Genomic DNA, 72,089 nt, shown 5'->3' on the forward strand with positions numbered 1-72,089 from the left:
ATGAATCATCAACAAAGTGCCCATTGATTAACTGATAAAAGGAATCTGGTAAGGAGATGTCACAAACCAAACTAGAAGAAATGGAGTGGGCTAGAAAATAACCAAACCCTTCAACTCAACAAGAACATATAAAGTCGGAGCTAGAGGGAAACCTTGTTAGATGGAGTGAAAAATCTCAAAGGCTTCAAATTGAGAACTATTGATAGTAATACAAGCATTAGCATCTCCAAAAAAAATCTCCACTAACTGAAGAAAAGTGGGACTAAAACCAAGAGCTTGAAGCATAGCCAAGATGAAAGGCCATTCAATCCAGTCATAGGCTTTAGCAAAATCAATTTTCAAAAACACAGATGGCTAATTAGATTTGTGAGCCCACTTCATGCCTTCCCAGACAACTATGATGTTTTCAAGAATATACCTAGACTTAATAAAGCCAATTTGCTTTGGCTACAAAATTAAAGGCAAGAGATGGAAAATTCTAAGAGAAATTACCTCAGAAATAATCTTATAAGACACATTAAGCAAGGTAATAGTCCTCCAGTTACAAATATCCTCAAGATCGCTAGCTTTAGGTGTGAATTTGATATTTTCTTTGTTGATAATAGCTCTTAGACTCTTAGAATGATAGGATTCAAGATAAATTTGGTGCAATTTGGGGCCAATAGACTCCCAAAGGTTTTTGTAAAATTCATAAGGAAACCCATCATGCCTAGGAGAATTGTCATCAGCCATGGAAAAGAGTGCCTCCTTGAGGTCTCAGATGGTGAGAAGTTGCTCATAGAAAGCACATTTCTCGACCGCTAGGTAGTTTGGAGTAACAAAAATATACTTTCTGAGGGCTTCCTCTTGAGCAACCAAATTTCCCTATGAAGCAAAAATATTTTCATAGTGGTGAACAAAAGCTTATAGGATGTCAGGGAGACTGGGGAGAATAGAATTTCCCTATTTTATTTTTTAATCCCAAAATTGTGTTAGAAACAATAGTCCACAAAGATAACTGAGAGGGGAGGGGGCGGGGGGGTGTTTATGAATCACTTATCCAATAATTAAAACACTTATCTCCTTCAAACAAACTTAACCATTCAACCAAAGTAAACAACAACCATACAAAGATGCACATAGACAATTATACTAGATACATGTTGACTAGGGAAACTCTTGATCAGAAGGAAAACCTCGATGGGAGTGATGCCCACAAGATGATGTACTAATATAAATATTCTTTGTTAGCGGATAGACCCTATTAGGAATATGTTACAACATTTAGTACAATGAGTCCTTGTTAGGAGACTTTGAATCACTATTAGGAGATTCTAATCCTATTAGGAGTTGTGCCAACCCTATTAGGATTTGTGCCAACCCTGTTAGGAGTTGTGCTACAATGTATGCAAGAAGAGGCCACTACCCAAACATGCAATTTCAATACAAGAAGAGCTCACTGCTCAAACAAGTAATTTACTAGTATCTTCTTCTTTCCTCTATACTTTCCTCTATCCTGTTAACCAGACCAATCATTGTTAGACCTTGTAGACTAGGTCACAAACCTTAGATCCAAATACCAAACCTCAGATCACTGAGCAAAACCTTGGCAATGAAGTTTCCTTCACTTCTTTACTGCTCTACTCAACTTCAAATTTTGCACTCTCTGCTACTTTTAGAACATTCACAATTCACATTCATCCATACCATGATAAAGGAAAATGTCCTTCCTTTATACTGAGTCCATAAAATAATTCCTAAGTCAGTTGTTAGTTCTTCTCAATTAATTATTATAGGACCTCACTAAGAACACGTTACACTTAGTGATAACTTTAATCTTCCACTTTGCAACTTGAATAACTTTTCATACATATAATATTATGATGAATGAGCTTAGCCATGTCATCCTCAACATGTCTTCTTTATGTCATCAACCTTGATCCTCAAGCTATCAACTCTGCTAAGAGATATAACAAGTTTACCAGAACATGCCTCTGAAAACTCTATCTTAGAACAGACATCACCAAAACTTACATAACTTTTTCTAGACTTCTCCTTTATGTTTCTAATGTTAACTACATATACTAGATGCTCTAAGATATCTCCCATAACCTTAGTTGATTATCATGCTCAACTAGCCATCCATAGTAACTTAATATTTTTGTTGTTCTTCTATCAGATACCATAGAAGATATCAAACATGCTATATTGACATCAATGATAAACTTAGTCATGAATGTAACATATCATCAAACCAATCTTCCAACAATCGTCCCCTTTGGCATTGATGGCAACATAGATGAAAAACATCTAGTTTCAAGAATACTAAAAAAGGCAGATGGTCTTCAAATCCTCTTCATCAATCATACTTCCTCATTGATATACCTCAATGTACTTTACACCAAACTATCATTAAAAATTCATGCCAAATTGTTCCCCATACTCATGTTGAAAATCTTCTCAGCATGATGTTTTTCATCCCAATCTCTTCCACATTGACATCAATGTCAAAGGTTTCTACAACCAACATCTCTACATCAAAATCTACAACAACTAATACTTACTAGCTCGAGTGTCAAAAGACACTTATCAAAAAAATATCAACAAGAGTCCCAGATAACTCTGTCCATCATAGATACTCCCCCATATAGGAAGCATCAGCATCTAGTACAGACAAACAATGGTGCTTTGTTACCCTAGATTGATGCACTCTTGCATCTTCTTACTCTGATTAGGAAAGGACATAACCCCAAGCATACCTCACAAATGCTCAAAAGTCTTTTTGGGAAGAGGCTTAGTGAATATATCTGTAATTTTCTCTTTTGTGCTCACATATTCCAATTTGATTTCCTTTTTTGTAAATTTTTCTCTCAACATATGATACTTAATGAAAATGTGCTTCATCCTTGAATGCTATACTGGATTCTTAGACATATTTATCATTCTTGTGTTGTCACAATGTATAACAATAGGTTCACTTATTTCTATCCTTATATCCTTCAGCATCTACTTCATCCAAGTTACTTGATTGTAATTATTTTTTGTGCAACATATTCTACTTTAGTTGTACTTTGAGATGTATAATCCTTCTTCTTGCTTAACCAAAAAACCAATCTTCCTCCAAGAAAGAAAGCTCCTCCACTGGTGCTCTTTCTTTCATCCATATTGCCTGCCCAATCTGCATCAGTATAAGCACTTAGAGTAAAATCATTAGATCTATCATGCATTATTCCAAATTTAGATGTTCCCTTCAAATATCTAAATATCATTTTCACTATTGAATACTTTGCTTCTTTTGGATCAGCCTGGGATCTTGCAACAATTCCAACTGCATTTGTTATATCTAGCCTTGTGTGAGTCACATATTACAATCCTCCAATCATAGATCTATACTTCTTCTATTAAACAATAGGTGTCTCATCCTTAGTAGATAACTTGTGTCCAGTTACCATAGGTATTCCAATAGGTTTACATGTTTCCAAACCAAACCTTTTTAGCAAATCCTTCAAGTACTTAGTCTGAGAAATAAAGATTCCTTCTTTATTTTGTACTATCTGCAATCATAAGAAATATTTCATCTCTCCTATCATACTCATTTCAAATTATTTCTTCATTTCTTATGAAAACTACTCACTTTCTTCATCATTACCTCCAAATATAATGTTAGATCAACAAATATTACCAAAATCTTAAACCATCATCAATTTATTTCCAATACAGATTACTATCTACCATGCCTTTTCTATATATGAGCTTTGTCAAATTCTTGTCCAACCTTTCATACCAAGTTTTGGGTGCTTGCTTCAATCCATACAATGCTTTATTCAGTCTGCATACTATGTCCTTGTCATCTATCAAAGGACATCCTTTAGGCTACTCAATGTATACCTATTCTTCAAGTTCTCCATTTAGAAATATTGAGTTGACATCCATCTGATATACTTTGAATTTCTTCTATGCTACATAGGCTAAGAATAATCTTACAACTTCTATTCTAGCCACTAGAGCATAAGTCTCCTCATAATCCATTCCTTCTTGTTGTGAGTAACCTTTACATACCAGTCTTGCTTTCTTTCTTACAACTTCTCCTTGCTCATTCATCGTGTTCCTGAATACCCATTTAGTTCCTATCACATTCTTATTTGCTGGTCTGAGGACCAATTCTCATATCTAATTCTTTACAATTTGATGTAATTCCTCTTTCATAACTTATTTCCAGTAATCATATTTACATGCTTCATCTACAATCTTTAGCTCAACTTGAGATATCAAGCATAATTCTTCATTCACTCTACTTCTTGTCATCACACCTTTTCTTTGCTTCTAATGATCTATTAGGATGGGTGATTCTTTATCATGCTCTTTCCTAAAGTAGGAGTTGTTATCTCAACTCTTGGCTCTACAAAAGGTTCTAAGCTTTGTTCCTACCTTTTCTCTCCTTCATTCTACAAATCATTTTTAGTCTCAAGAAATACCTCATCATTCCTTGGCTTAGTAACAATATCATCATCTGAATTGTAATCAACTATTTTCTCTTGTACTCTAAATTTCTCATCAATTCTCACATTTACACTTTTCATAATAGTTATCAAAGCTATTTCTTCTGATACATGCACTTCATTAACCAATCTAGACTCATTGACACATTATTTTAAGGATCTTTCCATACTTTCTCTAAACTCTTCAACTCTATCAGAAAGTAAATTTTTCCTAGTTTTTCTCATTCTCTTAGGACATTTACTTGAAAAATAACCAAACTCTTTACAAGTCCAACAAACAAAAAATTTCATACCTTCAAGTTCTCTTTTTGTAAGTAGATCAATACCTTCTTTTATCTTTATGTCACCTTCTATTATGGATCTATCTTTGCTTGTACTACTATTCCCTTATATACAATAGAAGGATTATGAATTAGTAAACTCAATACTCTGCTCTTTACAGAAATCTAATAACTCACCAAGAATTTCCATAATTTGTGTGTCAAAATTTATGTTGTTAGATGTAGGATTATCTTCTCTGAATATGTTCACCATGGATCTCCCAAAGCTGTTAAAATTTATCTACAAGGACCGAATTCTCTAATACCAATTGTTAGAAACAATAGTCCACCAAGATAACTTGAGGAGGGGTGGGGTGGGGTTGTGAATTAGTGATCCAATAATTAAAACACTTATCTTCTTTAAAAAAACTTAACCATTCAACCAAAGTAAATAGAAACCATTCAAAGATGCATATAGACAATTACACCAGATATGTTGACTAGCAAAACCCCTGGTTAGAGGGAAACCCTAGTGGGTGTGATGCCCATAAGATGATGCACTAATATAAATATTCTTTGTTAGAGGATAGACCTTGTTAGGAATCTATTACAAAATTTAGTACAATGAGTCCCTATTAGGAGACTTTGAATCCCTATTAAGAGATTCCAACCTTGGTAGGATTTGTGCCAACCTTATTAAGAGTTGTGGTACAATGTATACAAGAAGAGCCCACTACCTAAACATGCAATTTCAACTACAAGAAGAGTTCACTGCTCAAACAAGTAATTTACTGGTATCTTCTTCTTTCCTCTATACTTTCCTTTGTCTTGTCAATCAAACCAATCATTGTTAGACCTTATAGACTAGGTCATGAACCTTGGATCCAAATACCAAACCTTAGATCACTCAGTAAAACCTTGACGATGAAGTTTCCTTCACTTCTACACTGCTCTGCTCAACTTTGCATTCTATACTATCTATTGCTTTTTGAACATTCACAATTCACATTCATCCATACCATGATAAAGGAAAATGTCCTTCCTTTATACTAAGTCCATAAAACAATTCCTGAGTCACCTGTTAGTCCTTCTCAATTAATTATTATAGGACCTGACTAAGAAGATGTTACACTTAGCGATAACCTTAATCTTCAACTTTGCAACTTGAATAACTTTGTGTACACACAATATTATCATGAGTGAGCTTAGCCATGTCATCCTGAACATGTCCTTTTCATGTATTCAATCTCATTCGTCAAGATATTAGCTCTACTAAGAGATATAACAAGTTTACCAGAACATGCCTCTATAAACTCTATCTCAAAATAGACATCACCAAAACTTACATAACTTCTTCTAGACATCTCTTTTCTACTTTCAATGTTAACTACATATACTAGATGCTCCAAGGTATCTCCCATAACCTTTGGTGGTTATCATGCTCAACTAACCATCTATACCAACCTAATATTTTCATTGTTCTTCTATCAAATACTACAAAAGACATCAAACATGCTATGTTGACATTAATTAAAAACTTAGTCTAATGTAACATATCATCAAACCAATCTTCCAACAACCTTTCCAATCTTCTAAAAAATTGGTATGATGGGCTCTAAGAGCCTAGAAGAATTCTTTAGAAGCCTTATCACCAACCTCCAACCAATGAAGGCAAGCTTTGATTTGGGCCCCTCAAGCAATATAGTTATCCACAATCTATTTTTCATGACAAAGCTTAGCAAGATGAATTTTCAAATCAACATCAAAAGGGTTTTGTTTTCACAAAAGTTTACACCCTTGTCCAAAGTCTTACCTAAGGACAGCCTCATGAAAGATGGAAACAACCTCAAAGCTATGGGACTTGAACTATGAGGTTGAGTCTCTAGAGAAGGCCAACTTCCTCTACTATTAGGATGCACTTAAACTATTCTTGATGAGAAAAGGGAGAAGGAAAACATGAAAGGAACTACCTAGTCTATTATAAAGAGGCGATGCATCAAAATAGGGAATCTATAGAAGTCTCTACCTATGAATGCATAGTGCTATTATTATGACTGTCTAATGATATGCAAATTCAAACTCTTCTTTAGTCTATAAACTACACATAGATTAGACAACCATATGAGTGACACAAGGAAGATACTTCACTTCTTATAAGTCACGGGCCAAATAGATACAAAGAGTGTAGATTATAGATATTAGCAATATGTAGAAGAAAGGCAAACAAGTTTGCATAGTACAATGATGGTTGAAAGAGATAAGGCAAAAATTCATATAACTCAGAGCCAATAGGGAATTTATAGTTGCATGCCAAGGTAGTACTAAAGAAATAGAGAAGATTTGACCCTAAGAAAGAGTACAAAACTTGCCTTTATAGTGTAGGCATAACTTAGATAACTTCTATTACAAGATAAAATTCAACCACTACAATCAAATCTCTAAAGAACAATTACTAAAAAGCTAAAAAGATCTGGCCATTGATTAAATCCACACCTAAGGGGATAACTTCCACACCAAACAAATCTTTAAGAGGTTATGAGTGATGATTATTTAATCTCTGACTGAATGAGTGGATTAACAAATGGTTTTGGAGTATTTCTTTGCACTTATCAGGCCTAGGGATCAATGAAAGTGGTTGTAGAAAATTGAAAAGATCAGATTCGTCATTCAAGGAACTACTTTCACTATCACTAATCTACCAAATCAACCATGATTTTAGTCAACTGGGATTAATCATCAAGCTCTACCATGTGGACCAAGCATTTCTCACCATTATGCCACCCTATCAATGGTCCAAGCCTTGTGTTCTACATTAATGTCACTCACAATAATATCCTCATCACCACATTCCCTTAATAACTATTGTTGCTCATGAAACCACAATTTTCTAGTCATCACCACCTTGCCACCTTGAACTGGTATTACTACCTAACCTTTGCAACTAAGAAAAACAAAGGGAATTGTTTGATCACAACTTGAGGTATAGCCACCTATCTATGGTGATCATGCACTAGCCATACATCTAAATGATCTAATAGTGTAGGATATGCCTTGGACACCAAAGATCTACTTTTTTTCACTATCACAACTCAAACCGTAGCATGTCAACATAACCATGCAATCGGGAAAAATCAAAGCAAAGTACACCTTCACTACCTTAACCTTAGTCAACGCTCAACCACCTACAACCATGCGAATTGCACAATCATGACTTAAAAATATTAAGCGCATAACTTTAAACAAAGAATATGACTAACATTAAATCATTTCATGAGCATCCTGGGTGACTGTTAAAATATATCATTATTTGAATTTGATTTTTTGGCGAGAGACAAATTTGGGCTAACATTTTTGGTGACTCAGGAGGGATACAAGCCTACTTAGCATATGACCAGTGACCATCAAAGAGATCCATTGAGCTATAGAGTCTCTAAAACCATAAAACTCATCAATTTACCACCTCTACTACACTTTGTGCCATAACAAATCCTCTTCCTCTGTAACTTGCAAAACTTGTAGAACTAGACTCCTCTTCTACAAAAAATAACATATGCTCGTGCACTTCTTTTAAAGTAGGAAAGAACAGGAAAGAAAAACTACTCTAACTATGTAAATGAGATAATGATATTCATGAGAAACAAGGCTTAAGATATATCCCATTAATAGGGATGGGAAAGACTTTTCCATTAGGCCTGCTCAATTGAAAGTCATTAGATTACTTACAACTGACAATCACATAGGGGTCACTCCATAAGGCATCAAACTTTGAGTGTCTCCCAACCTTTGCCCTATCTACAACCCATTTCAACACAAAATCACTTTCCTAAAATTTATGGCCTTAGCTCTTTTATCAAAACTCTTCTTCATCTGTTGCTGGTGAATTTCTAAGGTTTAGATTTCTTGACTTCTCTTCTCCTCTAACTCCATTAGATCTACCATTTTTATAGACATAGCATCATTTTCAATCAATTCCAACTGATGAGCCAACTCAAGAGTAGGAAACTCAAGTGAGATAGGAAGCCTAGCTTCCCTACTATAGACTAACATGAAAGGAGAATTTCCTATGGCTCTCTTGGGTGTTACTCTATTAGCCCAAAGGGAAATCCTTAACTTTTGATGCCAACATCTATGGTTATCCTCCATAGTCCTCTTGATGATCCTAATTAAATTTGTATTAGATGGCTTGGCCAAGCCATTACCTTGAGGGTAATAATTAGAGGATGTTCTCAAGTAGATACCATGATCAAGTTCCCATGTACAAATCTAGCCTCCTATGAATAATTTAGCATTATCTAAAATAATAGTTGAGGGGGCACCAAACTTGGTTATGATCCCATCAAGGAATTCAATGACTAAAGGATCTGTGGCATTTCTTAGTGCTACTACCTCTATCCACCTTGTAAAGTAGTCTATAGCAGCTAAAATCCATTTATGACTAGAGCTAGAAGGAGGATTGATAGGATCAGTAAAATCTTATCCCCACTAAGAAAAAGGTTGATCTTCCTAGATGGGGTGAAGTGGAAGAGCTGCAAGCCTCTACTTACCTAAGAAGAAAGTACACCACTGACACCTCCTCACATTTTTGTGGCAATCATGAAATAGGGATAGCTAATAGTAACCAGCTCTCATAATTTTCATTGCAGTAGTCCTTGCTGAAAAATGGCCACCATTAGGACCATCATGAACTTCTTTGATTATCCTTTCTACTTGATATGTATCAACACATCTTAGCAGGGCTCCATTGAAATCTTTTCTGAAAAGAACACCATCAATTATAGCATAAGGAATAGATTGTAGTTTGAATTTTCTTCTCTTAGCTTTATCCAACCCTTGAGGATACCCATTCCCATCTAAGAAGGCCTTAATATCATCCATCCAACCCTTAGGATAGCCATTTCTTGTCTCTTGTTGTTCAATCAACACCAAGACAACCTCCTTTTTAATCTCATGAGATGAGATCATCTATTCACGTAATCCTCTTTCCCTTATTAGCTTGGTGATCTGAATATCCACATCATATTTCATTACCTTGGTGATCCAGTCAACTCTCTTCTCAATAATGTCTTTTCTCAACAAGAAATCCTTTACACTAGCATGAGGAACCAATAGGTAGATTTTGTTATGAGATAACTGGTGTTTGAATTTCTTCAAGGATATTATAACTACAAGGGCTTGTTTATCCACATAGCTATATTTATTTCCATACTCTTTGAGTCCTTCACTAAAAACAGCAATAGGCTGCTCTTCATTTTTTTTCATTTTTCTATGTCAAGATAGTAAAAATACTCGATTCACCTTCCAAGGGGTAAAGGATGAAATCCTTATCAAAATTTGGATTAATGAGAGTGAGAGGTAAAGCTATGGCTACCGTGATCTCCTCAAAAATTTATTTCCCTTCCTTATACCATGAGAAGGTCATATTCCCTTTTAGCATGGCTATAAGAGGTTTCACCATGGTAGCTAGGTTAGGAAAAAAACTTCTTACAAAGTTTATTCTACCAAGAAAGCTTTGCAGACCTTTCTTGTGACTAGGAAGAGAGAGGGCAAGTATTTCCTTTGTTCTTTTTGCATCAATGGTTAGGTCCTCTTTAGATACAATATGTCCCAAAAACTTCCCTTGATTAGTGGCGAAGACACACTTGCTTGAATTTAGGGACACCTCGTACTCTCTACATCTCACAAATAATTGCCTAAGGTGACTAAAATGCTCTACTACATTCTTTGAGTATACTATGATATCATCAAGGTAGACCAACACAAACCTTCAATCATATTTTTGAAGGCCATCTCCATCATTTTTTGAAATGTGGCACCTACATTTGTTAGTCCAAATGGAATTTTACCATAGGCATAGGTACCCCATGTGGTAGTGAAAGTAGTTTTATATCTATCAGTCTCTTTGACCAACACCTGATTATAACCTAAGAACCCATCCAAGAAGGAGAATCTCTCTAAACCACTGACCTTAGAAAATATGTGTTCCATAGAGGGGAGAGGATGGTGATATTTTAGGGGGGCTTGGTTAAGACCCCTAAAATCTATGCATAGTCTAATCTCTTCATTATTTTTCTTAATAGAGACAAGGCTTTCCACCTAAGAGGAGTGTTTGATAAGGAAAATGATAAATTGGCCTCAATTAATTTGGACAACTCATTTCTCATTAAGGGCTCAATCTTGGGGTTTACTGGCCTTTATTTTTGCCTAACAAGCTTGACATTATCCACTAGATCTATAGTATGTTGAAATTGGCTAGGATCAAATCCTTTCAAATCATCGTATGTCCAAGTAAATATATCATTGAATTCTTGACATAGATGAAAAAAAAATTCTTGTTTAGTTTTAGAACATACCTTTCCCAATTTTAGTGTCTTTCCATCAGCAATTGTGATTGGTACACAGTCTCCTTTATTTACAACAAGATTCATGCCTCTTTCCCTCGCTTAGTCATCAGGGTTGAAGATACTCTCTAAGGTAATGAGACCCTTAGGTAATTTTTTGGAGTTGAGGTTGATGATTTGATCTCCATATTGGTCATGCAACCTCACCTAATTTCTTTTTGAGAAGTATGCCTCATTCTACAAGAAACTCACAATTTGTGTATCAGATTCAAAGACCTTCCAATTGATATCATTATTAGGGAAATGGGCCTAACCACCATCTTAATTCTCTATCTTTTCTCATCTTCAAGGCTTCTTGGGACATCATGAGATGCACCCACTATCGCAAGTCTGTCAGCATGTCTATTTTCTTTTCTAGGAATGCTTTGAATACTGAATGCACTAACATCTTCAAGCAAGTCATATACTCACTATCTCCATACACACTTAATGCTTGGATTCCTCTTTTCTGAGCAATTAAGAGACCCTAAATCGAAGCCTCATATTTAACCACATTATTAGTACAACTAAATTGCAACCTAAATGAGAAATAGTTCTTTTCCAATGTAAGAGAAATCAACATTACACCAGCCCCTAACCCATTCTTATTTCTTTATCCATCAAAATACATGCTCTATATCCCACTTGTATCTTCTTTGGCTTTCATTAAGTTAGGGATGAGAGCATCCTTTTCTGATATACAATATGTGCCCAAGATGGTCTCTAAGGTCTTTGATATGGAATCAAACTAATAAGCATTAGCCCATTCATCCAAGAGGAAATTAGGTGTATCAGGTAAGGAAGTGGCAGGTTCATTCATTGTATCATTCTCATCTACTTTTAGGATGCTACAATTCATATTGATGAGCTTAGGAGTATAGGGCTCAATATGATGGAGGGCTAATCGCTCTACTTTAATTGAAGCCTTGGTTCCATATCTAGTTCTAAAAAACATATATGACCAATTGGAATATATGTAACCGCCTATTTGAGTAGTGAAATCCCTTCACAGACAAATGGAAAAATGTGGCTTGACTTCAGCAATTGATATATCCTGAACTATAGTGCAACCTAGATAGGCATGTAAGGCCATCTCAATGTTCCTAATTATTCCCATGGTCTTGATAGTGCTACCATCAAGTTGCAATACATCCTTAACAATGGGTACATATTTCATTTCTAAGGCATCGGCAACACACTTGGGCATTACTGAACTATTGGCCCCTGAATCAACTATTCAATTATGAACTAGCTTATCTCCTATGAGTAGAGAAAATTAGAATGCGGGACGTCCAACCATTTTTTTTACTTCTACCTCCCTTGATCGTTGCACCAAAATTATAGCATTCTCCATGCTAGGTGGTTGATCTCTAAGTTCATTGCTTTCCAACTCCTACTGTAGTAACCTCCTTTGTGATGGTATAGTAGTTACAGCATCCCACATAGAAATGTTTTCTTTGATCCTCCTTATTTTATCTACCACACTAAAAGAAGCATTAGATGTTCTGGTAGGAGCCCTAGAAGTAGAAGTCTGAGATGGGATAGTTTGTGGGTTGTTCACATCATTTTTTCTTTCATCACATCTCTATTGTAAAGAAACGTTAGTAGGCTGATTTGCATTGTTTTGCTGGGTGACTACTTGTACATGTGGCACTGCACTTGACATGGAAGGTTGATTAGGAGGTTGAGGTTCCATCTCCTCCATAGCTCTTTTCTTACTTCTGGTATTGTAAGCACAAGAATCTCATTTTACATTACCATGCTCTTCTACTAGGTAGTTCATAAAAGAACAATCATTGTATTGAAAGGTATCAATAGGTTGATTAGCATTATATTGTTGGGAAACCACTCACTCTAGTATAGTTAAGGCCATTTTAGATTCTACCTTCTAGCACATGCAGTATACATAGGAGTAGTTACAAGAGAGGAAAAAATCTTGATCTTGGGCAAGGTTGTTCTAATAGACTAAGGCCCTGTTTAGGTTGGTGTTTGAAGATTGGGGGTGGTCGATAGGTCTATTCTGATTATGAGAATGGTCAATAGATCTATTCTAATTGTAGGGATTATGACTCTAGTTTGGAGGTCTACCATGAATGGGACCTTAACTCTGGAGTTGGAGAGGCTTATTATTTTGAGCTTGTTGCCTCTTCATAGTCACCAACTCATTTCCCAATTTTTGCACTATTGCACTATTCTCTTCCATCTTCCTCTCCTAATCCAACATCCTTCTATCTACATTAATGTCTACATCCTACATTAATGTCTACATCATAACCTCAATCCTATCAACTCTACTAGAGGATGTAGAGGTTATTGGGACTACAGCAAGAGGCTAACTTACAAAGGGGACATGAATAGGGGCTACAGTGGAATGATGGTTAGGCATGTTAGGGAATAAAGGCTTTAGAGGCCTTGGAGCTAACTTCCCTCCCTGTACAATCAAAATATTTTTAGCTCTTATGGCAACCACATAAGCATTCGATAAAGTGTCTCCCCCCATAGATTTCAAGGTGGTGGAAATATCACGGTTGAAGGCTCTGAGGTAGTACAAGAATGCATTACTGGGAGAGGGCTTCACTACAGTAGGCATTATATCCCATGTTTTCTAAAATCTATAATTGAAATCAATCATACATTCATGGGGAGCATTCTTGATAGTTGTCAATTGCTCTAAAAGTGATAGGTGGTTGCTTTTGTCCTCAAAATGCTTACATAGGGATGCCCCTAACCCATCCTAATTAGTAATAGAGTTGTAAGGAAAACCTCTATACCATTGTAATGTCTTTCCTCTCAAGGATGAAGCTGGAAGTCTAACCACTATATCATCCTTAGAGACATGGATATTACAAACATTAGACACTTCTTCAATATGTTCAATAAGGGATGTGGAGGTTTCATGAGTAAATGCAATTACACTTTTGAGAGTTGATACAGGTATGTCATGCTTTTGGGCTAGTAGGAGGAGGATCCCACCATTAAAGGTGGAAAAAGTGTGAGCTCTAGCTATATAAGCAAGTGTTCTATTGATATGAGCAAATGGTATCCTAGGTTGACATCTAACAATAATAGGAGTGGAGATGGATCATGTAGCGGTGTGCATTATTGTCCCACTCCTAACTAGTGTTAAGGATACTCTAAATTTTCTTCTTGTGTTAGAATGAGAAAGCTCTTGATATTGGAACTTACCTTTGGAAGATGCCCTTATGTGCCTCTTGGGCATGAATCACAGCAACTTTGGTCTAGAAACTGGATGCACTTTGAAGCTTAGAGTCACCAAGTACTTTTGAACAATGAGCCTCCTTAAGGCTTTATGTTGAAGGCAATACTATTTATTTAGCATGAACAAGGAATCTTTTCCCAATGCCAATGAGCTTTGGAATATTAAAATATATTATCGTCCCACCAGGTGTGCCAAAAAATATTGTCACAAAAGCTTGCACCCTTGTCCAAAGTCTTACCTAAGGATAGCCTCGTGAAACATGGAAACAACATCCAAGTTGTAGGACTTGAACTATGAGGTTGAGTCTTTGGAAAAGGTTGACTTCCTTTACTAATAGGATATACTTAAACTATTCTTGAAGAGAAAAGGGAGAAGGAAAACATGAAAGAAACTACCTAGTCTATTCTAAAGAGGCAATGCACCAAAATAGGGTATCTAGACCAGTCTCTGCCTATGCATGCATAGTGCTATCATTATGATAGTCTAAGGATATACAGATTCAAACTCTTCTTTAATATATAAACTACACATAGATCAAACAACCATATTTGTGACATAAGGAAGATAAGTTTCACTTATTATCATTCGTAGGCCAAATAGATATAGAGAATGTAGATTACAGATATTAGTAGTATGTCAAAGAAAGCCAAACAAGTTTTCACAGTATAGCGATGGTTGAAAGAGATAAGGAAAAAGGTCATATAACTCAGAGGCAATAGGGAATTTATAGTAGCATGCCAAGGTAGTACTAAAGAAACAAAGAAGATTTGACCCAAAGAAAGAGTACAACACTTGCCTTTATAGTGCAGGCATAACTTAGATAACTTATATTACAAGATAAAATTCAACCACTATAATAAAATCTCTAGAGAACAATTACTACAAAGCTAAAAAGATTTGGCCATTGAATAAATCCACACTTGAGGGGATCACTTCTACACCAAACAAATCTCTAAGAGGTTAGAAGTGATGGTTATTTAATCTCTAACTGAATGAGTGGACTAAAAAATGGTGGTGGAGTATTTCTTTGCACTTATCAAGCCTAGGGATCAATGAAAGTGGCCGTAGGAGATTGGAAAGATTAGATTCTTCATTCAAGGAACTACTTCTGTTGTCACCAATCCACTAAATCAACTGTGATTTTAGTCAACTAGGATTAATCATCAAGCTCTACCACATGGACCAAGCATTGTTCAACATTGTGCCACCCTATTGATGGTCCAAGCCTTATCTTCTACATTAATGTCACTCATGATTGCATCCTCGCCACCACATTCCCTTAATAACTATTGTTGCTCATGAAATCACAATTTTTTGGTCATCGGTGCCTCACCACCTTGAACTAGTATTACTGCCTAACTTTTGCAACCAATAGAAACAATAGAATCACTCGATCACAACTCAAGGAATAACCACCTCTCAATCTGTGGTGATCATCTGCTAGCGATAGATTTGAATGATCTAGTGATGTAGGATATGCCTTGGATATCAGAGATCTATTTTTCCATGTTGTCATAACTCAAAGCATAGCATGTCAAAATAACCATGCAATTGGGAAAAATCAAAGCAAAGCACACCTTCACCACCTTAACCTTAATCAGTGCTCAACCACCAGCGACCATGCGAATTGCATGGTCGTGATTTAAAAATATTAAGGGCATAACTTTAAATAGAGAATATTATTAACATTAAATCATTTCATGAGCATCTTATGTGATTATTAAAATATATTGTTATTTGAATTTTATTTTTTTGCAAGAGACAATTTTGGGCTAACAATTTTCTTGAGAACCATGGTACTAGATTCATAAGATCATCATCTGAAAACTATCAACTATCACCCATAGATGCATAGTTAATAGCATCATTCCACCATTAAACCCAACCTATCTAAGAACGTAGGCGTGGCTCCAAATTTTTAATGCATAGGATATGAGCAATAGTGGAAGCATGCGTTAGCACTAACGTATTAAGGAAAAACTACATCTGGATAACTCGTCGGATAGTTGTGTGCCAATAAATGGGATAGTGGTCTAATAACATCACATCTAGTAGGGGAATGATAGGTAAGACTTGATCCTCAAAAAAGAAGAAAAAATATTGTGTCGTAATCATGGCACGATCAATACATTTTAAAATGCGGTCAAAGTCAACTTGAAAATTGGACCAAGTGTACCAGACCCCACTATGTTGGCAGCAATTAGTATTGGGATCAAAATGGCCCAATTTATTATGCATGTAGTACCAGGCTTTCCTTTCCCCAGATGTCTAGCGAAAAGGACAAATGTCACCTTTGTCAAAAGTAAACTCAACTATATTGAAATCACCACACATAACCCAAGTAGCTAGAGGCAAGTTGTTAGCCATCGAGCTCCACAATTGAGATCTTTCCACAATATCATTAGAAGCATAAACATTAACTACTCCAAAGGAATGATTATTAATAGAAAGAAAAAGCCAAATTATACTATGCATGGGATCAAAATCATGTGAGATAATAGTAGAATGAAGATGAGGTGACAGAAGAGTAACTATACCACCTCTACCAATTTCGTGTTGAGAGGAAAACATAATGCCATTTGGCCAAATGATGTGATATGTAAAGGAAAGCATGAAACCGAAAAATTTAACCTCTCGCATGCAAAGAAAATCTAAATTACCAAGTCTATGATGGGTGTCCTTGACATAGTACTTTCTAGAGAGGTTTGTAAGACCTCGCACATTCCATTATAAAAATTTCATGAAAACTCTTCCATATCTTCCTCATCCTTGAGAGAGGAGTAACTATTTTGCAAGAAAGTTGAAACTTGGTTTAATCCAGAAGGAAACTCCTCTCGACTGATAGCCCTTCTTTTCTCCTCTAGTTTCTTAGCACATCCAGGAGGACTGCAAGAACATCACACATTTTGCATTGCAATTGAGGATGTAGCAAATGAAGTGCAAACCATAACAAAAGTGGTAGCTCTGGCGGCCACCTTGATCTCCTATGAACTACCAAGATTTGAAACCTACAAAGCAATAGGGTTTGAATCTATAAAAATTATTGTCAACCCTACAATGGCTGGGGTTTGCGCTCCTATGGACATAGGAGGCACTAAAACGAAAACCACATATGACTATTTAGGATCAAAGGGAGTCTTGTTCTTGCACCCAATAGTAGTCCATTCTTCTTTTTGTTTCCCTTCTATTGATTTGGCAGGGGCCTCCTTAGGTGGGGGTTTAACCCTGGGCACAGCCAAAGGGTAATCCCTAATTTTTTGTACTGCTCACTGGCACCTATAAAAAGTATTGAAAAAGTTCAAATAGAGTACCTTCTGAGAGAAGGTTTGAGAACCAATTTGAATCTCCACATAATTCTTTAGATTCTTTGAGAGATCAACCTCAATGTGCACGTGTTTCTAAGGATGAGCATTGAAAAACTTGTCATGTTCCTTGGTAATAACCTTTCCAAGAGTATTTTCAATGGACTCAATAAAAGGCCAACATGGCAAGGGTAAACCCAAGAATTTGACCCACACAAGAACTCTAAGCTTTTTTTCATCAAAGACAGTGAAGTCTCTCAACCATCTTTGAAAAACTAGCAGGGAAGAATGCATTGACCAAGGGCCATTATCAAAAATCACATCTACCTAAGATGGGTTGGCAAAATGAAATTTAAAAAAAAACCTTCGGTAAGGTTTTGCATAGCGTCAAGGTAGACTCCATAAGGATTCTAGCTCTTCTTTACCTATTCTCAAAGCATAGCTTCCAAAGGAATCCTACCCACAAAATACCCTATCAAGGTATGTTGTTCTAACCAATCACAAGTAGCATCAAATTCTTTCAAAGGAAGGATAATATCAGGAATACCGTGTGAAATACCTTAAGGACAAATTTGTGAGGAAATTTTTTCAATGGAGGCATCATGGCTTTTCAAAGCAGCAACATGAACACCAATATCAACAACTAGGTCACCTCCAGCTAAGGCTATTATAAACTAGCCTGAAAATTCTCGTACTAAATGCAATTTTACAAGTGGTAAACATAGAAGGAGAGCTCAGACAGAGAGTCATACATAAGGAAACTAAAAAAATGCATGAAACCCTAGTAGAGCGAGAAAAAAAAACTTGTACTTTTAATTTTCAAAGATGTGTTCTTTTAGTTTTGTCTTTGGACATTACAAACATGAATCATAGATGGTATAGATGGTCTCTACATAAGATGATCTATGTACTAGAAATTTAGAGTATTGACACAAATGCGTTCACCACAATCAATCACCCTACAAATATTTTTTATGAATGTTCAATGGCATTCAAGAAAATATTTCTGACCATAATAAATTATAAATATTCATTTCTCTGTCCATGTTCCTCTGGTGGAAAATGAGAGTTCAAGGAAAATTGTAGAAGTTAAACTTTAATCTATTTTCATATTCAACTCCCCAATAACTTGGAGTAAGAAAACTAATAATTCATTTATAATAAAAATAAACGGAAAACAATAACCACCATAACTAATCTAAAAGACCATCTTCATATTGATGCAGAATAATCAATTAATTTACAATAATATAAATGATTCTTTTACTCATAACTCTAATGTCATTCACTTTTGCACTGGTTGGGGTCTCAATAAAAATTAATCATCGAACCCCCTACCCCTAATCATGATAGGCTTAAATCAAAAATGATAAAATTTGTTTAAAAATATGAAAGAATAAAATTTGGGTGTTTTGTCACAAGAGCCTTTGATCACACAATCTCAAAGAACAAGTGATACTAATCCATTATTCAAAATGTACAAGAGGATATAATCAGACATCTATTGCTCAATCCTAATGATTAAATCAGGAATCAATAATTTTGGCATGTATATTTGTTGAGAATTTCTTTTAATGTACAAGTTTACATGAATCCCTACTCACTAGAATCATAATATTTAACCCTATTTTTTTTGTTTTTATTGAATTCATATTATAATCCCAAAAATATATTTCTGATAAAAAATGGATAGCAAATTTCTTGTGTATTGTAATTTACATGAGTCACCAAATGACCTCTTATCAAATCGCAAGATATAGAGCGTTAAAGAAATGCAATCATATGCTTGATGCAAAAAATTTCTCAAAGAAGAAGTACAAGTACCATGCTTGAGAATTCTTTGTAAATAGAAAGGACACCTTTTTACTCAATATTCTAAGGTGACTATGATAATGTTGCCTGTTTCAGGGACTTCTGGAAGAGTACTCCAAGTTCATAAGTCCCAAGATATGGTACATATACTCAAAACATCAAATTTCAATATGCACTAAAATCCAATGGTTTATCCAAAATATCCTCTACATTGTACTAGCTTTGACAGACATTATATTTTAAAATTCTCATTGTACTAGCTTTGGCAAAGAATCAGAGATTATTTGTAAAAAATATAGATTATTGTTGCTTGACTCCAATTCCAACATCAAGTGTAATCTGGTAGTTCACTACATAGCAACAAGGACTAATTAAAACAAATGTAAATCCAAGATTATCTCCACCATTTACGCTAGTTAAAGTATCAATTAGAAAGATTTGTGTTTGAGTCTTCTCCAAATGGCATACCCATGCAAAAAGATCAATTTGAGAACTTAGGGCCCATTTGGTTGCTAGAATAGGATTGGAATAGGAAGAGAAAATTAGAATATGTTTTATATTTGTTATTTTGTACGCTCAATTAGAATTGGGAATAGGAAGACGTATTCCAATTTTGCCCCTAAAATGAGCATATGTCTATGCCAAAAAATAGTTGTAATTGGAATAGGCCATTCCTATTCCCAATCTTTTCTTTTCTTTTGAATTTCTTTGTTTTTGTGATTTTTTTTTGAATTTTTTTAAAACATTTTTTTTAATAATATTTTTTTATTATATCTATTTGTTTTTAAAATGAAATAAATAAAGAAAAAATGAAAATAAATTAACCTTTTTACCATTATTGAAAAAATTAACCAAAAATTAATAAATTAAAAACAAAAATAATTAAGAGAAATATTTTTTAAAATAAAAAACTTAACCTTATTCCTATTCCATTTTTGTACAACCAAACAACATATTAACATATTCTCAATCAAATTCCAAGTGAACCAAACAGGATTGGAATTGCCCTTCTCTATTCTCATTCCCTATTTCCATTCTCATTCCATTTTTCTATTCTAATTTTCAATTCCTATGACAGCAACCAAACGGGCCCTTAGCAATTTGTATTTGTTTGAGCTACTTCCAATGGAGTGATATCCATGATTGTAGAATTGGACAATTAATTTAGATGAAAAAATAAGGTTGAATAATATGCAATCCTTTGTAATATAAAGAGGTAATGTAATTATATTAATTAGTCTCTATGGAATAAAAGAAATTGGTCTCTTCTTAGTAGAGCTAGGCCTATGTAAAAAATATCTATTTTATTCTATATTTTCTTTTTGTAGCTGCATTTGTTTCTACAAAAATTGTCCAAAAAGATTATTCAACTTGAAAAATGGTCACCTGATAAGTGAACCAATAGGTATTAGCTGTCATGTACATTTGTGAATAAAATAGTCATTTTTATTCAACTTTATCATCACATTGGAAGTTAAAAAAACATAAACATAAAGAGTCAATGTTTTCTATCTGATAAATATAAATGAGAATCATCTTTTTTGGACCAATAGCTGACCTTTTATCAGGTCATGTGATAAGGTTGTTGACAAAATGCAATCATTATCTTGCTTTAAAACATACCTCAAAGTTATGAAGATTTGGATTTTGTAGATAGAACTAGTTACCTTGTCCATCATGTACACATGAAATCACTACTACAACATTGCTAGAGTTGTTTTTTAAAAAAAAATTATTAACTTGTTTCAAAGGCAATAAGCTCAAAATAGTTCTTCACAAATGGAAGGACTCAATTAACTCAATTAAGATGCATACACCATTCCACAAGTAAGTTTGCTTGGCACTTTGCAGTTTTTCCATATGTGGTATAAAAAATGTCAAGATGGATGACTATCTAAATTACAAAAATTGATTTAGACTAAAATGATCACCTCTAATGCAACTAATAGTATCCCCTTCAATAGGAGATAGATAGCTCAAGGGGCAGTACAATCTTTGTTTAACAACTCACCCAAAATTCATTGTAAAGAAACATAAAAGCTTACAACTTACAATGTATTTTGCTCCCAACATGTCATATTATAATTAAAAAATTATGCTGGCTAAAGAATACCTTGTAATTTATTCATCATCAAAATCTACAAATGTGATATTTGTGGCCTTGGGAGCATCAGTAGTGATCTCTTTGAAATTCATCCCATATAACTTACATTCCTATAGGAAAAAAGGTAAAAAAAATTGACCAAGAAATAAAGAAAACTTCAGTGGAATGCTCTTGATTAATCATCATATATCATTTTTATCAACATTCCACTTTATAAAAACAAGAAATATAATTTATCAACATTAGTGAAACTCGTTTATGAAAAAAAAAAAATACAAATGCTTATGCTTGTCATAAAACAATTATATATTAGATCAATTGCATAGTTCAATTTTATGAATTCCGCAATGTTTCATTGAGGATATTTTGAGAGTTTTTATTTTTAACAATTAATGAATATACAAATCTATGAACAGTACAAGGGAACAAAATATATGTTATTAAGCTATTATTATTGTGAACCTATTGCTTTGATGATGCTTTATGCTTTTGTCTTCTTATATTATTCCTCCATCTAAAATTGTGGACTAGATAACAAGAGCTCTAATAAATGTTATAATTGAGAAGATAATGTCATCTATAATAAATGTTATAATTTAGAAGATAATGTCATCTTTAATAAATATTATGATTGAGAAGATAATTTCATATGTAATAGAGGTTACGATTGAGAAGATAAAAGCATCCTTTCTAGTAAAAATACAAAAATGGTGTTAAGTTTATACAGTACAAGGTAGGAGGATCTCCAAAGGAGTAGCCAAGAGAGAAAAGTTGAGTAGAGCTAGTAGCTATGGCTTGGAAAATAAGGAGGTTGTTTGGTGGCTTGTGAGTACAAGTTTAGATTCTTCTTGGGGTTTTTGTCTAATTGTGGATTTTGGGTAGCTAGTGTTTTCATCTTATATGGTCTTGCAAAATTACTATTGTAATTGCTTTTATATTTGGTTGTAACTTGAAAGGCCTTACAACTAGACATGTTGACTATAAATCTCATGATTCTATTGTGAGAATTGACATTTTTGTGAATCTATATCTCTATGTTATAGTTTAATTCCACTATGTGGTTAATTATTGGGCACTATAAAAATTTTTTATGGAATCCTCCTACCTTGTACTATATCGGGTGGTATTAGTGCAAAGGTTGGATTTGGATGATCTTATGGATTATTTCTTTTAGTTCGTAAAGATCTTGGAAGATGCCTCTAAGAATATTGGACCCTAGGGAAATCAATGATGATCTATGTGATGTTGTGAAGTGTAATGCCCTACCAGGGAACCAAAAGAAATTAACCTAAAGTTTCACTAAGTTTGTCAAACATTTTTTTAAAAGATAATAACTTAACAACAATAATATAATATAGTATAAGTATTAACTCACATACATAACAACCATCATAAAATAGATTACATCTCTCAAGGGTCCCATGACATTGAATCGCATTTAGGTTTAATTAATACTAGAACCAATATATAACAAATCAACATTAAAGAATAATTACACTTGTATAAATCCATATAAACAATATGCAATTATAGGATGCTACTTGGAAATAATTAGAATGTGTAATCATCCACTATACAAGTCACATGGTATGAAAAGCTCAAAGAATATACATCATGAATATAATACATCATCTCATAAGATTTATGATAATCAAATATATACAAAAGAATAATACTATCCAAAATAATACAAGATCAGAAAGAAAAGTATATTTGTACAAGCACATCCAGCAATAGTCTCCAGTCAAGTCAGATCTCAATGGTATAAGAAAAATTCACTTACCACCTGACCTCATGGAACCTAAATGGCCCACTCCTACTATGCTAAGGAGATAAACTCAAGTCTTAAACATGATAATAGAACACAAGTCATAACCAACATCTAAGTCAAGGAAACACCTAAAAGTAAACTATCTCAAAGGTACCAAGACACAATATCAACTAAACCTAGAGGTGACAGAGATATGTAAGAAATCTACTATGTAAGTGGGTAACTATCATTGCATGATCAAAATCTAAGGTTACCCTAGAAACCTCTCTAAACTATGGCTCCCTAGTGTCTCTATACATCACCAGTATCTTTTTGTACAGACAAGACATAATAACAAAGCAAGTTCACAGGCAAGCATCATCTCTATTTCCATCCTAGCCTGTACTAGCACTTAAGACATGGGAAAGGAAAAATAATGACTTATTAATTCATTTTAAAACTCATTTAATGAAATGTTATCACTTATTAAAACAACTTACAATGGGTTACCTAGGCAGGCACTCTACACTCTGGCCTCTATTGCAAGCTACTTCCCAATGTACAAATAGATTACCCACCCTAGGCTCATAAAAAGTAGAAATCAAAGAATCATGGTTTTTACCTTAGCCCTTTATAAGTGACTAGAAAGAACCTATAGATAAAATATAGTAATCACCTTAGTCCTATACAAACAACTAGAAAGCATCAAAAGATAACTGGTCGAAGACTCAAAGGTTATATCAGAAAAGTCACACCAGATACCTCAGTTCTATACAAGAAAATAGAAAGCATTTGAAAGACAACTGATTGAAAACTCAAAGGTTGCATCAGGAAAACACACCATTCACCTTAGTTCTATACAAGCAACTAGAAAGCATTACCAAACAATAGATCAAATCTCATCACAGAAAACATGTAAAACATTAGCATGGTCAAGTTTAAAAGATCATGTACATAACATCATTACATTAAAAAACCCCAAGCCTCTAGTAAACATCCTAATTGGTCCAAATACTAAGTCAAACCTAAACCCAAAATTAGTAAACCACACATCACATAAAGTACAAACAATGTAACTTTCATAACTTCTTACATTTTGAAAACACTAAAGTTCAATTTTTACTTATAGGTTTTCAAGTTTTCATTTTTGTTTTCAAAACACAAAGATTCGATATACAAAAATAGGATTTCACTTTTTATTTGACAATGTATCCCTAAAAGTTCATAATGATCATTTAATTAAATCAATATTAAATTTAATAATAAATAATCTAAATATAACTCATAGGTTTACAATGAAAATCTATTTTCCCAAAAAACTCTTGTAATTTAAACCATTAAAGTAATTAAATATTAATATCATAATTTTAAAAATAATTATTATCTTATTAATAAAGTAATATTTTAATATTAAATTATTAATAATAATAAACATTTCAATTTCATAACATAATAACTATATATTAAAATTAATACTATTATTATTTATTATAAAAACTAAATTATAAAATATTTATTAAATTATAACATTTAATAATTTAAATTTCTTAAAAATAATAATAACAAAAAATGTGTTTAAAGGCCTGTCGGCCTAGGCAGTGCTATTGCTACAGCAACAACTATCATGCAACCTTAAAACAACTGCCACCATGGGGAGAGAGGGGAGGGAAGGTGGAGTGTGGTGGCCCACCTCCCTCCAAAATATTTAATTTCTTTATTAAAAAAAATATTATTTCATTAGAAACATCTAAACTCCAAGCCATCCAACCCTCCCCCAAAATATTTAAAGATTTCAATTTTCACTTTATATTATGTATAAATTTATAATTATCACCGTAATTACTATATATATATAAAGATTTTCACATTAGATCTGATAGGAGAAATACAAAATATCAATCAAATATGTATAAAAGAATATGGATTTCTCTTTCAAACCCTACTCGTATCAATATACAGTTCTCTAAAATTTCACAAAATGAGGGTTTCTAATTCCAAAGCATATATAAATATTTCTCAATTGAAGAACAAAAAAATTTGCAACAATGATTTCAACCCAAACAAAATTTTGAAAACAAAACCAAAATAGACACGAAGAAGATAGAGAGATCAAATAATGGAAACTATGGCGCAAAACCCACAAGATCCTACCTAGATGTGATGCTAAAACTATGAATGCACAAAGCTCGCAAGTAATTTCCTCTTCTTGTGAAAACCTTATTCTCAAAAATTGCTCCTCCAAATGTCAGTATGAAGAAATGAACTATAATTTCCTAATAAAGAGATTTTTCACAATTTAGGGATTTGATTGTGCAATTAGGCGAAGCCCCTTTTCCTTAATTATTTTATTATATTTTAATTTTCATGCACAACTTTATGCAATTTAATTAGAATATACTTTATTAAATTTATGTTTTATCTCTCTTATTAAATCATGACACATTTTTAATAATATATTTATTAATTTAACTAATAAAATTATGTAGAGTTTATTATTAAAATGAAACTCCTAAATAATAATTATTAAATTAAATAAATATAATTATGCCAAAATTAGAACTTAATTAAATCTTTAAATTTAATTCTTTTATTTAATTAAATATAATTCAATATTTAATATTTTTTAATAAAATTTCTATTCAAATAAATCATTAAATCATCTTTTAATTTGATTTAATTATAACTGAAAATAATAATAGACCACAAGACTAAGTATGACAACTCAATTGAAGAGAAAGAACAAAATTAAACTTCAAGGTCAAAATCATAAATTCATGTCACTTGACAAATTGGAAAGGTAAACAACTCAAATATTTGTTCTACTTTCAAGGACAATTGGCTTAAGGTTAGGATTTGGACTCGAAATTTATCTCCCATCTTTTACCATTGATATACTCTGATAGGGTACACTCATCCTGACTATTTAGGGAAGTCGATACTCAGTACTTACAATCTGTATAAAATCCACACATGTACATATTCATATATTCTAAACAAAATAGACAATGGTGGGGAGTGGTGCATTATGTAGATTCTGACTAGTAGGTGACTATGACTCCCTCCCTTAACCACATTAGAAACATCATATATAAAGTAAAGCATACAGATACACCAGACACATGCAAGTATGAGCTAAGTATCCATAGAGAACACATACAAATTACCATTCCTCTAGAACTAATACCATGAAACAAATGAGTAACTCATCAAATATAAATCAACTAAGCATGAAATACATCTAGTCAAATCTGATAACCAAGTAATGCTAATCATAAATCATAATCATAAAACTGGCCTAAAAGAATACGACAATACAATCAGAAAAGTAAACTAGAGGTAGGCATTATATGGAGACTATCTTTTCAGAGAATCTGAGATCATATTTTATATCTAAGATAGAGTTGATGAAGAATGAGATCATGAGAGCTATCTCTAGTGTACGAAGGAATGTGGGTACTGAAGATGGTTAAGAGGAAGGTTGTGAAGACTTTGAAGTTTCTAGATCTAATGGTGAAGATATAGTTGATCATATGGAGAGATCTATGAAAGATAGCACTAGCTAATTAGATAGATCCAGATCTTAGTTGAAGTTGAAGCACAAGATGGTTGTTTCTAATTTCTCAGGTACTTTGAATTCTAAAGACCCAATTAATTGAATTGGTGAGTTAGAAAACTTCTTCGAGTTAGAAGATATTGGTTATCCGCTCAAAGTGAGGTCGGTACTAAGTTGAAGGGACATGTTGTTTTATGGCAGAAAGAATTATAAAGAGATAGAGAAGAAGAAGAATAAGGTGAAATGAAGATCACTAAGGGTCCGGTTGGTTCATGGAATTAACAAAAGTGGGTTTTGATTTAAAATTAGGTTTTGTCAAAATGAGATTTTTTATTTCTAAATCTGGTTTTGAGAAAATAGTTTGTCCTATTTGGTTAACCTGGAAGATGAGTCAGAAGATAAAACTTCTGCCTTTGGTTCATAAAATTGGAATTGGAATTGACTTCTTTTTTTTTCTGAATTTATGATATTAAATTTATTACATTTTTTTTTTAATTTAAATTTGTTTTTGTACAAATTTACAATGATTTATTTTTTTAAAAAGAAGACAAAAAACACAAAACAAACAAAGAAGCAAAATACAAGAAACATTTGTTGGTGATCCAGAGATCAGGGCCTGCAGATTGATAATACACGGTTAAGCGATCTGAATGGCATGAATTAGGAACAAGTTTTCCACACGAAATCTTAATGATATCTTTGGGAAAAGGGAGTGCAAACCCCAAGTAGCTACAGATAGTGCCACTGATGTTCGAGGCCAAAGCAAAGTTGGCTCTTCCCATGGTGGTGTCATGCTAGTGCCCCATCCACCTGTTAAACAACCACTCACACTGCTCTGGTTCCTCATCTTTTTTTCTAACTTCTTCTTCCTCTTCTCCCATTCTAAAAATGGTATAAAAAAAAAGGATGTTTTCAGCATGGTAACATATCGATTATTAACATATTGACTGGCTTTCTCAGGTAATTGGAAATGCTGAAGAGGTTAAAAACCTTATGAGCAAGATTCCACAGATTGAAGCTAATAATAGGGTCCTGGAAATGGCTAATAGTGATAATCAGCAAAAAGATGACTAGACTGAAGACCAAGTTGAATAATATTGAAAAGATGATCCAGCAAATGGTAGATAATAATAGTAATTCCTTAAAGACCATGGCAGATAATGTGAGCAATCTCCTAAAAAAGCTTGAGCAAGAAAAAGGATAGGATTCCCCTTTAGTGGTTGACATCAAGGGTCCTAGCAAATGAACTCAAGCTCATTCTAAGAAGAATGAGGATATAAACAAGATGAAAGAGGTGAAGGCCACTGCAAAGAATATGCACATTCTGACAGACCAGCCTACTGACCTAATAAAGACTATATAGTTGTTCAGGTGTTGATTTTTTGCTATCTTTTATCTGTTCTTTTCAACTCTATTTCTGATTGGCCACATGTTTCTATGTTTCTCTTTGCTTTGTTAGGAGGTCTATTTTATGTTTATCTTTGCTTTAAACTTTGTTGCTAGCTTTAGGCTTTTCTTTCATGACTTTCGTTATTATGTAAAAGGTTTTGGGTCTTTTTACTTAATCAAAACATATTGAGTATTGAAACATATTTAGGAAAAAAAATGCAGCAAACTTCAAAAATAATTTCATTTTACTTTTATTCAAATCCTCAAAAATTTGAACCTTGGATTGAATTCTCAACTCCACCTATTTAAATGGAAGTGTGGTAACCTCATTTTGAAGTAAAATTAGAATTCTACAATTCTAATTCCACTTTATTATTTTTTACCCAAACAACAAATTTAACAAAACTGGATTATGACAATCCCAATTCCAACAACCAACAAACCCTAAATGAAGATGATTGTTTATGAACTTGAATTGTTGAAGAAATGACAAATTAAATAGTAGTAGCAAACAATTTTAAATGCGCGCAGAAATGTAAGTATCCGTAAGCAAGTCAATGAAATTTGTGAAAATCTGAATATATAAATGTGGTCTTCAAATATTGTTGATAACGAATTTTCCTGATAACTAACAAAACAATAATGTATTGAACAATTGAAATAAACTGAATATTTAAACATCAGCCGAATATTCTAGAATCAAGCCTCACAATCCCATGTAAAGTAGATGAACAATTTGACTTTCATGCTCAAAATGCAAATCTTTATTAAAAATAATTATACATTTATGTCAAATAATTAAAGTTACATAATTCAATTTTAAGATAGAATCACCAGCAGCTCTATTCAGCTATGCTGAAAGAGATTCATACAGCAAATTGTACCATGTCAGGGGGTTTGTAACCATACCATCGAATCTCCATGAGGAAAAGAAACAACCACTTGCTGATTGAGGTTTCCTCTCAATTCACCTTCACTCAAAGTTAGAAATCTACAGTATTTCTCCACGATCAATTTATATGTTGATTGGAATTGCCTTGGAACAAAAGAATACTGATCCCTATACTCTTCGGTAATCATATATCTTGTCACACATAAATCTGAATAGTAGATCTTACTGATGTGGTTCAAAGCCTTAGTGGTGTGAATAAAGTTTGAACTCTGTAAAAAGCAACGGTTTCTTTTAAGAGTGTGTTCTCTGTTATCAATTGTTTTCAGAATACTATTCGGCATTGGTATGATTGTGCTTGTCCAAATATTTTTAGGTAAGAGTACCATAGCCCAATTGTGATTGAACTATGGTCTAATTTTTCAACTCTATTAAAAAGCAACTTCATAATACTTATATTACTTAATTACATTCTCACTTTATCATTTCTTCTCCAAAACAGGTAACAATTTTGACACTTGCATTCCTTGTTGGATATTTATGTACATGTTAAGTATTTTGATCAAATTTAATGAGAAAATAGACAGTTCAATTCTTCTTTCTCTCTCTCTATAGGAAACTTTAAATAGGTAATAAAATAAATTTTAGGTTATTTAAATAATAAAAATTAAGAGAATGAAATTAGGAGCCTCTATAGGTGATGTTGGATTTGTATAGACTGCTTTATCTAATGTAAACTTAAGAAAACAATTATTTTTATTTAAATTTATTGAAAAGATTGAACTTTAAATATGTATTAAAATTATCTATAATTTTATAAAATTAATGTTTCTTATTTATTGGTCATTTGATTGGCTAAATTCTTTGATGTCTTATTGTGTAGAATTTTATCACCCATTCCACATTAATTTCATTAAGAAGTTTTTTAGTCTTATATTAACATATTAAAGTTTTAAATATATAGTATTTTAAATTTTTAGAAACACATTATTTTGTTTATACATTTTAGTTTTTTTTTTATATGAATTTTATTGATCATATATAATTTAAAAATATAATAATAAAATTAATTAAGATTAAGTAATAATATAAATAAAATCAAAATAAATATTTAAATCAATTATAAATTATAAATTTTTAAATAATGAGAATAAAAATTGATTATTGTTATAAAAATAATAAAATAAATAATTATAATTATTGTATTTAAGATGAAAACAATAGTTTTTAGAATTAATAATTAGATTTTCAATCTTAACTATATTAATATTATTAATATATTCTACATTACTATAGGGGAGAGGACCCAGTACTTGAACACCCTAACAACACCCTAACTTCGCGCTTATGTGAAAATTTCAAATCACTCTCAATTTTCTATAGTAGCTTATTTGGCGAGTCATCTATTTATAACTAAGCTTTCAAATCCACATCATGAATTATGATGCCACATCAGCATGCTTTTTGCCAAGTTGTCCAAAACAACCCAAATAAAAAGTGAGACCATTGGTCATGCAAAAAGGGTACCCATACTTGCATAACTGTTGTGGCATCACATCGAGTCGTCTACTTATAACTAAGTTTTCAAATCCACATCATAAATTATGATGCCACATCAGCATGCTTTTTGCCAAGTTGTCGAAAACAACCCAAATAAAAAGTGAGACCATTGGTCGTGCAAAAAGGGTACCCATACTTGCATAGCTGATGTGGCATCACATCATTGGTTACTTTTTAGATCAAAAGGTACATTTTCATTCATTCTTTTGGTAATCATCATTGTACTAACAACTTTAAAGTTACAAGTATTGGTGCAATGTTGTCAAAAAAAAATTGGACATTAAGTTAAGTTAGTAAATGTAGATATAAAGAAAATAATTTCTATGACAATCATTGAAACCCGTTCAAGTATTGGGTCCTCTCCCCTCTATATTGTAATAGTGTTTAAGGCAAGTTCTTAGTCACTTTATGACATTTTTTATTTTATTTTCCCTTTTTTCTTAAAGCACTCTAGGTATAGTCGGCACTAAAGTCTGATACTAAACCTTTTATAAATACAAGTAAATTTTCATATTGACATTGAAATTAGAAAATGGAAGGAAAAAGTGAGAGGACAGATTTCTCAGCAATGGAAGAGGGAGGGCAGAAGATTAATTTCCAATGGTTGGAGTGGCTAATGCTAAGACAGGCAAGTTTCTATGATCGTGATAATAAATTAACCCCATTGTGGCGCAGAACGATGGCCAACTTGTTTTATGGGGCTCCTTTTTCCATGCTGGTAACCGCTGTCCAGAAGATATACGGAGAACAAATCATGCAAAAATCCCCGCCTCAATTGCAACAACATCGTATTGTTGGTGGAAGTGATTTTCCGGACAAGAGCGTTGAGAAATTTCAAGGTCTAGATTTGGATGTAATAGAGGAGGTTTTGAGAAGACTTCCACTGCCATCGCTAATGAGGGCGAGGTCTGTTTGCAAAGGGTGGAACAAGGCAATAACAACCCCTAATTTCAACGAAGAAAACAATGAATATCATTTTGTGATGCAAGACATGATGGCGGAGGGGTTTCAAGGAATCGCCTTCTTCAACAACTCACTCAATCGCTGGTTTCGTATTGCCTTACCATTACCAGCTGCTCACTTTAATGACAACCTTTACCTGTGCGCAGCAGCAGGGTTTCTCCTCTTTCTTAATTGGGATGATACAGTACAACATAAACCGTTCATCCTGATAAATCCAGTAAGCATGCAGCGCAAGGAGCTGCCTCCTCTTCCAGATTACAATATGTGCACGAAAGGCACGGCCGTGGAACTCATTACACACGAGTCTGGCCACTTTGATATTATTGCTTTAGGGTTCCATTCGGAATTGTACAATTATTGTATTCTCCTCTACAATTCAACCACAAATAAGTGGACGGATGTCCCGGCCATGCTTGTCGTTCATCAAGGTATCACTCATTACACACGCTTCGGGGGTGAAAAAGCTTGGACTAGTGCTGTAAACAATGGTGTTGTCTACTTTACACAGGACTACGGTAGTCAGCTTGGTTGTTATGACATTGCCTCTATGAATTTCCATTTTAAATTGATTGGAGGAGGGTCACCTCCATTATTTATGGATTACAATGATCATTGGATTAATCCGCATGCCTCGTTGCCATCCTTAGTTGCGTGTAATGGGGATGTGTTTTTGGTGGCGAGGATAGAGCAAGGCGTCAGAAGGCCCATATATTGGGGTAGATTCCCTTTCATTGAACACACTCTTGTGGGGATATGGGAGTTGCAAACTAATGATAATCGCAACGAATGGTGTTGGTGGCCTATTTCTTTTACTCCTCAAGATCTGTTAGAAGATACAGTGGCGTCATCTCATGGAACAGATTTCATTGTTGCTGCTCACTCAGACAAAATTTGGCTGACGATTAGAGGAAGCAGAAATTTGTTGAGCCTTGATTTGAGATGTAGGAAATGGAGTGTGCTGCCAGGGTGTCCAGTTGAAGATATTGCTGATACCTTTCCAAGAAGTGCAGTTTGTGGGACTTTATTTATTTCCTAAGCTTTCATTGTTTCAACCAGTATCTACTATTTAGATTATGGACGTTTGCTTTTTTGGGTAGGTATGTAAGGTTCCTTCGTGATCAATTAATTCTGATTTGATTTTTATATTTGGGACCTCCAAATTTATTTCAACTGAATTATTTATAGCATAATTTTATGGACTTTAATGGACTTCTGTAGATTATACAATGTTCCAATCAATTTTACATTCTGTTTTGCAAAAATTGTATACATGTATATCCGGTTTGGTGCACACAGAGTACAAAGAACTTTTTTTGTTTTTGTTTTGGGATATTGGAAGCTTTCATTCTTATATATTCATATAATGATTTATTTCTTATTTCTATTAGGAAAAATAATTATATCGATTCTACTGAACTGCATATTTGTATGTCATGTTTGCTACTCCTACCAAGAAAAGAAATTTTGTTATTATTTTGTTATTAGTTTTTAAATGAATTGTCTCTGAAATAAACTAATTTATAATATAGTAGACTGCGAGGATAGGTGTTATTTCAGTGATTTTGTTTTTTAATTTTTTATTTTCTTTTGATAGGTAAAGAGCCAAACAATTTATTATTATGTATTAAACTGAAATATAATACCTCTTAGATAAGAAGCTCCCAATTTACAGTAGTATGAAGATGGTGATAATGAGTTGTTCCTTCAACGAATTTTGGTACCCTCTACCTTCATCTATTTCAAGTGTGTTCTTTTATAGATCACTTCTACACATACACATATGATCGAACTAATTTTTATCTCTTATTTTCTAATTCATTGAATCTTCTAGACTCCATAGTACTCCAAATAATAGTGATACATATAGAAACCTTTGGATGTTTGGTAACTAACAAACAATAAAGTTCTCTTAGGTAAACATTTCAAAGAGGATTAGTTTTGTGTTCTTATCAAATGCTCAATTTAAATAAGAATAAACCATATAAATACTTTAGTATTAATATACAAATAGAGATTGATTTCAACATAATAAGGGAAGTTATTAGCATGATTCTTGAATATAATTGATATCACATGATAATGTTGTTGTTTCAAATGAATGCAAATGAGTGTTTCTAACTACAAGTAGATGGTAGTAAATTATGCAAATATTTGTTTAGTCTAAGTTGTATGTGGGAGGGAATGTGAGGAGTTGAATTGTAATATTATGCAAGTTAGATTTGTAGGTGAAGGATATTCTTTATATAAGGATTATGGCTACTATTTGACAATTATATTTCTCTCACAAACTAAATGGAAAGTCATACCAGGAGTTTAAAAAAGTGTATTTGTGATACTGTAATGATATTTCACACATTCTTACATGAAACTTGTTCTATATAATATAAACTAGAGCTCTAGTCCCTTTACCTAATGTGATTGGAATACAATCAAGTGGCGTGATCCCACTAGAATTTTAAAATGGTTAATGTTTGAAATCCAACAACCTTGATCTCTTGAAGGCAAATGATATCTTTCAACTTAAGGTTGTTACACCATTTCCTTACCAAATACTTCCTATCATACATCTCAAACCCCTTACATTCCAACTATGAATGTGCATCATTTAAATTGATGGGATTTAGAATTATTATGAAGTGTGTTGAACCAATCTAGAATATCTTTGCTAGAATTTTTAGAATAACTAGATAGGGATGATCTCTCAACAATCTTTCTCTTTTTCTTTGAGGATGTGTTAATAACTTCTATAATGGAAGTTCATTTAAGGATTCAACATTATTCTCATTCTTCTCAATAATAGATCTAAGGGTTCTAGTCAGGGTTTCATCACTATTAGGTTGGTCATTAGACACCCTCCTAGCATACTTTGATCTCTCTGTAATGATCTTGAGAGCAATTTTTTGTGCATTTAATCTAGGTGGGTGTGGAGGTTGGATCACATGTCCTATATTGCTCTTAATATTATTAGACTTTAACTGACAATCAACTAGAGACATGGAGATGCCACTATCTAAGCATGGACCACCTCAAAATCATCCTTGAAGAGGGGATTATTAAGACTCATAAAATTCCCATTATCAATAGAACCATGGAAGGATCCATTTGCTTTATAATTACAAACTTCCTTATTAATACCTCTACCAATTTTCCATTAGGGTTAGCATTAATTTCAACATTCCCATAATTACTAGTTTCTTTCATCTTGTTAACATCAAACTTATAAGAGGGAACATAGTCTTTATCCACACAAAGAAAATAGCAATATCTCTCAGTCTAGACTATTCTTTTCGAATGGTTAAATGATCATATCCTCATTAGACAAAAGGGAGAGAGCTCGAAGCATCACTTGTCCTTGCAACTTTATCCACATCCATCTCCTTCCCTTTGTTGCCATCATTAATCAAAGGGGGTTATAGCCACTTTGATATTATTGCTTTAGGGATCAATTTGAGAATGTCAAACTATTGTATTCTACTGTACAATTCAACCACCTGTAAGCGGACGAGTGTCCTTATCATTCATAGAATTGACTTCTAGAAGATACACTCTTGGACTAGTGTTGTACATGGTGGTGTAGTCTACTTTACACATGAGCTCGGTTGTTATGACATTGAAGGAGGGTCGCCTCCATCTATATTGACTGTGATGGCCATGAAAAACATAGTGGAGGGTCCCTTTCATCGAACACACTCTTGTGAGGATAACAACTTATAATAATAATAATAACTGTGGCGTCATCTCATGGAACAGATTTTATGGTTGTCAGTTCAACTCTGTTTTGTAGATTTTTCTCCTTTCCCAACAGTTCAGATTTGAGCTAGAGATTTTTTTTAACCCACACACTCTTACAGCAAAATATCATCCATAATAATAATGAGAAGTTTGCTTTCTTTGCAAGGCAATCCAAAACTAATAAGAGAAAATTACGCCCAACAAACTGATTGACTGATAGAAATAAACACAATTGAAATCTTCTGATAGTCCAACTATCATTAATTAATATTTTCTAATACCCCCCCTTAATTATGAACAACTGGACATCATCAAAAACTTGCATCAAACTTGTCCAAAGGTTGTTGTAGCACTTCCAAAGCTATTTAAGAACTAAGTTTTGGAGATGTAAGCTTGGGAAAACTCACGAACTCCTAAGCCACTTCGCAAATATTGAAATGTTTCTTTTGTCAGCAGTTTCGTAAAGATGTCAACCAACTAATTTTAGAGTTGCAAAAATTGAGATAAATTTTCTTTTTATTCACAAGCTCTCTATTAAAATGATACCTCAGATCAATATGTTCTCATCTCTTGTGGAATACATGATTTTTGGACAATGTATAGCTGAATTATTATTACAGAATATTTTAGTGGCTTCCTTTTCCTATGCATCCTAATAGCTTGACAAGTGGCATTAGTGGCTGTCACATACTCAACTTCAACTGAAGAAAGAGTCACAATGGGTTGTTTCTTTGATCCCCATGACACGACACCTATACCATAATGAAATGCATACCTAGAAGTGTTTTTTCTATCATTTATGCTACCTCCAAAATCACTATCAGTGTACCCAATAAGGCTAAAATCATTTCAAGTGGAATAAAGTATGCCAAAGTCCTTTGTACCACTCACATACCTTAGTATTTTCTTACCAGCCTACCAATGTGAATCCTTTGGAGATTTCATAAACCTTGAAATTAGACTTACAGCATACATAATATCTAGCCTTGTGGCTTTTAAGTACATAAGGCTTCCAACTGGCCTCTTGAACAATGTAGAATCCACACATGCTCCATCATCTTCCTTCCTTAGTTTCAATCCAGTCATAACCAATGTTGGGGTTGCCTTGCACTTTTCTATATTGAATCTCTTCAAGACTTCATTTTCATATTTAGATTGAGAAATAAATATATGATCATTGGATTGATGGACTTCATTGCCCAAAAAATACCTCACGAACCCCAAATTAGTCATTTCAAATTAACTTTTCATTGCTGATTTGAAGGAATCTATGCCAAGATCACCGGTAAAGATTAAATCATCCACATACAAGCAAATAATTAAAATTGTACCTTGCTCATTGAATTTTATGTACAATGTTGTCTCACAACTTCTTCTTTTTAACCCATTTTGTATGAGATAGGAGTCAATGCGGCTGTACCAAAATCTAGGAGGTTACTTTAATCCATAAAGTGTCTTCTTTAGACCACACACCTTGTCTTCATGACCCAATATATCATAGCCTTATGGTTGTTCCACATACACTTCCTCCCCTAAATATCCATTTAGAAATGTTGACTTCACATCCATTTGGTATACATGCCACTTCATCCTCTAAATATTTGTTTAGAATAGTTTCAATCGTGTTCAACTGACCATGAGGAGAAAATGTCTCTACTAGGCTGTTGTGTGAAGCCCCTTGTAACTAACCTTGCTTTATGCTTTTGCACATTTCCATCGGCATCTTGTTTACTCTTATAAATCCATTTGACATTAATTACATCTTTGTCTTTAGGAAAGTCTACCAACTCCCATGTTTGGTTCTTCTCAATGGATTTAATCTCTTCATCCATGGCTTGCACCCATATATCACTACTCACAGCCTCTTCAAATGTTAATGGATCATCTATATCAAAAAATAAGGAAAAAACTAAAAATAAATTTGTAGTGTCAACATTATACAACTCACTCTAACTCCTTGTTTTTTGTGAGATCATATTGGCTAGAGTTGGGTTCAGAGATGAAGAACTACTTGGACTGCTACAAGGAGTTTTCTACTCTATTGGTGTGGACAACAATCTTGAAGATCTTCTTGGTGTGAATGAAGGTGTAGCTTGAGCTACAACTTGTGGTGTTGTCTCGGGATTGGAAGGGGGTTTTGTTTAAGTTATAGCTGGTGTTGGAAACACTTCATCCACCATTTTATCATGCAAAACAAAAGCTTCAATTTTGAGAGTCCTCTCTATGCTTTTATCCCATGCTTCATCCTCCAAAAGTTGAACATCACATGGCTGATTATAACCTTTCTATTGATAGGATCAAACAATTTATATGTCTTTGTATCCTATAAATAACCAACAAATATACATTTTTGACCTTTATTATCTAACTTCTTCCTCAACTCTTTCAAAATATGTGCTTATGCAACACAACCAAATACCTTCAAATGAGAAATACTATGTTTCCTACCTGTCCAAACCTCTTGAGTGACTTTGTTCTTCACACTTTTTGTTGGGCACTTGTTCATGATGTAAATAGAAATTGGTACTACCTCAACCCCATATTTATTAGGTAGATGTTTGGTTGTCATCGTACTACAAGCCATCTCCACAATGGTTTGGTTCTTCCTCCTTCGCTACAATATTTTGTTGAGGTGTATAGAAGACTATACATTGCTTGTATATGACACGAGATCTACAATTATTTTTTAAAATCAGAGGATATATATTCACGACCTCTATCCATCCTTAGAACCTTGATGTAGTGACCCCATTGCTTCTCGACAAGTGCCTTGAACTGCTGAAAATAAGCAAATGCATCACACTTGTGTTTTAGAAAATAAACTCAAGTTTTTCTTGTGAAATCATCAATAAATTTAACAAAATAAGTGCAACCTCCTATAGACGGTATTTGCATTTGCCCACAAATATATGAATGCACAGTCTCAAGTAGTTCTCTAGCTATGTTTGACATGCCAACTAGAAATGGTTCTCTATGTTGTTTTCCCATGATACATCCTTCACAAATTATTTCCATTTTTTTAATTAGTGACAAACCCTTCACAATATTTTTCATATGTAATAGCTTCAATCCTCCAAAATTCAAATGGCCATAGCCATGACTCATTTTTTATGACTGACTGAAATGTGGCTTGAGTTCCTACACAACAATCCTTGTCTTCTTTGGAGTTGGACTGAACAATTTCAGAACTATCTATGGCTATTGCTAACTTTGTATTTTCTACCTTAAAGGCTGCTCCAAATATTACATTTTTTGTCTCATCATAGCTTGGGTTGTTTTTCCTTTCATATCAAGTCTTATTCTTAATGGAAACATGCAATTTCTTGTCATCTTTACCTTGGCTACAATCTGATTGCTTGGAAACTTATCCATAATTACATGCTCATTGTTTTTGATATACACTCTAAAGCCTTTTTGTACCAACTTTCTAATACTCATTAAGTTGTGTTTTAGACCAGAAACATAATATACATCAGGCATAACTTTTAGCTCCCTCTTTTTGGTTAGAATATTAACTTCACCTTTATACAAAATATTAACTTTTTTGTTGTTGCCAAGTGTGACATCAGTCTAAACTGATTCATCCAAGCTATAAAACAAATCCCTATTACCTGTCATGTGATTACTACAACCAGAATCTAAATAACACATGTCACATGGGCTTTCTTGGACAACATTATACTCAATTGGAGAGCTAATAGAAATTTCTTCAGCAATCTTAGGGTATGCAATGAACATAGTGCCTATGGAAGTGTTACTTGGTTGATTTGTGGAAGTGTTACTTGAATGATTTATACTCTGCTTCTGCTGGTCATATTGTTTTTTATTGCATTCATAAGCATAATGCCCAAACTTCTTATAATAATGGCATTGAATGTGTGATTTGTCAAATATTTGACCACTTGAGTGATTGAAATTCTGATTTTGACCTCTTCCAATAGCCACCTCTAGGAGAACTTCTTCCTCTACCTGTAGGACTATTTCTTCCCAGTCCTCTTACATGGCTTATAGATGACTATGAAGAAAATGCATTCTCCACTGAAATGCGTGATCTGTTTAGTCTATATTCATGATTGGTAAGAGATGCATGAAGTTCATCAACACTAAATTTGCTCAAATCTTTGGTTTCCTCCAAGGCCACAACTAAAGGGTCAAACTTAGAAGGAAAACTCTTAAGTACTTTCTCAACAACCTTCATATCCTCAGTGATCTCTCCATGAGACTTGATTTGATTAATTAGACCAACAACATGAGTAAAGAAAGATTCATACTGAATATGAGTCTTTCATTAACAAGTTTTCAAAATCTTTTCTAAGGAGTTGTAACTTGGCACTTTTTACCTTATCCATACCTTGATAAACAATCTGCAATATGTACCATGCCTCCTTAGCTTGCTTAGCTTTTGCAACTCTAGGGAGTATGCTCTCAGGCATTGCCTGGTGGATATAAAATAATGTCATTCCATCTTTCTTCCTTTGATCCTTCAGGACATCATTCTTTGCTTGTGTAAGAGCATTATATGCTGCCTAGTTTTCTGGTTCCACATTGCCATTTTCCACTATGTCCCAAATGTCTTGAGAGCTAAATAGGGCTTTCATGGTTAAAGAGCAATACTAACATTTTTTCCTTTGAAAATAGGGTTTGCACATTGACAAGGGATGTACCAAAAGTAGAAGCCATTAATGGTTGCCAAAGGAAAAAAACTAAAAATTCAAGAAAAGACTAGATTTGACCAGCTTTGAAAATATATGTGTATTAAACACAGAACAATAAAAAGGAGATAGAAACTTGAGAAGAAAAATACATCTATTTATATGAATATTTACACAAAGTATTAATAGCAGCTACAACTTTGTTTTGTAGATTTTCCTCCTTTCACAACAGTCCAAGCTGGAGATTTTTTTAAACTCACACACTCCTACAGCAAAATACCATCTAAAAAAAACCATTACATATTTGTTTGCTTTGCAAGATTCCAAAACTAACAAAAGAAAATTAAGCCCAACTAACTGACTGACATAAATAAACACAAATGAAATCTTCTGACAGTCCATCTATCATTAATTAATATTTTCCAATAAAAGTTTTTACCATTCAAAAATGTTTTCATCTTTATCCATCAATAGTGATAATCAGTTTCATCAAATTTTGGAATTTGCAAATTATTTTCTATAATGATGCCTCGAAAAACCTTATGTTCCTCTTCTCTTCTGTTGTTTTTCTGACTTGATGTACAGCGGTCTCTGATTCTCTGTGGTGAGGCTTGGCCTCCTTGTTTTCTCTCGTGGTGATCTTTTTGGTTCTCCTCCTTTTTGTAACTCTTATATCTAATAGAAAAAAAAATATAGAAACTCAAACAACTACACACCAGAATAAAACTTTTTACCATTCAAAAATGTTTTCATCTTTATCCATCAATAGTGATAATCAGTTCCATCAAATTTTAGAATTTGCAAATTATCTGCTATAATGATGCCTCCATAAACCTTATGCTCTGATACAAAGATATAGAAACTCAAACAACCACACACCAGAAACAAGAAATAATATATAAGAAAAAAAATATAGAAACTGAAACAACCACACACCAGAAACAAGAAATAATATATAAGAAAAATTAAAAACTAACTATGATATTGAAAAAGAGGATGCTCTGTTTTAGCACAGAAATAAAAACTAATTTTATTGCAGCATACAACAGTAGCGAAGTAATCTTCTACTGTTTAAAAAACTAAGACTAATTTGCTGCTCAGAGCTGCAACATACAAATTAATGAATGACATAATTTACACATTGGAGAAGGCGGTGAAACAAAAGTTTAAACCTAAAACTAAAGAAAAACTACAATGCATTAGAAAAGGAATCTAATGCATGTGATAAGGAAAGCATTCTCTTTATTAGAAACTTGAAGCAGACTCAAATCAAAGCTGGTAGCTTCAACGGTGAAGCAGACGCAAATCAAAGCTGGAAGCTTCAAAGGTGAAACTAGGATCAGTGACGGTGACTGCAACATCAGATTTCAAAAAAGATTACTCCTCGCCTGAGAAAACTTTAAGATGTTTAACAATAGCTTATTGTTTTTGTTATAATTAATTTTTTAATTCTAATGATATATTAGGATTTAATTTTATGGTTTCTTGTAATGTACATTAATTTCTATTTATTTTTAGTTATTCCAATTCTAATGTCTTGTTTTGGAAAAACTCAAAAATAAGTAGATAGTCTTAAGAAATTGACTCATAAATAGAAAATTTGAATAATCATATATGCAAATGAATAAAATAAAGAATTAACCTAAAATTACATAAAAATAAGCTAGTATTATATAAACTTCGAATATAGATATGTCTCAAACAATGATCTCTCCAAACTCTATGTGAAATGTCATTTCCAAGGTCCCTTTGTTCTCTTATGTATAGAGGTCATATGTTCTTGAAGTACAAACAAATAATTGCTGTCCCTCTCTACTTTGAAGATTGGAAGGTGAGGTCTTCGATCCTTAGTCTTTAGCAAAGGTTAAGTTGTAGCTTGTTTACTTGCTCCCTGGCCTATCTTATTTTGCTCTTCAATATATTCCAAGACTTGTTTCCCTAGAAGAAGGCCTTTACCATTTGGGGTGCCATGAAAATATTTTATGCCTTGTTGAGGTATAAAATACGAATGTTCTTTCACTTATTATATGAGATGTAATATTTTTCTTTGTGATGGCAAAATTCAAGTGTAAATTCCTCTTAGAAAGTGTTGTTACCAAACATATTTCCAAAGGAGAGTGTGTGGGTGTATTTTGAAGTGGTCATGGCTGCTATAGCTAGAAGTACTTGTAATTTCAATATCTGAGACAATAACTTCTATAAACAACATGGATAAGTACACATTTTTTGGAAAAAAACTAGATAGCTTATTTGTTAAAAACATGTATGGAGAAAAAAATCCAAAAGCTTAAAATACTTACTTATTTGAAGAAATATTCCTCATTGATCTCCTTGAGAACAAACTAAAACTTTCAAATGTGTAGGATTAACACAACCAACTTGAAACATTCAATGATCAAGCTTCAATTTTCCCAATGGCAATAAAAAAATAAGTGCAACAATGGAGCAACATGTTTTCCTTTTGTTATTAATAGTAGACAAAATTCGATAGTTTTTTCCTTTTGTTGTTTTGTATGGCTAAATTTAGGGTAAAGGGGTAGAATTACAAAAAAAAAAGAAAAAGGAAATTTCAAATTCTTCTTCGCTCCAAGGTTACAGACATGGTATCATCGAAGTTATAGTCCTGAAAAAAATCTTAGCTCAAAGAAAGTGTTATAGAGAAGCTTAAACCACAGTTTTAGAGGCCTTGTAAGATCTTAAGGAGCATACATGAGATTGCATACAAGCTAGAACTCCTAGCAAATAAGAGGTTTGATTATGGTTTTCATTTATTATGTCACTGAAAGGCTCTTATATAGTAGGTCACTCCTTTAGTAGATTTTCCCCTATTTGATGATGAAGAGAAATTTATTTTAGAACCCAAGACAATTGTACATGTAAGAGAAAAGCTAATAGACATGGTTATTCTAGAATATTTAATGAAATGAAAAACAATTCCAATGGAAGATGCTACCTTGGAAGGAGTGAAATCCCCTCCACCTATATTTCATAGAGATGGCTAGGTGAGGTTGAAACCCCTCCACCTGTGTTCTTTGTTTACATTATTGGTCTGGGTCGTGAAATTAAATTTATTTTCATTGCCAAATCAAGTTTGGACTTGTTATGGTCCCTAGTCACAAGAACATCCAAGTTTAATAATAATTATAAGTGCTTCCTTGAAGTATTTACTAGTTAGGAAGTTTGTTGTAGCATCAGTAGGGCTTCCATCTCAAGAAATTGTTGTTTTTTGTCCCAAAAAATTTCAACCAGCTAAGAGCTAAGCTCACACCCTTAGATCCACCCTACTCACAAAGAGCATTTGGATTTACACACACTTAGGAGGAAAACCCTCATAAGCATGTGTTAGGTAGATTGACCTCACATGTGTTCTCGTGTATAATTATTATTTTTTGTAAGTATAATCTTTTTATCAAATTCAAATTTCATGATTGTTTCAAGAACCTAAATAAAATTTATATTGGGTTTTTCTCTTCTTGATTTTATGCTCAACTTTTTTGTTTCAAAATTAAGTTTTAGTTGACTGCTAGTGATTTATGATTATGTTCAAATTTATGATTAACAATAGTGCACAACCATGTGTCCTTACTCATGGTAAACTCATAATCATACCTAATTATGTCTAAATTGGAAATAATCTATCATGATCATTCAAAGCCTATTCTTGACCACTACCAATTATAGTCATTCTGTTGAAAATAAATTTATCTTAAGGGATGGTCTTTACCTGAGATGTCACCATTTTGATTAAAAAAGGTAACCTAGATAACATCAAAAAACACATACCATCTCTGCCTTGGGCCATTACAACCAACCAATAGAGAAGCAAACTTTAACCCCAACCATTAGAGTCCTACCTAGAAGTTGCAGGACATCAAAATAATCATAACACACCATGTTCTTTGAATAGTTTAAACCATACATTCCTTAAACTAACATAATTATAAACTCTTAAATACTAAACTTACTAACCAAAATAAAAGTCCTACTATCCCAACAACAATGGGGATTATCTGAATTATCATCAGTGAGCAAAAACCATAGTGTCAAGGGCATGGTAACGTAATTTAAAAAACCATAATTTAAATAGGTAACCACCAAAAAACTAAAAAGGTACCAAAAAAATAAAATTAGGTATATGTCTTATTAATGTTCTCCCTATCTTCATTAAGGTACTTGATCACTTCAATCTAATTCTTGATATGTATGGTACTCTTTATCTCATCACAATTTTCCTCCTTGATTTGGCTTGTCTTTCTCAGTTTACTCTTTCCATTGATCACCTTGAACATAGCCTTTCTCATCATTTCCTTTTGCACTTTGTAGATAACAAAAATGACCACACCCAACTCAAGTTCAATGATGGCCTTATTAAACTTATTATTTAGCTTACCAATATTCTCATTAATTCAAGGGGGAATTTTTGCACAGTCCTTTTTGAAGTCTTCTAGCTATTTCAAGATAAATGTAGGGGAGAGATCTTGTTCTCTAACCTTAGTTTTATTAATAGACTTGAACTCTTCATCACCAAAAATCTCAAGGTCCATGACCACTTTCATTTCTTGGGGAAACTAGGTTTCCTTATCAAAATCCTTTGCTTCTGGTTTGAAATCTTCATCTTCAAAGGATCATTCCCCATCTTTCTTCAGTGTTTCCTCCACTTCTATCTTATCCTCTATTTGAGAATTGTGAGATTCCTCCTTTTTTTCTTCCTTATGGCTCTTCCCTTTTTTGTTTTTTAATCTTCTCAATCTTCTCTCCCCATTACTAGTATTCCCCTTCTATCTTTTGGAGTTCGTAGCTCTTTTCTCCACCTCAAAATTAGAAAAATCCTCCCCATCATTTCTATCAATGTTAATAATGTGAACTGGGATGGTTTCAAATGGGACTTCTTCAATCATATTTCCTCAATAACCATCGAGGACTTAGGCCCTTTAGGAGTAGTAGGATTTTCAATACAAGGAGACATCTACAAAAACCTAGATGGTGAGCACAAACATGATGGTAGCGGACAAAAATGAGCCCTTGGTGAATAGGAGGGTTTTCTCCCATGATGGTGCTATTGACTAGAGAGAAATACAAGAAGAATGGGATGTTCACTTTTTCCCCATGCCTCAACATGTTAAGAAAGGGAAAATGGTACCATGATAGGGTGGATACTGACCTTTAAGAGTGAAATACTTGATTTACAATTAAAAATGGCTCCAAAGGGACTAGGAAGGGAGAGCCTATCATGCCCATTTTTAGAACAAACTCTAACTAGTTCTTTCGTTCCTTTAAAGAATTTGTGCCTAAATTTTCTATAGTCTAGCATATCTTTTCTTTCAATTTGAACATCAACACAATCCATGCTTGTCGCTTCACCAATCAACTTCAACATCACCAAAAATTTGATACTCCCTATCTCCACCTGACCTTTGCTCCATGAGTTAGAAAACTCAGTTGAGAGGGTGATATTGTGGGCTTTGATTGTTAGGATATAAGAATGTAATCCCTCCTTGACAAAATAACCTCAAATATATTTTTTCTACTCCAATTCTTTATTGTTTCTATGTTCCACATATTTTAGCAAGCCACCCATGATGTTCTCCTTCTCAAACAAGTGGTTAGTTTTCTTGAGGCCCAAGATTAGCTTGACAACACCTTTGTCTGCAACATTGCTCGTCATTGAAAATTTCTTGAAAAACTGAGGACTATGGATGAAATTAAGGAACTTAGAATGAAAAGTGAAACTTCTATTTTCAAATAAGGGTGACAAAAATTATAAGTCTTAGGAGTTAAACTTTAAAAAGTTTTTCCACAAATCTTTCTCTTGATCCTTGCTCTGTAACTTTCCACAAATCTGGCTCTTTCTCTATCATTGATATGAGGTCCATGTAGTGAATTATGTTGACATGTGGTACAAAATATTGTGGTTGAGTGGGGTACTTTCCAACTTGACTACATAAATATATGACAATGATATAATTAACCATCTTGGGGAATAAAAGAGAGAGATATGGGTTAAGATTCACATGATAAAACTTTATTATTAAAATGATATGGATCATCCTTTTTGGCTTCATGAGGATTAAAGCCTCATTAATCTGATTGTTGCGCATCACACTCAAACACATCACAATAGTGTTATTTCCTTTAATAGTCACAAGGCTAGCCTGCTGACTAGGTTTCTTGGTAGTCCATCTAGCACCTCTTACACTCCTACCATGTACCATTATATTTTTGTAATCATTTGAACTATTTGATTTAACTCTTGTTTCCCCTCCATCTTAGTTGTCATCTTCAATTCTTAATGATTCAGACCCCACGTAGCCAAATAGTCTATAGCCTTATTCCCTTCTCTAAGGGTGTGTTTTATTAGCACATTGCTAAAGGAAGGAAGCCTTCTTTTAAAATCCTCAATTATAGGGGAAATCCTCCATGGGAATTTGATTCTATTTTTAAAAAAAGGCCAATAATGAACTTTGTGTCATCTTCCAACTCAACTTTTTCCACTCCTAAGTCTTGCAAATTTTTAATATCGAACCGCATAGTTATTGGACCTAATGTACAACAGCTTGGCAAAACCAAGGATAATATCATCTTTCCAGTCTCTCATGATTCCTCTTACACCACTATCACCAAGATTTTATTTGGAATAACCATCCATGTTACATTTCAACCATCCCTTCTCAAGCATAATCTAGTAATTGTTTGTCTTTTCCCAGATCTTCTCCCAGTTGATATCTATCAAGCTTTTTTGTATATTCCATTTTTGTTTTATCCTTAGATCAAGAAAGTAGGGGAACATAATTATTTTTGGGAAATGAGCCTAATTTATATTATTTTTGGTGATATTTTTAATGATGTGGAAGATAGAGCAATCTTCCATCTTTTTATCTCTAAATATTTTGTTGTTTCATTCTTTCTAGACCCACCAGCTAGTTAGGAAGAATAATTTCCCAAGAATTTTCTAAGATAGGGTGGGATAAGGGAGAAAGCTTCCATTTTATCATCATGTCCTTAATATTTTATGAGAAAACCATGACAAGAAGACACTCCTTAAGAACTACATTCTACATATCACCCATGAACGGTAATGTAAGAGAATGTGATTAATAGACTTGGCATTCTTTTCACAAAGGGTGAATCTATTAATTAACTTGAGCCCATGTTTAGATAAGTTGTCAAGATTAAGGATTTTTATGTGAGCCATAGCCCAACAAAAATATTTTATTTTTAGTAGAAGATTATGGGTCTAGATACTCTTCCAAAATTTGTCAGCAATAAATGAATCTTGAAGCGCTCTTTAGGTTGAACTAACAGAGAGGAGACTATTTTTGTTATATCTCCAAATCCATTTTTCCTCCTAGGCTTGATTAGAAAAATTAGAGTCAAGGAGTAAGTCCATAAGAGAGGTAACTGCCTCCTTACTAACATGTATAATTCTTCTAACCTTACATTGGACATGTCATAGACTAATAATGTCCTTCCATTTGGTATTACCATTCTCCCATTCTAAGTATTTTTCTACTTTCTCCCCCACATTCACCTTCAACTAGTCAACCAGACCCTAGTCATTCACCACTTCCTTAGTAGGCACCTCACCCTTCCAAATTTCTTCCCAGAATAGGTTTTTTCTACTATTTCTTATTTGGGTGTACAACTACCACTTTTGATCAGGCCTCTTTTTTCAAAATGTTCTTACATAGAATAGGGCTTCCATTGGGGTTATTCTTACTAAGATATGGACAAGAAGGAGGGTAAGATATGTAATTAGCCCTAAGGATTTTTGTCCAATCTTTAACTCCTTCTAAAGTTAACAAAGCCAACTTAGAAACAAGAGCTTTGTTCATACTTTTGAGATTTCTAACACCCAAGCCACCATTCTCCTTGGGTTTACAAACCTTATTCTAATTGGGTATCATTCATGTCAAGATTATTTGGGACTAGCATTTTAATGTGGGGCTCCACTTTGGAAATTCCAAAATTATTACCACTAAAGCCCATCCTCAATAATCATAGTCAATTTTTCATCATTAATAGTTGAGATTATTTTCTTAAATAATAATATTAAAATGGTCATATCTGATATGGCACTGGTAGTTTAATAAGAAATTCTATGTTAGCATATAAAACATGTGACTAGCTCTTAATTCCATCTAGTTATTGTTATGTCTTTAGTGATCAAACTTAATAGGAGAAGAATGTAATATAAAAGAGAGTACCACCTTCAATTTTGAGTTTGACATTAATATGCAATACTTGTTAATAAAAGATAGGGATCTATCAAGTGGCCAAAATTATGAGACAAACCCAAAGGTAAATGCCTCTTATATATAATATTCCAATTTCATTCCAATGAAACAAAAAAAATTAAGAAACCAATTAAAAACTAGAGCCAACTACCAACAAAAATTCTTAGAATGTTGACTAATCAACATATGCACCATAAGTTGTCACTCTGTCTCACCAATGATTATTTTCCATCCAAGAAACTTTTTCTATCCAAGAACACAAACTAGTTCCGCAACATACAAAATCATAGTCGCCTCCATCAAATTTTTACAATGATGAACTTTATAAATTGAAAACATAAGTTGATCAAGTCCCAAACTATCAGTTAAAGAAGATAATTTCTTTAAGTTGACTCTTCATGAAAATTAATGCAAACATATTTCCTCCTTCATGCAAGCACTCGTGTAAAATCGATCTACAAATTTCTTAGTAGTTAGATTCAAGGAATAAGGAATGATCAATTAGAACTATGAGTCTATTTAGATCTATAATAGTTCAATTAGTAGAAATAAATCATAATTGATAGTCAAAGATAGTTAAAATCTTTAACTTCTCTCTAATGTAAAAATCTCTATAAATGAAAGATATTGAAATAAGTTTTTAATTACTAATTAGTAAAATCTCCTTTCTCTTTTTGTAGTAGATTTTCATATTTTTTTTATTCATTTTCTTAATTCTTTCATGTGGTATTAGAGTGGTTAGGTCCAAAGGGCTATTGATGTTTTTAGCTAGTTGCAAGGGCAAAGAAAGGGAAAAAAATTAGGCCTACCAAGATCATCTGAATCTATTTAGGTTGGTGATGAGAAAAAGATTTTCAATAAATGAGTGAAGTATAGGTACAGAAAGGAGATTCTAGTTTGGGTATGTCATAGTTTTTTTTCTTAATTAAATCATTCTAAAGAATTTTCATGAGTAATTTGTTTGATTGAGAAAAGTAGAAGATTATGTTAAATAAGGTAAAGAGAGATTAAAAAGTAGAGGAGGATGGAAGTTGTCATTTGATAAGAGAATGATATCATTAAATGTTAATCCATTATCTTTATGTTTGGTGAGCAAATAGGTAGGAGAGTCGAGTAATGTTTGGATTCCCCGAGAACAAGTAGTGTGGCTCAATGGGAGGTGTTGATGAGATATAAGGGTTTCACACCCGAACCTGCAATAAACTAGACATCAAGATTGCAAGAGCTCATGTTTAGAGCATCCTGAGAGAATGATGGGATTTCCTAATTTTGATTAAGTTTGAAATTTAAAATTCTTTTTCATAAATTCTTAAGACCTAATAAAATTGAAATGAAAATCCAATGCCAAATTTGAAGATTTTATATGCTAATGAGTTGTTTTGGTCAGTAGAAACCACTTGTTATCAATAATCCATATCATGAGTATAGATCTTGGGTATGTGCAGGATCATGGTGTGCCAAAAAGTTGTGACCTAAAAAATATGTAGTTCTTAAATGCCTCAAAGCATTTCAAAATCTATTCCAACTTTTTTCTCACTCATCTTGATACCAAATGAAAAAATTAATACCTTTATAAGGCCTAGTATATCTTTGAATACCAACCCTGAATGGTCAACTTCAAAAACATCCCGAAAATATGTTTTTGTCATGTTCTTGTATGTTTTTGCTTCAAACATGTAGCTAACAACTTTTTTTAAACCAAATTTGATGAAATCAATAGGATTTCCTAAGAATTATCTTAGAATTCCATAAATGTCATGTTTTTCAAATTATGAGTTCAAAAAGTAATTATTACTTATTTTTTAATGGAGTTACATATAAAGTGTTGATTGACACACTTATTGAAACACAACTATAACTTTCAACCGCTACAACATTTTTGAAATCCAAAAGATGCATCACATTCTATGTTTCTTCTACTATAAGGAAAAAAAGAAAAAATTAATTTTATAGAGTTTTGAATTAGTTAGGGTGGTCAGACACAAGAGGTTTTTATTCTAAAAATATTATAGTATAAAATTCATAATTAATTAATTATTTAGAATAAAAATACCCAAAAACATGCATCACATCCAAGCATGAGTCCACTTCTTATATTTATAATATTATTAAAAAATATTATCATTTGATTTTGATTAAGGTGGTCAGACATACGTCTACTTCTTATTTTTGTCCTAAAATTTTGTACTATTGCATTAAAATTAAAATTTTTGACCAATCAATTTTTACTTATTTTAGACAAGGCCTAGTAGTTTAGAAACTAAATTCAATTTCCTATATATTCTTTTGTCTCAATTGTTTGATAGACAGTAAAATTGCACATCAACTTGACATAACCCTAATTTCTAATTTTGTATTACCACTTAAGGACATAGTTTGGTTGACCATGATCTTATACAAATCTTGTTTATGGTAAATTAAAAACCATTTGAAAATTGCATTAGAAATGGGTAGTGCATGCTATAGAATTTGAGGTCAAAATTAAGGCCAATTTTATGAAGAAGATAATTTTTCATAGTTGAATCTTCATGAAAAATCATGCCAATATATTTCCTTCTTCATACGGATGGTCATGTAAAATTGATCTGCATTTTTCTTTGTAGTTAGATTCAATGAAAAAGAATAATCAGTTAGAACTATGAGTCTATTTAGATCTATAGTTGTTTAATTATTAGAAATAAATAATAAATAATAATCATGGATAGTTTAAAACTTTGATAAGATTTTGATTTGTAATTGATCTCTAACTTTTGTGTGATGTAAAAATCTATATAAATGAAATACTATATTGCTAACTTGAATCATAACCTAAACCCTAACCCTAGAACTAAGCATCAGTACTAGGCTATATGTGACAAAATAGGTTTCCATTACATAATTGAAAACTCTTACCCTAACTATGACATGTATTTTAAGATGATTAAATATTTTTAAAGACATGCAATTAGATTTATATGTTTTAGATTTTTTAATTAAATAATAATTTTGTGAATTTTTTGTTATATACATATATGTAAATTATATTTCATGGATGACATATTTGTTGAGGATCCACCCCCACGCCCAAATTAACCCCCTCTATCTCCACCCTCACCTCCATCCCCACCTCCACGATCACCTAGTTCTCCTCCACCACCTACCCCAAAGGAGTTGTGCAAGAGCATGAGGTGCAACCTCTATGACCTCATGCAAGACATATAAACTATTAGGCATATAGAATTTGAGGTCAAAATTAAGGCCAAGTTTATGAAGAAGATAATTTTTCATAGTTGAATCTTCATGAAAAATCATGCCAGTATATTTCCTTCTTCATATAGATGGTCATGTAAAATTGATCTACATTTTTCTTTGTAGTTAAATTCAATGAATAAGGAATGATCAGTTAGAACTATGAATCTATTTAGATCTATAGTTGTTTAATTATTAGAAATAAATCATAAATAATAATCATGGATAGTTTAAAACTTTGATAAGAGTTTGATTTGTAATTGATCTCTAACTTTTGTGTGATGTAAAAATTTGTATAAATGAAAGACTATATTGCTAACTTGAATCATAACCCTAATCATATCCTAAACCCTAACTCTAGAAATAAGCATTAGTACCAAGCTATCTATGACAAAATAGGTTTCCATTACATGATTGAAAACTCTTACCCTAACTATGACATGTATTTTAAAATGTTTAAATAGTTTTAAAGACATGTAATTAGATTTATATGTTTTAGATTTTTTAATTAAATAGTAATTTTGTGAATTTTTTGTTATATACATATATGTAGATTATATTTCATGGATGAAATATTTGTTGAGGACCCACGCCCACACCCAAATTAACCCCCTCCATCTCCACCCTCACCTGCATCCCCACCTCCATGATCACCTAGTCCTTCTCCACCACCTACCCCAAAGGAGTTGTGCAAGAGCATGATGTGCAACCTCTGTGACCTCATTCAAGACATATAGACTATTAAGCATGAGACCCATCCCCCCCCCCCCCCCCCCCCCCAGCTAATTCCCCTTTTAGATAGCTTGTAAGGCATTGTATAGTCTATATAGAAATTAGATTATGATATAGATAACTTTAGAGCATGGAGGTAAAACTTGTGTGCCTTCTACGTTGATGGCATGCCTTAAAGACAGGTCAATGAACTGAAAATAAATAAAGGACATTTATAAAGAGATTTTAGGAACCCAAAGATGGGTGGTGAGATAAGTGATAAGAAGCCTCATATATCTATTATATGGTGCACACTCCCCCACATGTTAGAGCATTTTTGGGAGTGGTGGTGGATGGTATTTGACCATCAACCACATGCTAATCATGAGGTAACCATGTACTTTCTTAGGAAATTATGAATAGATTTTGAATAAGGTTTGAAATCCAATTATTTTGATATAAAACCATTTCATGGGGACAGTGGAGGGATTCCTTAAGATAGGCCTAGGGAAAATCTCAGCAATAATATGAGGAATCATGGACTTTCTTAGCCTCTTGTTCCTCTTCAAACGCTAGTTGTTTCAATGCCTCTCCATCATCAAGAAGTTTCATCTTCTCTTAGTTCATTGAGTTCCCTTTCAGGCAATTTAGTAGACTAGTGGACGTAGGTGAGGGATATACATCCCCTTGGACACATTTGTAGCAATTGTGGGGATATATGCAGAGGTCCCCATAGTGATGCACATACAACACATGATGCCCATGATAATGAGGGTGTTGATTTTGATGATAAGGTGTATGCTTCTCATGGCAGTCCTAGTGATGATAATGATGTCTCATCATTTGTTGACCTTCTTTGTGGGGAGGGAGATAGTCAGGAGCATCAAGTAAAAATTTAGTTAGAATTTATAAATTATATTATTATTTACTTTCTATATATATGCATAATTTTACTAACCTTATTAATGTATGTTGATTTTCAATTAACTGAGGATGGATGATATTGTTCCTCCTAGGAGATAGTATAGTCCTTTTTTGAGACCTTCAAATGTTGACATCCCTCATATGATATGCACTTTAAATTAAACTTAAAATAATGGACATTGGAACTCAAATTTAATAACATGTGCCCATATATTCCTTTTATCTAATTTATAGGGATTGTTATCATTTACATAGTTAGATGCTTCTATAGGTCTTGATCCATCCACTAGTGAGGCACAACCTCAAATACTTGTGGTGTGAACTTTTAAAGAAAGATACATTTTACTATTTTTATGTACACATTGTTATTAACTTATCTTCAACTTTGATTCATGTATAATAATGTATGTTGGTTTTACAAATAGGGGATGGATCATACTTTTCCATCTAGGCCTCAATATATTCTATTTTCAATTCTTTCATCTTTTGAGCATTTCAAACATTTTGATTCTTCTAGTAGTGAGGCTAGGCTCCAAATATGTATTGTATGTATTTTTCAAGATTTTTTTGTTACATTTGTATAAATACTAACTCATACTTACAACTCTGATCCATTATTGTGTTTTGTAACTATAGGCCATTAGATTACATGATCATCATGGTAGTATATCTCTAGACACATTATTGACACTAGATAGTACTCAATTATTATATATATGCATTTATTTCTAAAAATTATACTGTAAATCATGCACTTTATAATTTATATACTTCATAATTCATCTATATATAATTTTGACTCAATTTTTATGTAGACATGATTTTAGGATGATGCTCCATAAGTGTTGGTGGGACTATATGAATAAGTTATATGGAGGTACAAACATCATCCTTTGAGGTCAGTATTTTTATTTATACATAGTTCGTTAGAATCTTTATCAAATTTTTAAAATTTATGTATTCTATTACATGACCTCACCACTGCTACATTTGGTAGCTATCACAGTGCACCTCTTTCTATTACAGAGGGACACCTATCTCACATGGTATTATTTTAAATAAGTGTTTGATATTTAATTGTATTTGCAAGCTAGATTTTGAAATCTATTTCAATTAAGCATGTACATATTGTCTTCTCAAGATGCCACATAGGATGTGAGACACGATGCCCCACAAGATGTGACACGCGATGCCCCACATGATAAGACACATTATGTAACACATGATGACCCATCTGAGTCCTCTTTGCATGGAGTAAAGAGGACTACAGATAAGATAGTTTATGTCTTTTGGCATCTTTACATTGTGTTTTGATAACCTTTTTTTTTTTATGATACACTTTGTATTAGGACAGTTATTTGCATTATATTTTATTTTTGACTTCATAGATCAAACTATCACATATTAGACCATGTTATATATTTTTATGACTTGTTATTATTCTAGTGCACGATATCTTCTTATATTATTATGCTATAAGTGTGGCCCTTTTTTCTTATTGTGACATGTTTTATTCATGTTATGACACATTTTGTTAGTATATTGTACATGGACAATAATTTTAATTAAATATAGGAACTTTAATTACAAACATGTTTGAATGTAAAATTAATGGAAAAATATAGGCAATGATTACTTGAATTGATAAAGAAATTAATATCAAGTGCACACCATTAAATTTCAAATAGAAGTGAACTCCTATATTTTATGCAACTAAATTCATATATTTAAAAATAAAGTGAAGTCATATATTTTTAAAATGTGAAGTCATATATATGTAACACAATGCGAAGGACATAAATATAAGTGAACCCCTTTTTTCAAATGCTTACAACATGTTTCAATTGAAATAAAAATTTGGTTGAACACATTTCTTCAAATGAGGTCCTGCAACATAAAAATTAAAAAATACACAAATTGAAATGTTAGCAAAAGCATAAATCAATAAGACCTATTTGTATTATGTAAATATGTTTAATGTACATACTCACTTTGTGTAAAAGCACAAGATGTTGATGTTGGATCCACCAAAAACATTTAAATTTTCATAAGTTGTACTTGACACCTAAATAAGAGGTATATATAAGTTGTTTAATTTTCTATTGACAATGCATACATACATTTAAATTATAAAAGTACATATATAAAAAGAGTACAATAAAGAAAAAACTTACATGTGTGTATTTTGTAGTCGTCCTACTATACCATATTCATTCTATCTCTTTTGCAATGCATCTATAATTTCCTCATAGTCTTCCATTGAAATTATCCATAATACCTTATTGGCAGATCTCCCTTTGTATCTTTCTAATTTGATATTTTTTTCCATAGCCAAATGAGAATAGTGTAAAATTTTCTTTTTCACTTGGTAGTCTTCAAATGTTGGTAAACCATTTCTTCTTCTTAGATATGTAAGTAGCCAACTGCTAGCTACAACAAAGGACCCAATTAGACACTCAAAACCATAATCATCTACTTGATGACATGTCAATTTTTTCTTAGGTTCTACACATCTAGCTAGCAAATAATCAGTCTATTCATCATTATCATCAGGTGCAATAACAACATAAATATGTCCTACAAGATAAGATACAATACATAAATAGTAATGGCATGTGTACATAAATAAATAATATATTAATGACATGTACTTGAATTATATTAATGACATGTACATAAATAAGTAATATAAATTGAATCATGATCACAACAAAATTTAATTAAACTTTTCAAGGTTTAAAATATGACCGTAGTCTTCTAATGGAAATAAACCACTTGGGCCTTCATTTACTATATCATCTTCAATATGTGTGTGTCAGTATGTGCTAATGAGTTATGTTTCCAATCTTCAACTCATTCTATATTCTCACATTCTTCCCATTCACCTACAAGAAAAAATTGACAAAAACAAGCAAGCTCCCTATTCCATATAGCCCAAGTGTTAGAATTTGAAGTCCTAAATGAATGCCATTTAGCTAACCCACTAATTGTCTCATAGTCATGTCTTGAAAAGATATTCTTCTCTTCAACTAGATAGAAGAAATGTCTAATGGTAGAGTTCTAGCCTAATCCCATGTATAAATATTTGTTACACCATTCCACAATGTCATGTGCATTTGTGAATTTGTCTTTTTCATCAAATTTTAATTTCTCTCCACAAAGGGCTCTCTTCATGCATGCACCAACACCATCATGTTCTCATTTACCATGTCCAGCCCAAAAAAAATGTGCATATGTTGGATATTAGTTTGTCGATGTTTCCTACTCAACCAATAGAACATTAGCATTCTTCAATTGTCCTGTATAATTATCTAACCATATCCAATGTTGTGTCATTTGAATTTGTCTCTCTTAAATTATCATAAAAGACCTTGAAACAATATTGGACAAACTCAGATGAATGAAGTTTATTGTCACTCATATAGAAATGGTATTCTCTCAATATTTTTTGACCCTCTTATGTACTATCAAGTGCATGCCTCCAAACTATATGGAAAAAAAATTCTAGTAGCATTGAATTGTAATATTGTTCATGTACCTCATCTTGGGGTGCAAGTGTGTAGTTCTCTACAAAGTCAACAACTGAAAGTATAGACCAATTGGAAACTTATTCTTATATATGCCAAATTTTCCATCAAGTCATCTATCATATTGAGAGTTTTTAACAAATTTTGGTATGGTTCAACTCTTAAACTCATCTATAAATCCATGACAACTAATGTTATGTATAACTAGATCACGCCTTCTTCCAATCTTCTCATCCTTCAAAGGATATTCAATAGTTTTGAATCTTTTTACATCAACAAATTATTTTCCAAAAGTAGTCAAATAATTTTAATGCAAGCATTCATCTAACAAAGAAAGATTTTCATACATATCACTTGTACCAGAAAGACATGCACTGAAAAGAAAATATTGATTATTAGGTTTCTTACAAAACAAATGTGATATGAAATCCTTTATAGTTTGAGGTGGTATTTTTATACCACATTCTTGCAAAATTTCTTTACTATGCATGGTATTATGTATAGACAGAAATACATCATAATGGTAGCAAAATTCATGAGTTTTAAAACCAAATGTGATTCTTTTCTTGTTAATCCTCACATACCATGGTTTACACATTTCAAAAGATTTTTGACTAATGGTAATAGTTAACACTTTATCATCAATTTTTTTATGAACAATCCATTTTGATTAATGTCCAATAGGTGTTTAGGATGTAAATGTTGGAATTGCAATAGGAAAGGTAAACTTTTGAGTGGGGGGGGGTGTTGAATCATTGCTTTAAACTTTGACCAATAAAATATTCACCACACATCCATCTCATACATTCAATAAGTAAACTAAAATACCATGTAAATCATGTAAACAAGTAAGTATTCACAGATATATGACACCAGATATGATTACCCAAAAACCCTCCAATGAGAAGGTAAAACTGGGGTGGGGATGACACCCACAAATCTTCACTACTATAGCAATAAAGTGTATCCAATAAAGGTTACATAGTTTGATCATGAGACATGATCTACCTTATAAAAGGTCTACTTTGTTAAAGGCTTACAAAGAATGTTAGGTATTACCCTATTAAAGGATTTCAACACCCTATTAAAAGTGTGGCTTGTTAAAGGATTTTATCTCACAATAAAGTAAGCACCTGGTTAGAGGATTTCAATGTAGCATCTTAGGACTACTCTGGTAAGAGATTTAACTAAATGTCTTAGCATTGATCCTACAATTAGCACTTGTTTTCTTGATGATAGATCTCCTCTAAACTAATGTATTCTTGATACTCTTTGGTCAATTGTCTCTTTGTTGTTCATTATTTCCTTCCTCTATTCTCCTTTAACTAATTCTGTAATGCAATTTCAATTCACAACTACTTAGCCATGATGAATGTCCTATTTGTGCATGCAAACTTCTCTCTTCATTCCTTCCACACACATAACAAGTTTAGGGTTTTTCCTCCTTAAGAAAAACTAGATGACTTAGTGTTAGGTATGAATCAACAGCTATGATTCATCCATTTTGCTAGTTAAACCTTCCCTTTACCTAATTCAATGCATGCAATTCATAGGGATTCTAACTTAAGATTTGTCCTTATCATAAAAATATCATAATTTAATATTTAAGTCAGCTCAAAAATGGTTTACATAGTAGTTTGTGCCAATACAAACAACTATGACAAAACTGTGTTACTTGGCATCTAAAGTCTCTGATGCTCGGCATATACTAATTTTTATACTGTGACTTGGCATCTAAATGACTCAGCATGCATTGCCTACTAAGCTCCTAAATCATCACCATACACTTTTTTATTGACACTTGAGTGATTTGACACTCAATGTGAACTCGGGATGCTCTATCTTATGCATGTTGTGCTCAGCATATACTACTTGTTTGACATGAACTAAGTAAATGACTTTAGTGTATAGGCACTCACTTGTCAAAACCAATCTAAGATCAACAATCTCCCCCTTTGACATGAGTGTCAAAATTTTATAACTCAAAGTCTTATAACTCCCTCTAAATTGTTAGATCTGATTCTATACTTCTACACTCAAAATGTTACTCCTATTGAGTAGATGTGCCTCAACTGATACACTTTCACTTCATTTTTTTTCTTTGCTAATTGATACTCTTTCATTTCATACTTTCTCCCCCATGAACTTAATCTCTTTTAGATTAGCTCTCTTTCTCCCACTTTATTTAAGCTTTTACTTTCTCCCCCTTTTTGACACTGATGTCAATGGGCTATACACTAATAGTGTGTTTTTCCAAGAAATATTTATGGACCTTAAGGGTAATCTTAAGAGTTGCATCCCAATTGTCACAAGCCACCTTGAGAGATTTAATTTGGATGGCCAGCTCGGCAACAAGGTGGACTAGGTCATCTAATGTAGAAAGATTGGGGTCTTTCTTCATAAGAGTTTTTGTATAGCCTAACTCCTTATGAAAAATCTCCATGTGAGGAGAAAATGTTGTTTGGATGCCTATCAGTTTGGCCCTTATATTGGCTTCTTCTATAGATAGTGCTACTAACTGACTCTGGGTTTGTAATAAAGTCTAAAATGCTTCTCACTTTGAGCTAGAGTCATAGACAATTTTGCACCTAATGAATTAATTTGACTTTCCAAGCTCAAAATGTGACTCCTTGTCTCTTGTGTGAAGATTGTAGGATTACACAGTTTGGTGTACAGAGAGAAAATGTTTTTATCTCAATGTCCTTGACATTCAATTCATAGTGGCCATTCATCATTTGACTCAAAGTATCCAATTGCATGTTAGCAATCCTAATTACCTCTGATGATTTCTCTTCTAGTTTGTTGATCAAAACTCTTTTTTCATCTTCAATCATGGCTTTGTCTTCCATAGCTTTCTTTTTCTATTTAATAACCTCACATAGTAGTATGGCTTGTGATTCTTGCTCTAACTTGAGATTTCTTGTACTTTAGTATTATTCAAACATATTTTTTTAGTACTCAGCGTTTGCATGTCTACATTCATATTTTTTTATTTTCAATTGGCATTTCATTTTCAATGTTATTTAGAATTTGAATTTCATTTTCATTTTTTCTTGGTATTTCTTTTGGGGCTTGCATTTCCATTGGATTTTTTTGTGCATGATCATTTGACAATCTATTCTCATGAAGAAAACCTAAATCATTTAAATCATAACCTACCTCTACAAAATCACCAATTTTATAATCAGGATAAACTTTAGGGTTTGAAGCCACACATGTATTGAATGTTTGATTAGAATGTACACCTTAATCTCCTTGTATTGGGTTCTCTTATTTAGCCTCTTCATCCATCATGGTATCCCCAATGTCTTTCTCTTATGAAATAATATTTGAAATTGAAGACCCAACATTGCTCAACTCTCTAATTCTTTGTTTTCTCTCTTGTTGACACTATACTTCTTCCCTTTGTTTGTTACAATCTTCTCATTTCTCATAAATTTTTTTTTCTTCTTTCATCATTGTTTTTTATGGAATTAAAAGAGGAAAGGTAAACTGAAATAAAATGAAAAGAACATGCATCTAAATCATATAACTATGTAAGCATTCACACACATAACACCAAATATGATTACCTAGAAACCCTCCAAGAGAGAAGGTAAAACTAGGACAGGGATGCAACCCACAAATCTTCACTACTATAGTAATAAATTGTATCCAATGAAGGTTACAATGTTTTGAACATGAAACATGATCTACCTTGTAAAAGGTCTACCCTATTAAAGACTTACAAATATTGTTAGGTCTCACCTTGTTAGAGGATTTCAACACCCTACAAGAACTATGTCTTGTTAGAAGACTTCAACTTACAACTAAGTAAGAACCTTGTTAAAGGATTTCATACAGCCTATTAGGACTACTCTGTTAAGAGATTTAACTCAAATCATTTGTTAAAATGTCTCAACATAGATCTTGTTGTTGGCACTTGCTTGCCTGATATCAGGTCACCTCTAAATCATGTCTTATTTATCCTTCATGATTAGATGTCTCAATGTTGTATCCTTTTCTTTATCCTCTATTCTTCTCTAACTAATTCTACAATTCACTCTTTCTTCATAACTTCTAAGTCACCTTGAATGCTCTGCATGCAAACTATCTTGTTCGCTCCTCTATCCATCTCTAACCATAATATCTCTTTCATAAAGAGTTTAGGGCATCATCCTCCTTAAGAATACCTTGGTGGCTTAGGGTTAGGTATGAATCTACAACTGAGATTCATTCATTTTGTTACTTAATCCTTCTCTTTTTTTGATTGGTTGCATGTAATTGTACAGGGAATTCAAATATAGATTTTTCCTTATCTTAAAAATATTAAAATATAATCTTAAGTTGGCTCAAAAATGGTTTACATGGTTTTTTGTGCCATTCCAAACAAATATGTCAAAACTATGTCACTCAGCATATGAAGTCCCTGATGCTCAGCATGCACTATATTTTTGTTGTGACTTAGCACCTACACTACTCGACATCCATTGTTTACTTAGCTCCTAAATCACTTGGTATGGTCTATCTATGCCACACTTGAGTGACTTGACACTCATTGTAACTCAACATGGTCTAATATTTACATGTTGTGCTCAACATGTATTACTAGTTCGATATGAACTAAACAAATGGCTTAAGTGTGTTGACACTCACTTTTCACAACCAATCTAAGACCAACAATCTCCCCCTTTGACATGAGTGTCAAAAAAAATTGAATATTCATGATCAACCTTAATCCCTCAAACATAGCATATTCATGACTCAGCTTCTATAAAAAATTTCAAAATTTTGCACTAACTTGTATACCTCAAAATTTGATAACTCCCCTTGAGTTAATATGTCTATATTGTATCCAAAATCTAGTGCTCACTTTAAGTAAATGTGTTTTTGTTGATACACTTTGACTTTAATGAACTGTATTACTGATACTCTTTCATCTTATATGCTCTTCCTTAGCTAATATTTGTCCCTTTTTGCTACTTTCTCCTCCAAAAATATATATCTCCCCAATGATATATCTACTACTATGCTCCCCCTTTCTTTATTATTTTCCTTTTTTTCATACTCCCTAATATTATGTTTCTCCTCCATTTCTCCCCCATGTTATATTTCTCCCCCTTTTTGACACTTATGTCAAATAGGCTATACACCTATGGTGAGTTTGTCCAAAAAGGATTTGTGGAAATCCATTATTATCCTTAGAGTTACATCACATGCAACATCCAATGACTTAATTTGGATTGCAAGCTTGGTAGCAAGGTGTACTAGACCATATAAAGTAGAAAGATTGGGGACTTTCTTCAATAGAGTTTTAGCATAGCCTAGCTCCTTATGCATTATCTCCATATGTAGGGTGAGGGTAACTTGAATACTTGTCATTTTGGCTCTAATATGAGCCTCATTTACTATGAAGATAGCTAACTAACTCTGTGTCTGAAGCAATGTTCTAAAATGCTTCTCACTTTGAGCTAGATTTGATGGTAGTCTTTCACCTAATGTAGATATTTGACTTTCTAGACTTACAATGTGACTTCTAGTCTCTTGGGTGAAGAGTGTAGGATTGCATAGTTTTGTATATAGTGAGAATATATTCTCAAATACCTTCTTCACATCCTCAACTTTTGTTGCTAATGCAACTTGTTGTAGCTCTATCTCACTAGATATTTTCTCATTTACCTTGCCTTGAAACTTCTTTCTAGACCATTCTAAGAGTTTTACATTTGTATCAAGGTCTTCATTAGTGACCTTCTCCACTAGTGGCTTAGTCTCTTCAAGATTTGGTAGACTAAATGCATCTAGAAAGATGTCCTTGATATCTTGAAGTGCTTACTTCTACCTGTGTTCTCTCCTAAGCATTTCTTGATGTTTCTTCCTTTCTAAGGCTTATTGTAAAATGCCTATTTGTTCCAATGTCATAGTATCATAATCATACTTTGGAATAACAATGTATTCATCAAGGATTATGTCTCCATAATTTATTACCTTTTCTACCTTTGATGAGCTTGGGCTTGGCACTAAGATTTGTCATGGAATGGATTTTATGCCTTGCTTTGAAAGAACTTGTATAGAAGGAGTACCAGATGCTGGTAAGGCTACCAATTCTTGGATGGCCACTTGTTCCTTCACCTTTGGTTATATCTCTTCAAGCTTTCCCTGGTCTATCAATATGACTTAGCTTGTACCTTGTTCTTCTGTTGTAGGTACAAATGAATCTATCCATCCTATTTCCTATTGTCTTGTAGTGGTGTCTTTCTCTTCTACTTGCTTCTCAATAGTATCAATGTTAACACTTGTATCAACCTTGGTAATCATACATTAGTAATTAAAGGGATGATGGAAGGTGGTTCTTGTGGACTCACCTTTTCCCTTATGACATCAGTCACTACCTTCTACAATTCCTCTACGCTAACCAAAACTAGATTACCACATAGTTTGGCTTGTAATGTAGATTGATCTAGGATCTTCTTTAAATCTTCTATAGTAAGTGGATTGATGTTCTAAACTAATGTATTAGAAACATCCTTTACAATTATAGTTTCAATAGTTTTGGTTGTGTCATGGGGAGGACTAACACTCAGCGCGTGTGTGTCCTTAACACTCAGCGCATGTGTGTCCTGCACACTCTATTCTTCTTATTGTTGCTTAATTATTTCCTTGTCATCATCTTGCTCTTTTGTCTCTCCCCCAACTGTATTATCTTTATCATCATCTTTCTTATCATCATTTTTGTCATCATCTTTACCCTCTAAAGGATTGGCTCCTCCTTTCTTGACAATGGTTAACCCATAAATGAGTTTCCATATTTGTGTTGACTTTTTCACAACATCCTCAATATTATTTTGGAGAATTCTAGAAGCTTTTTATTTTGGTGCAAACCTAACTACATATTTCTTGACTACCTTAGCAATTTTTCCCTTTGTCAACTCTGGCATTACTTAGGCTAAAGTGGTTTCTTTGATTTGTCTTTCCAAATGTAGACAATAATGCCATTTTTGGTCAACAATATCATATAGACTTTTAGGTATTGAGTTTTCTTCTAGTGATGTGTTCTTGAACTTTTCCATCATGGCCTATAATGCCTCTTCCACTTGATTTTTCTCTTCTTTACCCAATTTATCAAAATCCATATGATTAAAACTTGATAAGTCAACATTGCTTTTGACATTTTTACATAAGTTCTCAAGATCTAAGAGAGGATTGTGACTTACCACCTTGAATTGACCGTTATCATCTAATTTTTTCTTCTCTTCATCAACATCTAGTTGAGCCACATACTTCCTTCTCTATCTTTTATATTCTTGTCTTCTTTGCTCTATCTGCTTGGTCTTTTCTTTGGCCTTTTGGGTAGTTCCACATGTGGTGGCCCTTGTAGAAGGTATAGTACACTTTGGCTGATTTGGTTTTACAATTTTCTTTTCCTTTTCCATTGGCTATGCCTTTGCCTTCCTCTTCTTTGACTCGACAAGAGTAGGTGCTTCCCCGGCTTCTTCTCCCTTGGCACCTTTAGTCTCCTCTTCTTTTGTGTCTTCTTCCATGCCCTATGTCAATGCTAGAGGTTCTTGAGCTTTTTTTTTTCTTCCTCTTCATGCTCTTCTTCTTCTTCCTCTTCCTCCTCCACACCCTCTCCAAGTTTTGCTTTCAATTTCTTTACTAGCTTGTCCTTTTTCTTGATTGTGTCCAGGCAGTTTTCAATTCCATGGAAATCTTTGATTTTACCATCTCATAATTTCCAAAGACTTTAGTAGTCTTCTCTACTTCTCCAACAAGTAGAGTTGTTATGGTTGTTGAGGTTTCATCTACATTAACCTCATAACCTAATGGTCTCAACCATCTTACCCTTGGTGTGGCAGCTTGTACAAATGTGTAATTAGTATCAATAAGAAAACATAAATCATTATAATGTTTCTCCACTAAGGAAACTAGTATCCTTATCCTTTCCTTCATTGATATCTTAAAGTCTTCAAAGTGACTAGTCATTATGGATTCAAAATTTTCTCCTAGTTGCTCAATGTACTCCCCAAATTATACTACAACTAACCTATTAGTTTTCCATCCTACTATTTCAAATGAGGGAAATGTGTTCTATACATAAAATAATATTAAACTAGTATAGAACTAAAATTGCATTGTGCACTCTTGGTTTTCCTTATTGCTCCAAGGTTCTCCATAATTTTTTGTAATTGGAGATATGCTAGATCATATGTATGATCTTTCTTAACAATCTTATAACCAACATCAATAGCTATGTAGGGTACACTATTCAATCTACTGGATTGATAGAATTTATGTGAGACTACCCTTACAGCAAATTTTAGCAATGGATTAGTGATGATATCTATAGTCATATCTCTTTTATTCTAGACTGCTCCAATATTCTTCTCAATTACTTCTTTTGAATCACTTTTGAGTATCTTTGGTCGATCAAGGGTTGGGTAGTTAGTAACCCTATGAATTATTCTCTTGGTAATCTTGATTGGTCCTCCTTCCGGCCACAAGGAACCATCATGAATTTGGCTTAGCACAATATGTATCCACTCAGTTTTGAATAAATGTGGAAAATCTAGGGCTCGTGTTAAACACTTTTTCTCAACAATTTTGAATTCTTTGTTCAAAACACCATTTTCACACAATATGTTGTATGCACCTGTTACTTCCATGTCTCATATTCTTCATATCTTGTAATTGTAGCATTTCCTTACATCTTTCACCATTATCACATTTGGTAGGATCATAGACAATACGCCAAACGGGTCTTTTTTATAAGCGATGTCAAGAATGGCCTTAAACATGAGCTGTTTAACTTCATTACTAACAAGCTAAAAATTTAAAAACTACTTTCCTTCAACATTTTTTTAACTTGATGCCATTGTGACAAGCTAGGGTTTATGAATATTTAAACTATGTAGCTTGGCTCTCGATAAATACCTTTGAAAATATAATGAACTAGCACTGAATTGCTACACAAATCTTCTGCAATTGCTTCTAACAAATTTCTAGGTCACTTCTAGCTCTTTTCATTCTTTCTTAATTTTGAAATAGTGAAAAATGAACTCAAATCAATCATATATCCTTTGAAAACCTTGCATTTAATGCTAAGTGCTTACACAATTGTAAGCTTGGCAATAACCAATTTTGGGTTCACTCGACATCCATTGATATTTCCATCACTTGGCAGCTACTACAAGCTTGGCATCTACTAACATTCCACTCAACATACATAGGAAACTTTTCATACTCAATAACAGCATGAAAAATTTAAAGATTTATCTTCATTTTCTAATAACATCTTGCATCTTTATTCATGCTAATGTAATCTTTTTAGTACTATCTCCTTTTGGAACTGATGTATGATATAACCTTTAAATATCAGTCTCACATACCTCTTGATTGCCTAGTTTGATGAGATGTGATTACCTAACCCATTGGGTGAAGTGATGCCTTCTCCATTTGATTTGTTGTAAACATCTTTCTTTTTCCATTTCTTGTTCATCTCATCTCTGATGTGTTCAATATTTTCCTTTCCTTTACCTTTATCAAATTCACAACTTGGTGCATTTGACCTAGTTGGATAATATTTACTAATGTGACTAGTCTTCAAATAGCTAAAGTATGTGGTTTGAATCAACCACCTTTTGTAGTTACCAATGAAGTGTGTCCTAATACAATTCTTAGGAATATGTCCATATTCTTGAAAATAATAATAGCTATATCTTTTATTATAATCCCAATTGTAAGAGTTTTCATTGTTCCTTACGTTCATTTTCTTGTTTGATGACCACATGGATTTGGATTTGCATTCACAAGTTCTATGTCCATACTTCTAATAGTTGTAGCAATAACATTAAAAAAAAATTGTGTTTATGGTCCTAGTTCTGCATTCATGTGCCTGATGACCTTGCTTGTTACACTTATAGAAATAGATCATGCTCCTAGGCTTAGCATTCTAATTTGTAGTTTTGCTCCTGCACACATTAGTAGTATGTCCTTTCTTACCACAATTATGACAAGTAGGTTTGGAGTTCTTACCTTTGTTTTTCCTTTCTTCTACACTTTTGGATGATTCTCCTTCTTCATTTCTTGTGTATCCCTATCCTGATGTATCATTTTTGGATCTAGGGGATCTCAATAATTGTTCAAATTATTTGATGGCTTCATTTGGCTTGTTGAAACTTTCAAAAAATTCCTTTTCTCTCTTTAGGTCACTCTGCAATTGTTCATTCTACAACTTCAATGTAGTTATCTCAATGTCCTTGACATTCAATTCATAGTTGGCATTTATCACTTGACTTAGAGTATCCAATTGCATGTTGAAAATCTTGGTTAGCTCTGTTGACTTCTCTTCCAATCTATTGGCCAAAATTATTTTGTCTTCTTCAATCATGGCTTTTTCCTCCATAGCTTTCTTCTTTTGTTCAATCACCTCAATAGTAGTATAGCTTGTGATTGTTGTTCTAACTTGAGATTTCTAATTCCCTTAGCTTGTACTCTATTCTTTTCCATTAGATCTGCAACTGCTACATCAAATTCATTGGAGTCACCATCTGCAAATATCTTGGTAGTGTCCATCTCTTTGTATAGTGTGTCATTTTCTGCAATAGAAATTTCTTTCCTACTTTTCAAGAATTTCTTTAGTTCCTCTCTTGCTTCATTCAGTTGATGTAGTATGAGATGTATTTCAATCTCTTAGTTTTCAATAGTCTTTCTCAACTTGTAGACTTTCATTTCAAGATCTTTTCTCAAAGCTATAAAGCTTCTCTTTTAGAGAACAAGGCTCTAATACCAATTTTTGGAATTACAAAAGGAAAGTTAAACTTCTGAGGCGGGGGTGAATCAGTAGTTTAAATTTGGACCCATAAAACTTTCACCATTTATTCATCATATGCATTCAATATGTAAACTGAAATAACATGTAAAGTATATGCATCTAAATCATATAACTATGTAAGTATTCACACACATAACACCACATATGATTACCCAAAAACCCTCCAAGAGAGAAGGTAAAACTGGGGTGGGGATGACACCCACAAATCTTCACTACTATAGTAATAAAGTTGAACTAATGAAAGTTACAATGTTTTCACCATGAAACATAATCTACCCTGTGAAAGGTCTGCCCTGTTAAAGGCTTACAAAGACTATTTGGTCTCACCTTGTTAGTGGATTTCAACACCTTGTTAGAATTGTGCCTTGTTAGAGGACTTCAACTTAAAACTAAGTAAGCACCTTGTTAAAAGATTTCATATAGCTTATTAAGACTACTCTATTAAGACATTAACTGAAATCACCTATTAAAATGTCTTAGCATAGATCCTATGGTTGGAACTTGCTTGCCTAATATCAAATCACCTTTAAACAATTTCTTATTGATCTTTCACGATCATATGTCTCAATGTTGTATCATTTTCTTTATCTTCTATTCTTCTCTAACTAATTCTACAATTCACTCTTTCTTCATAACTTCTAAGTCACCTTGATTGCTCTACATGCAAACTATCTTGTTTGCTCCTCTATCCATCTCCAACCATTATCTCTCTATCGTAAAGAGTTTAGGGCATCATCCTCCTTAAGAAGACTTAGGTGGCTTAGGGTTAGGTATGAATCTGTGGCTAAGATTTATCTATTTTTTTGTTTAATCCTTCTCATTTTCTAATTGGTTGCATGTAATTGTATAGGGAATCCAAATAGAGATTTTTCCTTATCTTCAAAATATCAAAATATAATATTAAGTCAGCTCAAAAATGGTTTACATAGTTGTTTGTTCCATTACAAATAAATATATGTCAAAAATGTGTCACTTATCATATGAAGTCCCTGATGCTCAGCATGTACTATATTTCTACTATGACTTGGCACTTGCACTACTTGGAATCCATTGTTTACTCAACTCCTAAATCACTCGACATGGTCTATTTACTTAACACTTAAGTGACTTGGCACATTAGTGACTCAACACTCATTGTAACTCGACATGGTGTAATATTTACATTTTGTGCTTGGCATGTATTACTAGTTCAGTATGAACTGAGTAAATGGCTTAAGTGTGTTGACACTCACTTGTCAAGACCAATCTGAGATCAACAATTTTGATCCCATTTTTGCACCAAATATGAATTCAAATCAATTAGAGCTTGCAAAATGTACAAGATGGCAAGAAAGTAAAATAATATGATATAAATTTATTGTTGTAGCTTGAAACTGTCAAACAATCATTGCAATGATTGTTAAGTGATTTGTGGATCAGCTTTTAGGGTCCAATAGGTATTTAAGAATTAGGTACCCAATTCTTAAAATAGGCACCTAATTTTTAAATAATCAGGCAAGCAATTTTTAGAATTAGGTACTTGATTATTTAAAAAATAGTGCCCAATTCTAAAGCCATGGGTAGGAATTTCCCTTTGGAATCAATTTTTTCCTTAAGGAAAGACATGGTATAGGCTTGGTGGGGCCATTCCTATGCCTTTATGTATCAAATTTTGACTAAGGCAATTATTCAACAATTTCAAGCATTGTCATAATTTTTATAGCATCTTCCTCATTGAATTTTTTGACAAAGTAAAAATCCATTATAGGTCTTACTATTCTAATTTCAAATATGTAAATTTTATAGTGTTATGAGTTCATTTGCTATTTTTGCATTATTTATTAATCAAAAGTGTCACTTAAATATAAAAGGTACATGCTAATCTCCCATAAAAAAGTACCAAAGGCAAAAGAAAGTCAAAAAAAAATTTCCAAATTCATGAAAACATAGTGATTTTTCTCCAATTTTTTTTTTCGACTGCAAACTATGCAAATCAGGAAGATCAAATGCCAAAATTTTCATAAAAAACCATGATATTTTTTGTCTTTTGAAAATTGGTCAACTATACATTTTTATGGGAGGATAGCCATGTCCAATATAAAATAGTAAGATACACTAAAACTTTTATAAGTTTTTTTAAAAAATCATAATTCTTAAATTAATTTACATTCCAATCTTCACACAATTCTTTTGAAGTTTTTTTTTTGAAAAGTTTGAATTTTGATTAAATTAAAGTGTCTGTACACAAGAGGTTTTAGAAAACAACTTAATCATCAATTACATTTTTTTAATTTTAAAAAAAAATCATTAAAAAAACTCAAGAAACTTATTCTCATCAATCTTTGGTGCATTTAAGGTAACTTCTTTTAAAAGGATTCACAAAATTTAATTTAGTTGTGTCAAATTATGGTGTTCATACATGAGTGTGGTATAGTCTTGAAACAAGCATTTCAAAAAATTGGTTTTTAAAGTTCCATATAAAAATAATCTATCATATGAGTATACAAATAAATTACATATTCAAAGAGGAGATTCCAAACACTACAACTTATATTTATGAAGTTTTTTAATTTTTAATTTCTAAATGCCTCAAATTTGGGCATCAATTGATTAGATATTTCAAAAACATGAAAAGCACTTCTACTTTTTGGCCAAAAGTGAGACCCAACTTCTTGTATTGACCCTCATCACAAAGTGTTTTTGCCACTTTGTCAAAGAGAGATATTGTTGATCTCTAAGACTAAGTTACCTACTAGTGTCCAAACGCTTAGTCATTTACTTTACAAGGTTGGTCAGCCATCATTGTGATCATGTCATTTAGTAAAGGATGAGTACTTAAGGATTTTTTATTTTGCATCACATGCCAAGAAAGTCAAAGATTGTCAAGCACCCCAGTTGAGACCAAGCACACATATAAGTCGAGCATAAATAGATGAGACTAAGAAAAATGAAAGATATTTTTTGTCGAGTAAATAGAATAGATTGAGTGTGTAGAAACCAAGTGACATTAGGAATGTTATGTTGACACCAATCTAAGTTAAATAATCTCCCCCTTTGACATAAGTGTCAAAAACACTTAATTTTACATAACAAATCTAATTTCCTCAAGTATAATATATACATAGTTTGGCATATATATACAAAACTTCAAAAATTTCAAAACTTTGTAATAGACTCATATACCTCAAAATTTTGCTCAAAATTTTTTTGTAACTCCCCTTGATTTAATGTGCCCATTCTATGTCCAAATTTTCTTCTTTTATTTGCTTCATGCTAATATTCTTTGTCTTCAAAAGTACTGATGCTCTATTTCTATCTGATCTACTTTGTTTCTATTCTTTTGATGTTTTGCTCCCCCTTTGTTTGCTCTCTCCCTTTTTTATTTTTTGGGTTATCTCCCCCTTTATTCTTTATTATCTCCCCCTTTCATATTTGTCTCCCCTTTTAAATATCTCCCCCTTTTTGACACTAATGTCAAAGGGTCTATACACTAATTATGTATTTGTCCAAAAAGTTCTTGTGGACTTCTATTATAATCTTCAAAGTAGCATCCCAATTGTCTAATACAATATCTAAGGATTTTATCTGGATGGTTGTCTCTGCTACAAGATGAACTAGTCCATCCAATGTTGAAATATTGGGATCTTTCTTTAATACTATTTTTGCATATGCTAATTCCTTTTGGATTATTTCCATATGAGGGGTAAGGGAGGCTTGTATATTAATTAACTTGGCTCTTATGTTAGCCTCTTCTACTATTAACATAGCTAGTTGATTTTGTGTATGAAGCACTGAATTAAAGTGCTTCTGCCTTTGAGCTAGATTTTGGGGAAGTTGCATACCTACGATCTTCAAGTTTCTTTCCAAGTTCAAAATTCTATGGCTCGTTTCTTGTGTGAAGAGTGTGGGATCACACAATTTTTTGTACAATGAGAATATGTTCTCAAGTAATTTCTTCACTTTCTCAATTTTGTTAGCCAATTCAACTTGTGATAGTACTATCTCACCAGATATTTTCTCATTGACTTTCCCTCAAAATTTCTTTTCAAACCATTCAATAAGTTTAACATTAGTATCCTGGTCTTCATTAGTCACCTGTTCAACAATTTTTAATAGTTGTTCTAATATAGGTTTAGATTCATTAGGTGTTTGCAATCTAAAAGCATCTAAAAATATGTCTTTGATATTTTGAAGTGCTTGCCTCTGTTTGTACTCTTTATTGAGTATTTCTTGATACTTCTTTCTCTCCAATGCTTCTTGCATTATATTGATCTATTCTAATGTTATTGTTGCATAATCATATTTGGGTATCATTATTTTTTCATCTAAAAGTGCATCACCATAGTGAAATACCTTAGCAACCTTTATTGAGCTAGAGCCTGGTGCTGAAATCTACAATGGTATTGCATCAGTACTCAGCCTCTGAACAACTTTAGTAGGAGTGCCAGATGTTGGTAACTTTACCAATGTCTGTAGGGCTTCTTGCTCCTTCTCCTTGGGTGTTTCCTTTTCTTCATCAAATCTACCTTGATCAATTACAATTATGGTGCACCTTGTGTCTATGCATTAGGTATAGAAACATTTTTCTATCCTACTTGTTCTTTTTTAGGCTCCTTTACTTTTGCAATCTAAGTTGTA

Source organism: Cupressus sempervirens, chromosome 10 (assembly GCF_028749045.1).
Source record: "Cupressus sempervirens isolate cs-2001-9-10 chromosome 10, ASM2874904v1, whole genome shotgun sequence".
NCBI classification, from domain to species: Eukaryota; Viridiplantae; Streptophyta; class Pinopsida; order Cupressales; family Cupressaceae; genus Cupressus; species Cupressus sempervirens.